General features: G+C 29.2%; 3 protein-coding genes and 1 pseudogene across 3 annotated transcripts; 2 read left to right on the top strand and 2 right to left on the bottom strand.

Moving 5' to 3' along the window:
* Nucleotides 1–53995: 53995 nt before the first annotated feature.
* LOC122855112 lies at nucleotides 53996–64133 on the bottom strand. The gene is made up of 6 exons (XM_044156274.1): nucleotides 63828–64133; nucleotides 56284–58049; nucleotides 56069–56139; nucleotides 55878–55997; nucleotides 54993–55783; nucleotides 53996–54923 (listed from the first exon to the last, which is right to left on the bottom strand). The coding sequence occupies exon 2, from the start codon at nucleotides 58033–58035 to the stop codon at nucleotides 56311–56313; it is 1725 nt and encodes a 574-aa protein (XP_044012209.1). The 5' UTR covers nucleotides 58036–58049; nucleotides 63828–64133; the 3' UTR covers nucleotides 53996–54923; nucleotides 54993–55783; nucleotides 55878–55997; nucleotides 56069–56139; nucleotides 56284–56310.
* A 404-nt stretch (nucleotides 64134–64537) lies between these two features.
* Nucleotides 64538–65928, bottom strand: LOC122853878. The gene is made up of 4 exons (XM_044154287.1): nucleotides 65689–65928; nucleotides 64998–65302; nucleotides 64723–64930; nucleotides 64538–64644 (listed from the first exon to the last, which is right to left on the bottom strand). The coding sequence occupies exons 1-4, from the start codon at nucleotides 65852–65854 to the stop codon at nucleotides 64538–64540; spliced, it is 786 nt and encodes a 261-aa protein (XP_044010222.1). The 5' UTR covers nucleotides 65855–65928.
* Nucleotides 65929–66157: 229 nt separating this feature from the next.
* On the top strand, nucleotides 66158–67534 carry LOC122853877 (annotated as a pseudogene).
* Nucleotides 67535–68863: 1329 nt separating this feature from the next.
* On the top strand, nucleotides 68864–69941 carry LOC122853876. Its single transcript, XM_044154286.1, has 5 exons — nucleotides 68864–68981; nucleotides 69053–69224; nucleotides 69314–69518; nucleotides 69601–69799; nucleotides 69863–69941. Exons 1-5 carry the CDS (start codon nucleotides 68920–68922, stop codon nucleotides 69939–69941), a joined length of 717 nt encoding a protein of 238 aa, XP_044010221.1. The 5' UTR covers nucleotides 68864–68919.
* The last annotated feature ends 2148 nt before the right edge of the window (nucleotides 69942–72089 follow it).

Raw genomic sequence — 72089 nt, 5'->3', positions numbered from 1 at the left:
GACTTTTAACTCGGTCATTTTTTTGGGATACCGAAGATATTCCGAGAATGTCTTAGAAATAAAAAAAAAAAAAATGAAACCAGCCTAATATATATATGTATAAATATTTATATGAATATATATACTACATATAGCTAGACATATCAGTATCATATATTGATATATAATATTACATATAAATGTATGTATAAGAAAATAAGAATTAAGTATTGCACAATTTCAACTTTTTTGAACATGCCTGTAAATTAATCGTTTAAGATCACTGCCAGTCCTAAGCCTGGAGAAAATGTGAAGAGAAATATTTGAAATTAATTCAAAGAAAATTAAAAAAATTAAACTAAAAAAAAAACAGAAAAAAAATATTTAAAAAAAAAACTTAGAAAAAAAAACTTTTTACGAAAAAAAGCTAAGTCCCGTATTTTGAAACTTGGCAAAACTAGCTAAAACAAGATAAAGGCAATGGGAGTTACGAATAGTAGAATGGCCAGTAATCAATAATAAGCCACCACGGGGGGCATCATGGGGTGCCACGGGACTCAAGTTGGGGAATTCGGGTACAGCTCTAGAAAGTCTACATCGATATTTTAAGCGAATACTGATTATTGATGAGTCGATTGTTAGCAAAGACTACACAAGAGTTACAAAATGAAATAGTTTCACAGTGCTTTTGACTGATAATCAAGTTTTTGAAATAAGAAACTTCGTTGTATTTGAAATTCAAGGTGCGACAATGTGTTACGCTTTCGGAATTTATTATGAAAAGATCACTAACACAGCATTTCCTGGAAGATCATTAAAACATTTGATTTTTACAAAAAAACGAGAATCACTAGTAGTTGTTGACTCAAAAAAAAATAAAGCATAAAGGTATATTAGTAGAACTGCCTTCCGACGAAAGAATATTCGTTGCCTGTTCGCATCCAAATCGATTTGGAATGATAAATTAAGAAAACAATAAATGAATTTGGAATAATATAATTTAAAAGTTATGTAGATAATGAAACGTAAAAACGTTGTTATAAAACGTAGTATTAATCCGAGTCAGTAACTTGTTAGCATATTAAAATATTGGTTTTCTATATACTACATAATTTTCTTCTTGTTATCAGTTTTTGATTTTCGTATTTCTGAATAAGTAAAATAATCTTTTTTGTTGTTTCTTAATAAGTTAGTCTTAATTGACAATAAAGAGAATTAAAAAAAACTTCAAACTATCTTTTTTTATTTATAATTAAAGGTTAGTGTTGTAAATATTAAATAACTAATAATACTACAATAATAAAAAATATGTCTGCTGAGGATTTGATTGGTGACGCTAAATGCGTCAACTGAGCAACGGCGGTAGCGTAGACAAAACCTAACCATACCATAATCACAAAGGGAGAGAAAGAAAAAAAAAAACCGTGAAACAGCAGTGGTTGAAAGGCACTTGTGTTTGACTGCTTGATCTGAAAGACATACTGTAACGTATTTTCTGTAAAAAAGTTTAATAAAAAAATCTTAAAGGTACTGTATTAAAAATATATATCTATATGTGGCGTTCTTAGCCAAGTCAAGGGGTTTGCGGCCTGATCCCCTGCGATTTCGCTTATTTTTTTATATGTAGTATATTTTAGGGTTTAAAAAAACCCGTTTTTTTTTTTTTCTTCTTCAATTTTTGGGGGCGCTAGCATCGAATTTCAAAATATGTCAAAAAGCTCCTTGTTTTTTTTTGCTGAATTTTCGACCACAAATTCAAAGACGCAAAACAAGTATTTTAACCTTTTCAATAGAGTGGGCACTCGATGGGAAGTATTTTTTTTTCGATTTTTGAAAAAAAATTTTTTTCTGAAAACTTTATATTTTTTTAACTTTATTTTGGTTTTTTTAAAAAAAAAGAAAACGAAACTTACTCTTCTGAAATTTTTAATTTTTTTTTATTTTTTCAGAAAAACCGTATAACAGGTCAAGAGTAAATAAAAAATCAAAAATAAATAAAGGTGACTTTAAACTAAATAAGTAGCAAAATTTCAACGTTACGAATTTAAGCTAAATTTTATGTAGTAATATTAAATGGTAAATATATAGATAGATTTATTGAATGATTTGATTCTTATACATTACTCACTTTCTTCACTTCTTTAGGAAGAAAACATACATCTCAAATACTTCTAGAATGAAAAAACGCCTAATGAATGACCCAAATTTGAAATTAAAAAAAAAGGAAGACCCAAAAACTATAAAAAAAATTCGTTATAAAAAAATCATATGTAACGAAAATTAAAATTTTCAATACTCCGGTGGGTTACGTGCAATTATTAGTTAGTGTAATTTTTTTTTTTTTTAAAAAAAATGTTATATTGTTTAGTCACAACACTACGAAATTTTATCATAAACATATGTTCATCTGTGTCAGTGAGCAGGGCTGTCAACACTGCGCGTCGAATCTCCACAAAACATGATTTTGTTGGGTTCCAATGTAAATCGGGAAAAAAACAGCAAATCTTCGGGAAAGTGAACGTTTAAATGATGAAATTTACAAAAATCGTAAACGAAAAATAAAAGCTACTTTTATGAAAATCAACACCATGATGACCCTGGTTGTAAAAAACAAAAGAAAAATTCATTATTCTAAAGAAAAAAAACAAAATTCTAAAAAATTATGGAAAGAAATATTCAAAGAGTTTTACTTAAAGATTGAAGATGGAATGTGCTTTCGTCGTCAATGTTGTGATCGAATGTGGTATTCAAATGGTGTAACAAAAATTAGTGAAGTACATGAATCAATTCAACAATACTTTGAAAACATTGAAAAAAAATATACAGTATGTTACACTTGTAATAAGAAATTACTGCGAGGTAAAATTCCTAAATTAGCGAGAATAAACGGTTTCTATTATCCACCCCCACGGAAATATTTTATAAAAATTTTACAAAAATTATATAAGAGTTATTTTATAAAATCACTTTGTAAAATATGAGCAAAAAAAGTGAAAAAAGTATGTCAAAGATTTATAGAATTTTTTTTTTATAAATATTATATATATAATATATAAAAAAATTTTGTGAGCCATCTAGACTCGCGGGTTTATTATGTGTAAACATCTTCGGCGTGTTGTTGTAATTGAACAAAATAATAATGAGTACACATTTAAACAATTTTTTTTCATTAATTTATGAAAATATTGTTTGTTTTTGAAGTGAAACTTCTTTTTGGAGGGTAGGTGAAAAAAAAATTCGTCACGAAAATCGAGGACGGAAGTCGGGGACGGAAACTGAAACACAGTATACATATAGCATAGGCAACGCAACAGGCAACGCAACATGCAGCGAGAAATGAAACACAGTATAGTATAGTTTGAGAAAAAGAAAAAAGAAATAGGCATGCGCATAACTGAAAAAAAAACCACATAATTTCTTTCTTTAGCTACTGCTCGTTCTTGGTAATTTTATTTATTTAATAAATAAATTACATGTATTTCATTAAATAAACAAATAAAATAAATACATTTTTATTTTTCAAAAATAAATTACTGTAAATTACATGTATATATGCAGCACCGCCATATTCTACGTTTTATCCGTATAGTACGCGTATTATACAAAGTAATATTCCAAAAAACCAAAAAAGCCCAACACTGGCCGGCACCATAGCATTGTCATTGTCGAAATTTTAGAATATCAGTTGTTGTATTTATATTTTTTGTCAGCTGTCATTATCAAATTTTTGTTTTACAAATTATTTTATTTCATACTAGTCAGCCGTGTCCGTGTATTTCTAATTTAAAAAAAAATTGAAAACATAAGAAATATGGAGAAAAAATTCATTATCTTTATTTTGTTCTTCTCGAAAAAATTCATCGTTTGATCGAAAAAAAATTCAGGAGATGATAAAAAAATTTAATTTCTACATCCTGGTGAACCGGAAACTGAAGCAATATTTATAATTTCCTCTTTTTTAGAAAATATATATATTAATTAGAAAAACCCTGAAGATAATTGGAAAAATCATTTTGACCTCCTTGTGATCGTGAAAGATAATATGAGTAATGTTTTCGTGGACTTAAACCCTCCTGAGCTCAAACTATGTTAAATATCTATGTCAAATTTCATGTCAATCGCGGGGCCAATACTTTACGTGAAACTGCGTTTCCACGGCCACGTCTTTTTATTGTATAGATATACATTATACTATAATAAATAGGTTTATAAGTACATATATAAAAATATAACAATAAAAAATAGTATATTTATATCTCTATCTATATATATCTCTTTTTGGAATCGTTTAATATAAACGCAACACGTTGTAAAATGACGAAAAAATTGTCTCTATTATCACAAACCTCTGATGAATCAAAAATGGATAATGATCTCAACAAATTGAATGTTGATCAAAATAATGAAAACAAAAATGGTAATATTAATACTTATTCTTCAACACTTGATTCAAATTTTAATTCAAAAATATTTTTAATATAATAGGTATTCTTGAAAAAACAAAAACTGATCTCACTCTATTACTCTTCAAGGCTTAAGTTTTCCATCCGGATTCAACTGATCAAAAACCTCAGGAAAATTCTGCGAAGAAATCAAGACCATTAAGTACTGAACGTGTACGACAATATCGTGATAGACAACGTTAAAAAAAATTACAGGAAAACCCCTATGCTCTATTAGCTTTAACATCTTCACCCGTTTTAAGCACTCAACGTTTACGGCAAATCGGCAATACTGTGCTAGACAACGTGAAAAAAAAATTACAGAAAAATTCCAATGCCATATCAGCCCGAACACCTACTATTTTATCAAGTACTGAACGTTCACAACGATATCCTTCTAGACAACGATAATTTGTAACAAAAAAATTCATAATAAATAGTTAATAAAATGAACAATTATATGAATACCGACCGTAATATAAATTGTCAAAAACAACAGAAAAATCAATAAAAGAAACCAATAGAGTTATAACCGCAATCACTCCAAAAGAAGTTTCACTTCTCCCGCGCGTACTCGCAACACGCATGATTTTTTTATTTTATTTTTTTCTATTTTCATACAATTATTGTTGTTCAGTAATTTTCAATAATTAATAATTTTAAAATTTTGATATATCGATTTTTCCCGAGTGGAAATCAAATCCGGCTTGGAGGGATCCTGATCCGAATCGGATCCAGTATGGCTAAGGTAATCCGGATCCAGGTTTCCTGACCTTTTTCGGATCCGTTATGGCTGAAGCTAACCGGATCCAGCTTTCCTTACTCTTTCCTGATCCAGATCGGATCCGGATTGCAGGACTTTAATTGTACTACATTATTTTTTTCAAAGTTATCTCCGGGTTCAGTCAAGTTTGGCTAAGGCTAAACGGATCCGGTTTCCTTTACCCTATTCTGATCCAAATCGGATCCGGAATGCCGGACTTTAATTGAAGTTTGTTTTTTTTTTAAAGTTAACCTCCGGATTCGGTCAGGCTTGACTAAGGTAAGCCGCATCCGGTTTCCCTGATTTGAAACGGATCCAACTTAAAAGTATTTGAGAAAAAAAAAAAAAAAATTAATTTCAGAATGTCATTTTATTTTTTGATAATATTAAATACATTGTTGCATATATAATATGGTGTAACTGATTTTTCCATCGATAAAGTAGAAGTCTCAGTTACTATGGGGTCAACGAGGATTTCTCACCATCCTCCTCTCTTACCGCCAGGAGGGAGCCAGCTGGTGTATAACGGCAACCAACGGACCGTGGGGTAATTTCGGGAGCAATGGCCGCCGACGGCCATTTCGGTAGCGACTAGTTCAGTAAGAAAATGGTAGAGGGGCGCAGTCCACCATATTAGTTCCAAAACGTCACTCTGGCACCATTACTAAAATGTATATGATTTCTAATATTGGCCGGGAGCGTAATAACCTCACCCCGCGGTGGCAGTTATTACCGTGATCATTAACTTTGGTTTAACTCACTCGCACAACCTGAGTCAATACGAGAGCGAGGATATTCGTACCTCACAGTCTTTACCAAATATCCTCCTATTGCCTACTCACTCTAGTGCACCAAGTAGTCGAACATAAAGTCCATCCGCAGCCACGCTGGTCTTACGCCGGACGCCTCTATGCATTTGGCTACTCGATTATAGGTTACCCTGACAGTAAGTAACCACACTAAAGCGAGAGAGCGAGTGATATACAACGTCCTACCTATACAGCATAGCGATATCGTAAATCACCCCCGAGAGCATGCACCACGCATCGGGAGCTTGGTTGGACTCATCAGTGACATCAACTAGTTCCAACCTAGGACCCAGTCGACGTCATCGTCTAAGTCGGCTAACTCCACCAAGAAGTCATGCCAGCTTCACCAATGATATCAACTAGCTCCTCCATAGGAGCATGTCGACATCACCAAGTCACCAGCCAACTCCACCAAGGAGTCAGCTAGCTTCATCGGAAGCCAACCACGGACTGTCACCAGTCCCGGTGCCATCAGCCAGCTCCGAGAGCCGGCCGACGACTGGCAGTGAGATGCCAGCGATCACCAGTTTTATGGACTCTCTATCCCCACTCCCGTTTGACCCACTCCATACGACCATCTGTGCGCACACCTCGATGCGACTCTCTGGTGGGAGTGTCGAAGTAGGGGATACGAATCTGTCGTAGCCAGGGTAGGAATCCGGATTATCCACTTGTGGTGGATGTCTACCAAGTCAACACTGACATTCAGGCGAAAATGGATGTCACTACCGAGGCCACTCACAAACCGGTGGTATTAATTAGCGTCTTAGTCGATAAAACCCCTCAGACCAGACCTCTAATTATTTTCGGGAGCGCGAGATCTGCCAAATCTCGTTACAATATGGTATTAATCATATCAAGTTTTTCTATTGTAATTTTTTTCAATAACTTTCTACGCTTTTAAAGGACTTGATTTCAGCGATTCCATGTACGCCGCCGTGGTCAATAGGATAGAGTTGCCGGCTTTGAATAGAATAGCCCAGAGATCGATCCCCGTAAAACCCGGAAATTTAGTTTAGTTCAGGTTGAATTGTCTAAGATAGAATTATATTTAATAATGATTGTTAAAAAAAATAATTAAAAAAAGCATATATATTTTTTTTTTAAATCAACATTTTTTTGAAACGAAATTCGGATTCAGTTTAAATATAAATTCGGATCCAGTTTATGCATAAAATCGGAACCGGTTTGGATGTAAAATCGGATCCGATTTAAATGTAATTTCGGATACATAATTTGGTCTCCAATTTAGTCACGGTGTCCTTATTGTAACTGGATCCGGTTTGCCGGATCCGATCCGCAGCCTAGCCGGCGTTACAATTTCAGTCCGAATCGGATCCGGCCAGCCTGATCGGATTCGGGTATGTAATCAGGTGAACCGGATCCGACCTGGATCCAAATCGGACTGAAATTTCATCTCGGGTTTTTTCCTAATTTTATATTAACGATTGATATTCAAGTAGAAAAAGAAGTTAAAAAAAAATTTTTTTAATATATTCCGAATATTTTTCGAGTTATCGATATTTTTCTGGTATTGGTGGTAATTTGTTTCGTAATTGATGACATCATAGAGCTAAGGAAAAGATGAAGCTAAGTAAAATATTTTAGCTGGTGAAAATATGTAGGTATTGTTTGTTCAGCTATAATTGAGACTGAGTAAAAAATATAACTAAGGGAAAATTTAGCTAATGAAAAGATGTAGCTGAAGGAAAAATCAAGCTGATAAAAATATGTTTGGCTATAACGGAGACTAAGTAAAAAGTCTAGCGACTAAGTAAAAAATCTAGTGGCTCAGTTAAACATCTAGCGGTTAAAAAAAAAAAAAAAAATCGAATATATCGAAATTTTTATTTTGACGTTTTTTTTTACTCGAAGAGTTTTATTATTAGCCATTATTATATTCGCAAAAAAAATATAGGGGAGAGTGGTCTAAAATGAACAGGGTGGCCAAAATGGGCACTTTTTTTTTTAATGAATTTTTTTTTTTTTTTTCTCTTTTAATCAACAGAAAACACTGTTTAAATTATATGTGAATAATAGCTAAAACTTTTTTTCAAGTCGAAAGTTCCTAAATATTTTTTTTTTTTTTTTACATATTTTTTTTTTTTTTTTTTCCACATATTTTTTTCTTTTTTACTCCAATTATTTTTTGAGAACTATAACTTAATAACATATTATAAATAAAATATAAATAACAACAACACCAATTTAAACAATTTAAACAATAATAAATAATAATAATAATAATAATTATTATTAATAACAACAAATTAACAATGGATGGATGCATAAGATTTTTAAAAAACAAATTGGTTTATTTATTTTTTTTTTCTTTTTTGGTGGTCTGACGTCGTCAACAGATCGAGAAGTCATTCGATTAATCGTTTAATCGATATAAATCGATTGATAATTCAAATTTTTTATAGTTGGAAATGTTCATTGTTATAATCATTCATTAGTATTAAAACAAAATTGGTTATTTATTGTTATTATTATTGTTATTATTAAATTGGATTTTGGTTCTTTTTTTATTTTTTTATCATTTAAAAATCTTGATATAATATTAAAATATGGGTCGTTATAAAAGAAAAACGACTCGACAAGATTGGCATCCAGAAAATATGATTCAGGCAATTAATCAAGTAATTAATCATCAAAAATCTATTCAAGAAACTGCCAGAAGGTATGGGATTAGCAGAACAACATTATCTAGAAGAATACAACAATATCGATTCAACCCGGATATAATTTTGGCTAGCCAAAAAGGTTTGAAAAGAATCATCATCAATTTCGTGAACACCAACTTTTAGTTTTTACTTTTTTTATATAATTTTTTCTTTCTTTTTCTCACTCTTAATTTTATCAAGGTCTAGGAAGCTACCAGCTTTTTTTTACACCGACACAAGAAAAAGAGCTCAAGAACCACCTTATTGAAGTTCATGGCCAGCTACGTGGACTGGGTTCAAAGAAAACAAGAGTCTTGGCGTGTTTAGCAGCTCAAGAAAATAATATTGAGACCCCTTGGACTGATTCAATTGCTGGTAAAGAGTGGCTCAGAGGTTTTCGAGCTAGACATCCTGACCTAGCTCTTTTAGAAAACCAGAGTCAGTCTCAATTTATCGGGCACGAGGTTTCAACAAAGTTGTTGTTAATAAATTTTATGATTTATTAGAACAACAACAAAATATGAATATTATAATTGGTGTTGGAGACAGTGTTCAGTATCCACCTGACAGAAGATTTAATATTGATGAGACCTGTCAATCTGTTGATCCTAAAACCCAGGTTAAAATATTGTGTTTAAAAGGTCAACGACGTACAGGTCAATTAACAACTAGTGATAGGAGTAAAGCCATTACTGTCACTGTGTGTGTCTCTGCATCAGGCCACTTAGTCCCCCCATTGTTTATTTTTGGTCGCAAAAAAATGCATAATAAATTAATTGCAAATACAATGGAGGGATCATGGGGTACAGTGACTGATAAAGGCTGGATGACAGCAGCTTCATTTCTCCAGTGGTTTAAAGTGTTTATTGAGTATACTGTACCAACAGTACAACGTCCAGTACTGTTAATACTCGATGGTCATGCCAGCCACACCAAGAATATTGAGGTGTCCAGACTGGCTGCAGCATCACACGTCACCATCCTGTGTCTGCCACCACATACTACTCACAGACTCCAACCACTGGATGTGAGCATCATGAAGCCACTGTCTGATGCATATGGTGAGATATCCACCAATATGACACGATCAGGAAAGAGACTTATTGAAGAAGATATTGCTGGTATGATGAGTATGGCTATGGTAACACCAAAAAATATTCGAGCTGGATTTCGTGCCACTGGCATATGTCCATTTAATAGAAATGTTTTTACACGAGCTGATTTTGCACCTGCTTATCTTTCTGAGCGAGCAAATCCAGCAACACAAGATCAAGATCAAGACCAAGATCAAGATCAAGACCACTATCAAGACCAAAATCAAGAACGAGATCAAGAAGAAGAACAAGTATCAGCTGAAAATCAGCTGGAAAAATCTATGAGTAATTTGTCAATGGACAAAGCAACTAGTTCATCAACATCATCAAAATCTCATCAACAAATTAATGTACCATCAACATCATCAACAACAACAAGAAGTGGTCAACCAAGTGGTCAACTATGTGTACCAACAACATCTAATTTAGAGTCATCAAGACGTCCAATGTTTTGGTCAGGACGTCCAACATATCATCTTCATGATTCTGATGAAGAAAGTGATCGTGATGAAGATATGAATGAAAAAGCCAATAGTTGTCAAAAAAAAACCAGCACTAAAACGGATGAGTCTTTCATTGCCAGAAAAATACAACTGGAAGAAAAAAAAATTTGATATTCCATTGAGTAAAATTGATGCAACAAGTGTGGGTCTTGCAAATCGCGAGAGGAGAGTTCGACCACAAGGTAAAACAGCAATAATTTCATCATTGAATTACATTGAAGAATTAGATGAATTAGAAGAAAAGAAAAAACTGAAAGAAAATACAAAAAAAAAAGTGTTATACAAGCCAAAGAAAAGAATAAAATTAATACCAAAAAAGGAAAAAAAAAAATAAAACTTCACAGTATGAATCCGAAACAAGTGAAGAAAGTTATTGCCCCAGTAGTGATACTGATGATGATGATTTTTAATGATGCAAACTGATATCATGTCATTTGTAACGTGTGCCAAAAAAATTTTTATCTTATTATGATTGTTGTTGTTATTAATTATTATTATTATTATTATTATTATTATTATTATTATTATTATTTATTATTCTTTAAATTGTTTAAATTGGTGTTGTTGTTATTTATATTTTATTTATAATATGTTATTAAGTTATAGTTCTCAAAAAATAATTGGAGTAAAAAAAAAAAAAAATACGTGAAAAAAAAAAAAAAAAATATGTAAAAAAAAAAAAAAAATATTTAGGAACTTTTGACTTGAAAAAAAATTTAAGCTATTATTCACATATAATTTAAACAGTGTTTTTTGTTAATTAAAAAAAAAAAAAAAAAAAAAAATTCATTAAAAAAAAAAGTGCCCATTTTGGACACCCTGTTCATTTTAGACCACCTTCCCCTATATATTGAAGTTTATAAATTATCATCTACATTTTTATCGAAACGTTTTTTTCTCCTCGACGAGCTTCATTGATTGGGATTAATCAATTTTAGAATGAATCGTTATTTTAATAACTAGACGATATATAACCGATAAATAGCCGTTTTTTCCATACTCCAACTTTATTTTTAACCACTTTGCGCATGTATAGGAATTTTTTCCGTATTTTTCCCGTAATCGTGAAAAAATTTTCTATAAAAACCGAATAAAAAAACATGTTGTCTGGGTTATGATAATATCCTGTGAAAGTGCCGATATAATAGATTTGTATTTCTTTTATTAATATTTTTTTTTTTATTTATATTAATACGTCTTCACTCTTATACGCCGTGTAACAAACATCGATAGTTCAGTTCCCAAACTATATTTTACAAAGTCTATCTCGCATTTAGTATGTTCAACGAACTTAAATAATTTAAAATCAATAAATATCGACAGATAAAATATCATATATAGTTGAATCCCAATAATATCGATATTGAAACTTTGAATATAATATAACTGTGTTTTTTCATATGTAATACATTATACTTATTAAAATAGGCACTTTTTAATTTAAATCAAAAATTATTTTTTAAACTAAGAAGTACCTTTTTTAATACACTACCTATAATAACCTTAATAATTATGAATATGAATATTTAAATAAATATTTTTCAAGCAATAAGGCATACCCGCGCTTCGCGCGGTTTTTTCCGTGACTTTTTTTTTAACCAAAAATTATAGTCAAAAGAATACTAAAAATAATGATACAGACAATTTGTTTAATTCGTTAATATTCAAATAAATTGGGAGAATCCAAAGAAAACCCTATTACCTCGTAAATTCAACAACTGATGATAGCTAAATGGAAGCAGGGGTGAATAAGGGGTCTCTGGGAGCCTAGGTTTTTTGGTCACTGAATTTTATAGAATGTTGATTTACTTAGAAATGAATAAGAAATAATTATTTCGTATTAATATTTCATAGCCTGAACTAATTTTATATGGTTTTTTCATTTTTCCAATAAAGCAATACGTATGAGGTTATTCAAAATAGATATATAGAATTTCCTTGTATTGCGGAGCATCGCCAACTTATTAGAGTGTTGATTAAGTTAGAAAACAATAAGAAATAATTATTTTGTAAGCCTCATACGTATGGCTTTACTTTTTTTCGACCCCATACGTAGTGCTTACCGGATCTGACGTCTAAACTCTATGTTTTTTCCTTTTACTCCATACCCAACCCGTGCCTAAAGATGTTTACACATCAAAAATTAGTAAATATTTTATAAATTTTTTGTTAAAATTTCTAAGCTTATTTTAAATATTTTGACTTCCCATTAATGTCGATCAAACAGTTTGTAGTTTACCAAGAAATATAGATAATGATTGCACAATCATAATATACTAAAAAAGAAATCAAAATTCCCTCCGCAAGGCAGACACAGTTGCTTCAGCAACTGTTTCATCATTTTTTAAATAAAATTTTTATATCTAGAATTTTTCATTTTTTTGTTCATAAATTATTTTAATTTAAGTACCCGAGATGAAATTTTTTCTCTGAAAACAGCCTCTAATAGTCTCTTCAAGCCTTTAACTGTCTCCAACTAGCCTCTTTTTGACTCTCCTAACTCTGAAACAGCTCCTGCTTAATCTCTGTAGCCTCTACAAAAAAATTTTTCAGGAGCAGTCGATTTGTGCAAGACTCTAGAACAGAGAGAGATGTCTCTGTAATTTCTGGCAACCTCTGAAAAATCTCTATTCTGTCTCCGAAGGTTTCTACGATTTTTAACTTTGAAAATAATTAATTTTTTTTCAAAGTTTAAAAATTACAGAGACTTTTAGAGGCAAATTTCTCGGGCAAGGTAGCCATAACTTTAACTTTTAAAATCACAGAGCCTCTCAGAGACAAATGAGAGAGAAGAACGGTGTATAAGCTAAATAAAAATTAAACAACCGTGTTACCAATAGTCGAAATAGCCGAGTGTGTTAAGTCCCATGTTTAGTAATCGAAAGGTTGAGGGTTCGCGTCCGTCCAGAGGTAATTAATTTAGGTCACTTTTCCTGTGTAATTCTGTCTTCCATCCATATAATCAGTCTCGTCGTCATATAGTAATAATAAAATCAAGTCTAAAAAATTAATGTTTTTTTTTTTTTTTTTAATTTATAATAATATTTATTAATTAATTAACAATTAATATACATAGTCATCCTTTTTATATAGTCTAACGGAATGACCACTGGCCAGGATTGAATCTAAAATAGAGACTCGATTGCAGAGGCAATCATCTCTGTATCACGCAGATAATATTTTAGAATTTGTCAGAGGCTATTGTCTCTGATCGAGAGTCTTGCACCAGCCAAATCACCAATACAATTTTACTGAATATTTTCGGACGCTCCGTTTAGCTTGGTGGCCGGACAAGAAGTGTAATTTATATTTTTTCTACGTCGTTTCTACGACACACGCAGCACGCATTTTCACTCACAAATACATCACTTGTTAAATATAAAGATTATACTGGCGTCACTGAGACACCAATACATGTATACATAATATATTTTATTTACAATATTAGGTATACCCGTTTCTACACGCTACAATGTATAGAAAAAAAAAAAATTTGTAAAAAAAAAAAAAAAAGAAAGTTCATTAGTCTTGCAAAATTTTATTGTCTTAGTACTATCATTAGATCATTGATATCCAAATATGTAATAAAATAATCGGTTGTAAATAATTATTTACGTGAACGGAAAAAAATGGATAGAGTAAAATGACAAAAGTACAATTAAGAAAACATTAGTGCTTGTTTGTATATAGTACTGCAGTTAAAACACGAGAGATCCATCATGCATGTATACACGTAGATTATTGCAATTCCACACATTTTTGCATAAACTATTCTACTCTTTTTGATATACGAAAAATAATGAATGAAGATAGCATTTCATCAGTGTAATCTCACGTTTAAACTCGTATATTTTTAAGTCATATATATATGTATATATATATTTGTATTTATAAATAATGTTTAAAAATAAATTATAAAGTTTGAAAATATAATAATGGCTTGTAAACATTTGGTTCGTGTCCTGAATAATTTTTATCAAACATCAATAATTCATCATTCACGTTTCAAATTCATCAATCATAATTACGAGACTGTAAATATAAAAAAAAATTTCATTCATGAATCCGAATTATAAATTACACTCTATTCTGCAATTTCTACTATTCCAAAATAAAAGGATCACTATTTTTCAATGAAATATGGAATTAATTTTTTTTTTATATATTTATTGGAATCACAGTTTGATGGATCCATAACAAATTATGTTTTTAAAAAATATGTAAAATACAAGACTACTTAAACAATAATGGAAATACCATGTAGAAGCAATATGCCATAAGACGTTTCTCATGAAATGAGAGTAATATGTTGCTAAATGTTTCAATAGAGAATTGCACTTGCGTCCAAAACAGTAACACCACGAGTCTCTATAGGAAAATGGATTTATTTGTAAGCTGCTTAGACAGCTCTAAGGATCCTTAGCATACGATTGGTTCAACTTACAGCCTCTACAATACAAACCTTCACAAATACGTGTTCCGAGTCGTCTAGTCTTCTTAAGTGCTGATAATGATATGATTAATATCGATGTATTAAGAAAAAAAACATGTTGAATCATGAAACTATTACTATATTTTTTTTAACCAATAATTAACAAGATATCGCAGGTAGAAATCTAATGTCTATTCGACGTCGAATAGCGCTCGATTTCCGAGGCCCACGCTCCGTTCGATGTCGAAATTCGAGCTCGAAACGATGTCGGAGGGTGACGCTATTCGATGTCGGATCGACGTCGTTTCGGACTTGTTCATAAAATAATCGCTTGCATTGAATTTTGATAGATGGCAGTAGAGTCAAGTTCTATATATAGGTAAAGAAGGCAATTTTTTTTATTAGCAATATCATTAAAAGCAATAAATTTAAAAAAAAATGCCTCATACGCAGGGATGGGCATCTGTGAGTTTTTGAGTTGCTTACAATTATCCATGAATGAAACATTTGAAACAGGATAAAACGGATAAAACCCACGTGATATCTCAGTAGCTCAAATTTTTCAGTTGTCACATGATAATTTATACAGAATTATTTCAGCCATGGAAATTAACATGTAGACAACCTCCTTTCCATAGCTTTTTATTGATTTAAATAAATAAAAAGCTATAGGAAAAATGGTGGCTATTGAAAGAAAGTCGTCACATGTTAATTTATACAGAATTAATTTAGCCATGGAAATTAACATGTAGACAACCTCCTTTCCATAGCTTTTTATTAATTTAAATAAATAAAAAGCTATAAGAAAAGGGATAGCTAAGGAAAGGAGGTTGCCACATGTTAATTTATACAGAATTAATTTAGCCATGGAAATTAAAATGTAGACAACTTCCTTTCCTTAGCTAAAATTTTTTAATAGCTTTTTATTAATTTAAATAAATAAAAAGCTGTAGGAAAAATGGTAGCTAAGGAAAGGATGTAGTCACATGTTAATTTCTACGAAATTGATTTTGCCAAAGAAATTATTTTATAAATAAAATACATGTAAATTTTTTTTTTTTAAATACAAATGTCCAAGGAAAAGCAGTAGCTAAGGAATTAATGTGGCTAAGGAATTAATGTTGCCAGAAAATAATGTTTCAAGGAAAGAATTCCTCAGTCACATTAATTCCTTAGCTACTGCTTTTCCTTGGACATTTTTTATTTATTTTATAAATAAAATACATGTAAATTTATTTTTCAAAAATACAAATGTCCAAGGAAAAGCAGTAGCTAAGGAAAAGATGTAGCTAAGGAATTGAGGTTGCCAAAGAATTATGTTTCAAGGAAATAATTCCTTAGTCACATTAATTCCTTAGCTACATCTTTCCCTTAGCTACTGCTTGTCCTTAGTCATTTATTTATTTAACAAATGAAATACATGTAATTTATTCTGTTTTAAACGTTTCATTTCTGGATAATTGTAAACAACTCAAAAACTCACAGTATGCCCATCCCTGCTCAAATTAATGATACGTAAATAAATCTGATGAAAATCACTCACTCTGCCATCTACTGAGCCCTATCATAAATATGTTAATATTATCACCGTATGACGCGCCACAGTCGGATCGACGTCGAAAAACGTCACCTTTCGATGTCGTTTCGAGCTCGAATTTCGACGTCAAATGGACACTGCGTGTCGAAAATCGACACTAAATTCTACCTGGGATAAAGCGAATTAAAACTCATGACGACATGATGCCTCAATATTATCGATTTTCTGTGATACGCCAGGAAAAGTACCAACTGAAAATGTGGAAATAACTAGAAAATTCATCATATAATTATATATAAATAATTATATATATAGTGTTGTTAAAAAAAAACAGCATAATGTCATAGTATACACAACATCATAAAATCATTACAGGTGCTAGACGCCATTATGGTGTTATCACGTGCCAGCGAAACGCTCTGTGAAGTAAATGACAATATATTACAGTTCCACAACCATCATTGTATTTGTATATTTGTATATGTATAAGAGGGATTTTCATATATGATTTCTATTGGTAGCTATACAAATTGTAGATACTCTATGTAATTAGTCTTATCGTTAATTAATTTCCACGAACGTTGTACAAGCTAACCTTTGCATAGACATATACATTGATATATTTTGTTGATATAATTGCACTGATAAATTGAATTTCAATAATACGATCGAGAAAGTGATATACTTTTAATCTAGGTCTTTTTTAAATTTGAAATTGTTTTATTCTCTAATTTTTAAAAAAATATGCATACACTTGGTAATGAAATGCATTTTAAGAAAAGGACAAAAACCGTTGATTCATTCAAGATATATCTTGGATTTATGTATTGGTTACAAGAAGGTATTACGTTTTGGATACATCTGAGCTGCTGATATCTATTTTTTGAAAAAATGGTATTTCGTGCTCATGGATAATCAACTTATCAGTTGTACTATCCAAATAAACTGGACAGTGAGGAGTTTAATACTACCGCTTGTGTACATACAGCAGAATTTCTAAGCTTAAATTTATTTTTGTTAAAATCGACAATATTAAAGAGGTAATATTCTCTATCTTCTATATAACACCATTAGAAATTGGCAGCTGTGGTTGTGTGAGTCAGTGCATCCAAGAGCCAGTGATTGGCTATCGATTTTTTTACTTGTATATAGAAACTATTTTTCAGTTCACATGGGAAAACTACCACACAATGTCCATTTAAATGTCAAACCTTTAATAGAGAAAAAAAAATTATCCATGTGTGGTCTTCCGAAACATGATATAAAAATAAAATAAATATAATTTAAGTTTACAATCAAAATAAAAAAAATATATCATACAATATTGTTTTAAAAAAAAATTAAAAATTCAGTAAAATTCAACATAGTATCAGGAGACCAGGTAGGGTCCCGCCTCAATTTTAGAAAGAAAAAAATATATAGAACGAACGCGAACTCTCTTACCGGGTATAAGTATTTTAAGTTTGCGCTCTGTGACGTCATAATTTCTAATTTATCAATTTTTAGGCTAACTATTGGCCGAAAAAAAAAAAATAGCCTACTTTCGATTTTTTCCAATAACTAATAAAAAAGATATCAACATCAGTAAAAGCCAAGAATAAAATCTTATTAAAAAAAAAAATTCTCAGCTAAATGTCCTCTTTATCCCCTCTCTTGAGACGTTTCATGTCGTACATACGGAGATATACATGTATGCATGGTTATCGATTATTTTCTTGTGGGTGTGTGTGCCGTACAATGTTATTCTTTTTTTTTTTAATTCTTCTTTAGCTACATATAAGTATGTATATATATATATATACATGTTTTAATTTTCGATTTATTTATATGCAAGAAGATTTGTTATTTCTTATATATAATTAATACCGATATTATTTCATCATTTAATTTGTACCTTTTTACACCGCAATTGTTTTCATTTGTACTTTAAAATTAAAGAGTGGAGGAAAGGTTAAAACCGATTTTTTTTCTAGATGACTCAGGGGGAAAAAAAATTGCTACAAACGCAGAATAATTTGTACTAAAGCCCGGAATTTGTACCTCAAAAATAACAACAAAAAAAAAAAATTATTTACTCCAAAACGTTAATTAACAATTGAATATCTGCTTTAATTATTGGAGTAAACATTCCATTCTAGCTCACGTTCTATTCTTCAAAATAAAAAATAAAATATTTAAAAATATTTTTGAGGCACCATGCAATCGTTAATGAAAATTTTTAATCAACAATTGCATGGTGCCTTTAAAAATCAATATTTTCAAATAATTTTTTTTTGTTTTAAAGAGCAGACGTTAAGCTAATTTGTATCTCAATAATAATAATAAAAAAACAAGTTACTCCTAAATTTCAATTTACAATACTTTGTTATTATTATTGAGGGTACAAAATTATCCCACGTTCTGCTCTTTAAAATAAAGTAAAAATTATTCAAAAATATTGATTTTTAGAGGGGCCATGCAATTGTTAATCAAACATCTTTGTTAACAATTGCATGGTGCCCCCAAAATTCAATATTTCAAAATAATTTATTTTTTATTTTAAAGAGCAGAACGTGAGCTAACTTGTACCGGCAAGCCCTGATAGAAATATTTCTCCGCCATTACTCCGGCTTTCTTCAGCATTACTCCGTTTTTGGCCCATTTCCGGAGAAATTACTCCGGCATGAGATTAATGTCGGAAAAATTAATCTGCCGGAGAAATTATTCATCCCTGCAAATATTTATTAAAAAACCGTTTAATACAAACAAAACATAAATTTACAATTGATGTCCCTGGAAGCCTCAATTTTAGATGAGCTGTTTATTTTTTTATCATAGTTTTAATAATCAAAAGAAGTGAAATATGAAAAAAAATAACAAAATTTTAAAGTAGAAAAATGAATAATTTGCTGGATAAAAAAAAAAAAAAAAAAAAAAAGTAGGCGCTTTTTCACGATAACGTTTGCGATACATGTTAATAATATTATAATAAAAAGCGCCTAATTTTTTTTTTTTTTTTTTTTTTTATCCAGCAAATTATTCATCTTTATACTTTAAAATTTTGTTATTTTTTTTTATATTTCACTTCTTTTGATTATTAAAGCTATGATAAAAAAATAAACAGCTCATTTAAAATTGAGGCTTCCAGGGACATCAATTGTAAATTTATGTTTTGTTTGTATTAAACGGTTTTTTAATAAATATTTGCAAGGATGAATAATTTTTCTATCACTTTTTTTATCTTCTTCAGTTTAAAAATTTTTTTTTTTTCTTCTTCGTACTGAAAATGATGATGAAAGTAAATTCTACTTTGCTAAAGTCCATGTTTACTATATATGAAAATGGAATCTTGAGTATATGCACTGGTCCTCCTGGCACCATTAGCTTTCTAATCTTAATGGAAAGGGATTAGATGATGCTAGGAGCAAAAAGGGAAAAACGACTCCTGTAGCAGAGGGATACGTTTCAGGGACCATTGACTCCGACATGTTTAAACTTGCCCCTTCAGAGAAAAATAAAAAGAAAGTGTTCCGTCGGAAAGAGAGGTAAGCGAGAAGAGAGAGAGAAAGAAAAAGATAAATTTTATTTGAGAAAAAATGAGTTTGAAAATGTAAAGTAAAATAAAAGGTAAAACACACAACACATTGAGCCAGCAGGTCTAATCTTCTGACGGCACGAGCCGATGCCGACTAATCCCTCAAACTGACAACGTTTGCCATTAGAAAAATGTTGCAGTTTGAGGACAATGAGGATTAGGCCGCTGACCTCGAAGACCACCCAGTCTTTCGAGAAATTAAATAATTTATATGTAAAAACATTTTGGAGTTTTTGTCGGGTCCAAGCGACGCTTATACAAGCGTCGTTTGGCCTTCTAGAATTTTCCAGATTTTTCATTACTAAGGCCCAGAAGCTGGTTAGCGTCCTGGACCTTTTTTTCTAATCAGTTGCATTTGCAAACCCGTAGACTACGGAGCTCTCTCTTGTCACTTGCTCTTACAAAAAATCAACTTAAATAAATTCACAAGTTAATAAATAAATTTAAACTGATTTAATAAATAAATTAAATAATAATATAAATTTAAATAATAATTTTAAATAATGAAAATTAAAATTAAACGATGAAAAATATAAAATTTATTATTGTGTTAATTATTCAAATTACGTATCCTATACTTCATTACCAGATATAAATCCCTTAACGGGCAATATATCCAACAGAAAGATCCGATAAGAAAGTTATAAGAAAAAAAAATTATAAAAAAAAAACAAGAGAATAGTGATCCATTCGTCCTAAAAGCAGGAAAGGTGTTGAATGGTAAACTTCAGGCTATTCCAATACTTAATCACACAAGCATAAGAGTATACATATGCATATGTATGCTTGCGCTTGTATTTTTTAAATTCGTATTTTTTTTATATATTTGTACCATCTAGGAACACAAAATTAATGAAAAAAAAAATTATTCATTTCCTCACTGCAGTTCAATTGAACTATTTTATGGTATCCATGATCCAAAATGGACAACGAAACATATTTTCATTTTCGAAAAAAATGAAATTTTTTTTTTTTTTTTTCATGGAATCGGAAATTTTCAGGCGATGCTCTACCCACTGAGCCATTCTAACAAACGATACTTGGAATGATTTTTTCATTCTTATAAATTGATGAATGATAAATGGATGAGATAGTGAATGAATAAATAAAAAACGTAGATAAATAATAATTGACTATTAAAAACATGATAAAAAATTTCAAACATAAAATAATTATTTTTTCTGTACGTGTTTAGTGCGGAAAATATAAAAATTACTTTATCAATTTGTGATCAAGACATAATCTCAATAGAAATATAAAATTGAGCCAATTTTTGAGTACATAATTATATATATATTGTTACGAAATTTATAATTTCGTGGGTTCTCGAAATAAATATTATATATTTGATGTCAAATAGATTATTAATAACTAATAGGAGTTAGTTGTTAGTAGTCCAAGGGACTGCTTAAGCTCTGTGGAGGGTCAAGTCTGCTACAAGTGGTGTCAGTATGGCACATGTCTCGTGCAATGACTGTAAATACAGGCTCGACACAAGCTTGGAAATTTCAACCTTGCGTGAGTTTTGGAAACAACAATCTCCACGAGCCAGTTCATCGGCTGTCTCATTACCCTGGATTCCCGAATGTCCCGGTACCCATTAAAGTTTGACCTTGTTTCGCGATGCCAGTAAATTCAATTTCTCCCGGCATTCCCTCACCAAGGCTGATTTGTCTGCCGGTGCGTCAGTTGCCAACAACGCTGCTTGACTATCGGAACAGATACAGATCCTCTTGTTCCTATAGCCACGTTCTAAGTTTATCTCTGCACATACTAACATCGCGAATACTTCCGCTTGAAAGACCGTACAGATTTCGCCCAGAGTAAAATTAGTGCCCTTGGTCAATCCTTGGAGCCAGATCCTGCCCCAGTGCCCTCCTTGGTCGTGGATCCATCTATGAACCAGATGAGATCGCATCCCGAAGTCGGACCCGGTTCATTCATCCACTCCTCCCGTTCCGGATAATTTACCCTGTGTAAAGCAGTATCTTTCTTCCAAAAAGTCCTGCCTAGCTAATACCGCAGAATTTAACTTTCTCTGCTCGAAAGCAATAGCAATGTCCAGTATCACCTACGCGTCCCACTCACTGCCTATTTCTCATAAGTCTGCTCGCGACCCTCAGTGCTGCTATCCTCACTATTAGATGTAGCGGAGGCATATTAAATAGTGCTCCCATAGCACAAATAGAGGTCAACTTACTAGCCCCTGTAATGCCTCTCAGCGCTAAGCCTCTGACCTGTTTTAAAAGACCCCTGGCTCCTACCTGCCTGGTTCTCTTCCACCATACAATAGCCCCATGCACCACTGCAGGTATAACTACCGCTTGGTACATCCAGGCCATGATGCTTGGGTTGACACCCCAGTTTCTACCGCAGATCCTTCTGAGCGTGTATAGCATCATAACGGCCTTGTTTCGAACTCTTTCTACTTGTAGTCCCCAATTCAGTCTTTTATCTTGTATAACGACCAGATGTTCCGCCTTGTCTGGATTGACAAGTAGCCTTGTGCCTTCACACCACCTTTTCACTATACTTAGTGCAATTCGAGATCTGCTACAGGCGGTATTCGCATCCCCTGCCTGTATTACGATAGCTATATCGTCCGCATATCCCTGAGCATGGAAACCCTCGTTAATGGACGACACTATCTATGGTCAAGTGCCATTCAGTCATCAGCACGGTGTCCCACACTTTAGCTTGACCAGGCTATTGCGAGACAACTCGAGCGATGGGTACGCCACTCTCCCTACTTGTTCGTCTGATCTCTCCCCTCCGGCCTTTCCGGTATAGGAAACCCTCAAGAAGAAGCTCCCAACCTAATAGATGCCCTTCACCGGTATAGCCCATCGGATCTTCGAGATACTCAAGCCCTCACCGACGTCAAGGTCATGTAATCCACATGAAGGGTGTTTTATTGTAATATTAATATATTTTGATCACATTATGTATATTCTCTAATTAAATATCTTTTTTAAAAATGTATTTATAAATTTAAATAATAAAATAATAAATATAAATACCAAAACCATCAACATACTAAAACTACTGAGAACTTCAAAATTAATTGTTAGTGAACACATAGTTTGCTCTAGGATTAAATATTTTTTTATGTCTACTGCAATTGCTTTTTTTTTGTCTTTTTAATTATAGAGTTAATCGTGACAAGAGGGTGAAGCGACCACAATTATTAAAATACAAAGCAGGCTTAGCTATGGTTATTGAACGAATGATACATGGAGAGAAAAAACTTTGCCTGGAATTGCCATTTCTGGATATACATATGTATATTCATATATTATATGTATATCTTTTAAAACGTATTCCAGGGAAGGGTTGGAGGTGGGGGGAGTACATGCAAACATGTATTGAACAAAGAGAAAAGACGATGCCCATAGACGTGGGCTGCAATCGAAAACTTTGTTTCGCAATACAATGCAACTAAGTACAAGGTATATATATTTTGTTTTATCTGATTGTTTGTCGATTTGCAATTTCGAAAAGTTGAGTGCAACGTCGATGTGACTGTCCTATTGTTTTCATTGTACTCAAAGAACCAACGTAATACTTGAATATGTGGTTATCGAGAAAATTTATTTTATTTTTTGAATAAGTAAAAAAATTTGTATTCCTCTAGATATTATTCCACTATTTTTCTAATAAAAAACAGAGTGTTTATTAAGGATATGAATTACAAAAAAAATAAACGGTGATGGCGCTACACGTGATAGCTAGATAATGAGTTTTTCTTGATATTGATGAATTTTTTTTTCTTTTTTATTGGTGGCTTATCAGCATTTTGTAAGAAATTGTAAATGTTTTTTTGAAAAGATATTATGATTTCACATGAGGATTTTTGAAGTTATTTTGATGAGAGTGAGATATCACCTCTACTGAAAAGTATAAAAGCTGCTTCTCTACTTTTTTTGATTAGACAGAATCTTATCTGTTATGAATAATAAATAAACATTTCTTCTGTATGGTCTCATGATAAGTAAAATTTCTATAGAACTGCTCTCATACTCGTTTCAAAAGTTTTACTTATACAATTGTGATATTCAATCGCGTCATAAAACGTTGGTGACCCCGTTTTTTTTTATAATTTTATTTTTAATTTCCTCTATCTTGTAAAGTTCTGACCTTTAGACTTTTACACCAATAAACCAAAGTTAAAAAACCTTTATATATTTATTATCACTCTGGTAGAATTCTGTCCAGCTTAGTGAGATTGAATCTCGTGACTAGCTATTTGTGATGGCTAAAAAATGTAAACAGTTTCGATGGTTAATAATTGACCAGTGAATATCTATTTTACCTACAAATTATAATTGTATAATTTTTATAAAAACAAAATCAGATCAATCATAATTTTTCCATACCAATTACATAATAAAATGTAATATGAACAGAAGCAATAAAACTTTGCGTATTGAAAAGGATCGGACGTTAAAACAAATTCGAGATTGGTAGAGTTCCGTCTATAGTTCAGTTAGATTGAATCTTGTAAATAGCTTTTAAAAAGCTATATTATGAGCTATAGAATGTATACAAGAAAAGAGGATTTGTTGCCAAAAAAAAATTAAACAATCAACGCTTCAAAATGAAAACAATAAACTCAAAATATTAACAATAAAGAAAATTATTATTATTTTCATTATTCGCAAAATTTTTAATTTTTTTAATGGTTTTTTTTTTTTGTACAACTTAACATGGGAGTTAAAAAATTTTTTACCTTATTAATAAAGTTCTTCCAAAAAAATACATATTTTTATAAATAAGTTAAATAAATCTTACAATATAAATATAGATAAAAAATAAAAACAAAATTCATTAATAATTTTTTTTTTTAAACCAAGTATTAAATGAAAAATAAAATCGAGACTGTATTTTTTTAACAGTAACTGGCGAACTAGCCATAGACTAGCCGATTATCCATTTCTATAAAAATTGTAAACGTCTAGTTTGGAATATACAAACTATCTACATCTAAGTTTGAATCTAGTAAAAAAAGCTACACTGAAAAAACGGTGCCGCTGGCGCAGCGGTAAGTGACAACTGAACTAGTGTAGAAGAACCTAAGGTACGTTGCGACAACTTACAACCTCGAGTCCTTCTTGTCAGTTCAGCCTGATTCACGGTTTATGGTACCGCTGAATTGACTCACCCGGCATAAACATTGTTTTTTTATCATTTTTCATTATTCAAATATACGATTTTTAATATTATTTTGCATTATTTGAATATCCCCCGTTGTAAATAATAATAATTATAATAATTATTCAATCAATATAATAAATTAAAATATTGCAAAATTTTATATTTTCTGATAATATTTAAAGAATGGATTTCTTATGATTCTCTTGAAAATAATTATTAAATATTTATGTAATTGATATTTTTCGAGAATAAAAAAAAAGAAAAAAATTTTTCATTTAGTATTTTTCTGTAAAAAAAAAACAGCGTCCTCGAAATGGGTAGCCGTCGGGTAATGTCTACCTAATTGCCATGAAAAATTACTCGAGGCATATGAACACTTATATATCTTTTTCTCATTTACAACAATTTCACAAATAAATTCAAATAATCCAAGATAGTTTTGCTTAATTAGTTTCCGTTTCATTCGTGGGAAACGGGAAGAGAATTAATATCGATATTATTTAATCAATATGATAAATTGAAATATTGCAAAATTTTATATTTTCTTATAATATTTAAAGAAGAGATTTCTTATGATTCTATTGAAAATAATTATTAAATATTAATGTAATTGATATTTTTCGAGAAAAAAAAAAAAAAAAAAATTTTTCATTCAGTATTTTCCTGTAAAAAAAAAACAGCGTCCTCGAAATGGGTAGCCGTCGTGTAATGTCTACCAAATCGCCATGAAAAATTATTCGAGGCATATGAACACTTATATATCTTTTTCTCATTTACAACAATTTCACAAATAAATTCAAATAATACAAGATAGTTTTGCTTAATTAGTTTCCGTTTTATTCGTGGGAAACGGGAAGAGAATGAATATCGATATTATTTAATCAATATGATTATTTGAAATATGGCAAAATTTTATATTTTCTAATAATATTTGAAGAAGAGATTTCTTATGATTCTCTTGAAAATAATTATTAAATATTTATGTAATTGATATTTTTCGAGAAAAAAAAAAAAAAAAAAAATATTCATTTAGTATTTTTCTGTAAAAAAAAAAAAGCGTCCTCGAAATGGGTAGCTGTCGTGTAATGTCTAACCGATTGTCATGAAAAATCACTCGAGGCATATGAACACTATTTTTTTTTTTTATTTACAACAATTAAAATGATTTTGCTTAATTACTTTTTATTTTATTTTTGAGAAACAAAAAGTTAATAGATTGCGATATCATTTGATCAATATTTTAATTTAGAATATTGTAAATTTTTAAACTTTCTAAGAGAAATCAAAGATATTTATTATTATTTTTCTGGTGATAATTAATAAATATTCATGGAATAAATATTCTGTAAGATAAAAAAAAAATTTTTTTCTTCCAAATTTAATTGAAATGGTTTTGCTCAATCAGTTTCAGTTTTATTATCGAAAATTGGGACGAAAATAAATTTCGATATTATTTAATCAATATTATAAACTGGTATATTTTAAATTTTGTAAATTTTGAATAAATATTAAAGACAGATATTTTAGATGAAATCATTTTGCTTTATAATTTTTTTTCATTTGTTAGATAGGGTTATGACATTAATATAAAAATTATTTAAGTAAAAATTACATTTTTTTTTTTTTTTCTATTGGAATATTTCTATTTAACCATTTTAGGAAGTTGAATTTTTGAAAAATCATCATTTTTATGTTTTATTATAATATTAAATTAAAGTAAATCTATTAAATGAATTCAATTAGAATCCAATTGTATTATTCTAATTTAGACAACGATATCAAATTATTTGAGAAATTATTTTTTTTGAGAGATATTTTTTAATTTCATTCGATGACTAAGCGTTTAGATATTTAGCTCATGTTTGGAAAATCACTAAATGTTATGTTATTCATTGAATCATCAATCTCTTCTATATTACTTGTTTCACAGTCACTGAAAAATATCCAAAAAAGTAATGTATTCAATTATTCTATTTTTATTATTTTATCAATATAATAATATAATGATACAACCAAAAAATTTAACTTACATTTGTGGTATAGAACTTTCTTCTTGTAAAGGGTCACTGAAAAATATGCAAAAAGATAATGTATTCAATTATTGCTTTTTTATTATTCTATTTATATAAAAATATACCAATACAATCAAACAATTTAACTTACATTTGTGGTTCATCATTATTTTTCGATCCATTTTCTTCATCCACTTCATCAGGAATATAAATCTCGAATGGTCCCTTTGGGAAGGAATGTTTCTCTTCATCAATCTTTTTCGTTGTTTTATTTTGTTTTTCTGGCAGCTCCTTTATTTTATGAACCATATTTTTTACCTCTTTTCTGATTTTTCCCCGAGAACTAGATGGTCCAGATGGCTGTCTCAACTCTAATGAATCTTGTCGATCATTACTATCCCAAAAATTTAGCGGTTTACTTTTGTTGGGAGATGGAGCTTCAGCCGGCAGTTTTTTTTTTTTTAAAACTAATTCTTCTGTGTGACTAGTAGAATCGAAACATTTTCTTTTATTCTCCAATCTTTCTCTTTCTGCAGGCACTTTGAAAACCGGCATAGTTGAATAATCACGTTCACCTGGACCACGTTTAATTGGGCCGATATCAGGGTCGCAAAATTTTCTTACATTCACCAATCTTCCTCTTGCAGGCAGTTTGAAAACCGATTCACCTGGTGAACCGTGAGCTACCATAGTCTCCATTACTTTGCGAGATGCGTTTATAAGATCGCATGGCTCTTTCTTCTCATCAATTAAAAAATAATCAATCACTTCCATTGCAATCTCGTCAAGATTTGGAGAGGTTGCATTTTTTGAATGTTTTCTAAAAAAAATTAGATTATTCTATTATTGTATTTGCATATAGGAAATTCAATCATGTTATGTTAAAGTTTTGTTATTATTATCTCATATTTATAAGTTTTTTTTTCTTACGTTTTTGTTTTGTGATTGAGATTCTCATAATCTCCCAATTTATGTTCCATTGATGATGTGATTAACTGACGTTTTATATTTGGTTTGTGAGTTGCTTTTTTTTCACCTTCATCATCATCTGACGATGAACGATCAGAACTACTTGCATTTATAGAATCATTTCTGAAATAATTTTAGGTTATTACATTTTGTATTTTTATATAAGATAATCAATGAATAATATTAGATTATCAGTATTTTTATTCTATATTTATTATTTTTTTTTTTTTACGTTTTTGTTTCAAGATGACGTTTTCTACTTGTTTTAAGAGTTGATGATTTTGTTTTTCTTCTATTATCAGCTGACAATGAACCATCAGAACTTGTTAAGTTGTCAGAATCATTTCTGAAATGAATTTTACTTATGATATTATTGTATTTTCAGATTACAAATTCAATAATTTATATTAGTTTATGATGATTTATATTCTATTCACATTTATTATTTTATTTCTTATTATATTATTTTGTTAATAAGTTTGAAAATATGATTATATTGAATTTTATCATTATTTATTATTTTATAACTCACTTGTTTGTTTGAACGAGCTCCTCATCATCAACGAAATCATTCATTGCTAGTGGTCTTAAACGGCAAAGAGTTCCACTAGGATTAAGAAAATCCTTTTTTACTCTGTCACTGTAAAAATTATTGTGTTGTTTACTTTTTTACTTTTTTTGGATGATATTCTCATGAGATGTATAATAAATTTATGAAGATACATACCTTGATGGAAGTATACCCATATCTGGTTTTGGTATATTTTTGGATAAACCTGTTTTTATTTTGGATAAATCCAAATTTCCATTTAGCTCATGTAATAGCTTTTCCACTTTTTCTGCTGTATTTGCAGGAGTATATTCACGTCGTTTCTTTTTATCCAATGGAAGGTTAACATAAACACATCTGTCATATATTTTTTTTTTTTCATGTAATTTGTATTGCTTATAATAATAATCAGCTTTTTCATTCATTAAATCATGATTTGCTTGTTTTACTTTTAATTGATTGTTGTCTTCATAAACAAAAAAAGAACAACATGTTGTGATCATCTTTTTGATACAGTCTTTAACAAATTGTTCAGATTCTAACTCCTTGACTTCATCTAAATCAAGGCCAAAAGTGAAGTAATATTTAATTTTGGGATCAAGAATGATTGTAATGCATCGCGGGCAACATTTCAGATGTAGTAAATATTTGACATAACTATCATTCGATGTCTTTAACCGTTTAGTAAATTTATGCAATTCATGCTCTGAATATGCACCTTAAAGAATCAAACCCAGTTTCATGACATTTGAATCAACTAATTTGTTTATGTTATCCTTATGGAAACATACATTGGCTAATTCTGATGGGATGGTTTTCATGTATTTTTTATCAATTATTCTTAAGAAATCCGTCATGAGACACCACGTTGAGTTTTCAACGCTAAAATAAGTTAAAGGATAGCTCCTTCTGTAATACAAAAAATTATTATTAATATTTATTTAATTATAAATGGAAAAAACAATATTAGAGGTTAATTTATTCTTTTGTTATTATCAAATTCTAGTGTATTATAATAAATAAATGATAAATTAAAAATAATCAACTTTCTTACAACGCGCGTGCCATGATCCTCAATAATGTAATCTAACAATTGTAATAAAAAATTATAATATTCTTTTTTTCTGAATTTTTCATTGACACTGAAAGAAAATATAATATATAACAATAATAACAGCTGGTTAATGTACGCTTTAGTTCTATTCACTAAGCGAATTTCCAACGATTTAGAGCTTTTTTTTGGCGCTGAGGACGCTTGTGTAACTTGCGGCCAGTGGAAAAAAGCCCTTGAATCCTAATTACCTGCAAATTGGACTGATGGTATTGTAGAAAGTTTTGATGCTATAGGGAATATTTTAAACTTTTATACTTGTACACTTTGCTATTTTATGATAAATTATCATTATTATTATAATAATTATCGTTATTATTATTATAAATTATCATTATTATTATAAACACAGATCAAAACTAAAACGTCTTTTAAATTCATTAATTATTAGATTGTATTAGTTTTTTGTATTTCTCAATTCTTTTTTTTATAAAATTGAATAACAAATATTATTCATCATTAGTAACAGATATTACTCGTCTTAATTATGAAATATTAATGTAATTTTATTAGAAAAAAAAATTTTTTTTTAAATTACTAAATTAAATTTTTTTTAGAAATTGTATAGAGATAAACAAAAACAATATTATTTTGATGATTAAATAGGATAAAGAAACAAAAATTGACCTATTTTAAATCATTTTGCTTTATTATTTTTTTTTTATTATTTAAATATGGTTATGACATTATTATAATAATTATTTAATTGAAAATTACATTATCATTTTTTTTTTTTATTGGAATAACTCTTTTGAATCATTTTAGAAAGTTGAAGTCTGAAAAATCATTATTTTTATGTTCCAATATAATATTAAATTGAAATAAATCTAATAGATAAATCAGATATGAATTTGATTGTTCTATTGAAATTCAGACAATGATATTAAATTAATTTAAAAAGTGTAATTCAAAGAAATCTATTCAGCACGCTTTTTTATTTTTGCTTGTCTTCTTGGCATTTTTCGAGTTGGTTGTTCTATCTTTTCAACATTATTGTTAACTTTTTTTCTCGTTTTACTGAAAAATAAAAATTCCAAAATATTATAAATTATAATAATATAATAATATACAATAATAATATCATATAAATGATAGAATAATCTAATATAATATTTCAAAACAATGTATCATATAAATATAATTTAAAATTTTGACATACGTTTGGCTTGAGGTATGTGGAACATTATTGTCTGTTTGAATAAATTTTTTTACTGAATCAACTTGGTCAATCTTTTCATTATCAGATTCATTCATTTTTGCTGGATCTGTATTTTTCAAGACACTATTTTCATCACTTTCAATTTTTTTTTGTTCTGAATCACTTACTGTTGTTTCAATATGTTCAATATGAGTTGGTTTTTCAACAGAATTGTTAATATCTTCTCCCGTTTCACTGAAAAATTAAAATTCCAAAGTATTATTAAATATAATAATATAATAAAATATAATAATAATATCATACAAATGATAGAATAATCTAATATAATATGACAACAATATATCATATAAATATAATTCAAAAGTTTAACTTACGTTGGGGTAGAATTATGTGAAACGTTATTATCTGTTTGATTAGATTTTTTCAATGAATCAACTTGATCAATTTTTTCATCACTTTTATTTTTTTTTTGTTCTGAATCACTGATTGTTTTTTCAATATGTCCATTTGTGCCACCAAGTATGAGTGATTAATTTACTTCAACTGCTGATGTTGTTCCTTTAACGTCTGTTATTGACACAAGATCAGCTTTGGAAGTTTGATCTCTTTTTGCCACCAGAATCACTGATTTGCCATTAGGTGTTGATGTCACTGTTATTTCTTCAAATGGATCTATTATTGAATTTGTCAAAGACCCATTTGATTCAAGACTATTCAATTTATTAGTCGGTGTAGTTTTAATATCCTTTTTTTTATTCAATTGAGAATCATCACCAATAAATTCACGACTATTTTCAGCACGTTGTGACTTCACTTTTTTCACATCTTCTTTGACTGTTTGGTGACCTTGAGATTGATCTGAACAGGGAAAATGTCCTGCTACACTAAGTGAATGTAGTTGATTTTTTGGAGCCGGTTTCATAATTTCCACTTGTGTAATTTTTGGCTTCCGAGGACCAGCAAGTGGCTGTCTAGATATATTGCAATCTTGTTCATCATGATCATCACTATCATTAGTATATGAAAGTGAACTTTTTTTTAAATCTTGCAAACGTTTTTTTTTATCAGACATACTTGTTGTGATTGATTCAGGTATGTTAAAAACTTTTTCAGTTGTGCCAGAACTACCAGAAATGTCAAATTTTCTTTTAGTCCCTAGACTCTTATAAGACAGAACCTGCCGATCCGGAGGAATATGAGCATCTAACAGTTCAAAATCTTGTTCTCCTTTACTGATATTTTTCGAGAACTTCAATGACAAGATTTCAACTACTCTTTCATTTATTTTAAAAATATCTTGTGACGAAAAATTTCCAAAAGCGTCAGGTGATTTAAGCATTGTAACAATTTTATCTGCCATGATTAGAACATCTTGTGAATAACCAACAGCTGCACTTTTCAGATCCAGCCTGGAATGAAATTGTTATTATATTATTATATCATATTATTATGTTATAATAATATTGCAAGATTAATAAATTATATTATTATTTATTACTATAATACTTACTTTCCTGTCATCAATGGTTTGAATGGCCGATCATTTTCATGGAGTTCATTATTTGCTTCATATCTGTCTTCATTATCAGGCAAAAAACGTTTACCATTTTCAGAAGTTTGCCTGGAAGATAATTATTCAATTATGATATTTTATGATATGACATTTTATAATTATTAAATTACATCGGTTTATTATTAAATCTTATTGCTTACTTCTTTGATTTTCGATCAGGTTCGCCATCACTCATCGAATAATTTGTTATAATTGTTCTGACTGGTGGACGTTTTTTATCTGGTTCATCACTTGCTTCATCATCAGAACTAGTAGTGTATCTGGAACGTAATCAGAAATGAAATTTATATATTATGTTATTGTTTTTGTATATTATAAAGTTAATAAATTGTATTGGATTATCATTTTATTTTATTTATATTAATTATTTCATTACTAACCGTTTCGATCTTTGAAGACTTTTCTCATCGACTTATAATAAAGTACCGGCATCAGTGGTCCCCTAGCGCAACGGAATATTTCTTTGCTGCAACCGACTATAGGTCCGCTATTCCAGCAGACCTAAAAATCTGCGTTCGCACGTACTAGAGTCACATGATGATAAATAAATAATAATAAAAATTTTTAATATCTTGTATGTTTGTCACACGTTCTTTATCATTTATCGATTTAAATTAAGACTGTTGATTGATAGATAAGTTCGTATCAAATAAATTAAAAGAATACAGTTTAGAATTTTAACAACAAATTTTTAAATAATTATTTAAATTACGATATAATATAAGTATACAACATTATTTAGAATATTATTATTATTATTATTTACAACGGGGGATATTCAAATAATGCAAAATAATATTAAAAAATCGTATATTTGAATAATGAAAAATGATAAAAAAACAATGTTTATGCCGGGTGAGTCAATTCAGCGGTACCATAAACCGTGAATCAGGCTGAACTGACAAGAAGGACTCGAGGTTGTAAGTTGTCGCAACGTACCTTAGGTTCTTCTACACTAGTTCAGTTGTCACTTACCGCTGCGCCAGCGGCACCGTTTTTTCAGTGTAGCTTTTTTTACTAGATTCAAACTTAGATGTAGATAGTTTGTATATTCCAAACTAGACGTTTACAATTTTTATAGAAATGGATAATCGGCTAGTCTATGGCTAGTTCGCCAGTTACTGTTAAAAAAATACAGTCTCGATTTTATTTTTCATTTAATACTTGGTTTAAAAAAAAAAATTATTAATGAATTTTGTTTTTATTTTTTATCTATATTTATATTGTAAGATTTATTTAACTTATTTATAAAAATATGTATTTTTTTGGAAGAACTTTATTAATAAGGTAAAAAATTTTTTAACTCCCATGTTAAGTTGTACAAAAAAAAAAAACCATTAAAAAAATTAAAAATTTTGCGAATAATGAAAATAATAATAATTTTCTTTATTGTTAATATTTTGAGTTTATTGTTTTCATTTTGAAGCGTTGATTGTTTAATTTTTTTTTGGCAACAAATCCTCTTTTCTTGTATACATTCTATAGCTCATAATATAGCTTTTTAAAAGCTATTTACAAGATTCAATCTAACCGAACTATAGACGGAACTCTACCAATCTCGAATTTGTTTTAACGTCCGATCCTTTTCAATACGCAAAGTTTTATTGCTTCTGTTCATATTACATTTTATTATGTAATTGGTATGGAAAAATTATGATTGATCTGATTTTGTTTTTATAAAAATTATACAATTATAATTTGTAGGTAAAATAGATATTCACTGGCCAATTATTAACCATCGAAACTGTTTACATTTTTTAGCCATCACAAATAGCTAGTCACGAGATTCAATCTCACTAAGCTGGACAGAATTCTACCAGAGTGATAATAAATATATAAAGGTTTTTTAACTTTGGTTTATTGGTGTAAAAGTCTAAAGGTCAGAACTTTACAAGATAGAGGAAATTAAAAATAAAATTATAAAAAAAAACGGGGTCACCAACGTTTTATGACGCGATTGAATATCACAATTGTATAAGTAAAACTTTTGAAACGAGTATGAGAGCAGTTCTATAGAAATTTTACTTATCATGAGACCATACAGAAGAAATGTTTATTTATTATTCATAACAGATAAGATTCTGTCTAATCAAAAAAAGTGGAGAAGCAGCTTTTATACTTTTCAGTAGAGGTAGTAGACATAATCCTATTCAACTTATATCGCGTAAATAATAATAATGTAATAATGTAAGAAAAAAAAACTTATAAATATGAGATAATCATAACAAAACTATAACATAACATGAATGAATTTCCTATATGCAAATACAATAATAGAATAATCTAATTTTTTCTAGAAAACATTCAAAAAATGCAACCTCTCCAAATCTTGACGAGATTGCAATGGAAGTGATTGATTATTTTTTAATTGATGAGAAGAAAGAGCCATGCGATCTTATAAACGCATCTCGCAAAGTAATGGAGACTATGGTAGCTCACGGTTCACCAGGTAAATAATAATAATGTCAAGAATAACCCAGGTAGAAATTAGAGTCAATTTGAGGTCACTTTTTGACTTTACATGTAAATTTGATATGAGAAGTCAAAAAATTGATTTTCATTTTCACCTGGGAATAAATTCATAATAATAGTTATTTATATTTATTAATAATTTTTTTTGCAAGACTGTGTCAATATTGGATTCGAAGCTTGTGTCAAGTCTGAGACACAAGTTTGTGCTAAGCTTGGATACGGACTTGACACAAGCAAATACATGGTTATCATTCCAGGCTTTTACCAAGCTTGACACACGCTTCGAAGTTTCGAATCCAAGCTTAACACAAGTTTGTCCCAATCGTCGATTCAACAATTGGAACAATTAAGAAGCCCTGTGGTCTAGAGGCTAAGGTATGCAAAAGACGGGGGTTCGAATTCTCGCGGGGGAAGTTCTTATTTTTTCAAAATTTCTGTTTTCTTTTGAGTATTGTACAAAAGAATGCAAACCTAAAGAGTCTTTATTTGAATAATAACAAACAAAATTTGATTTCTTTACTGCCAGGGTTTTTTATCATTTATTAAAGCTTGAAATAGTTAATATAGCTGAAAAAAACTTGGAATATCTTCCTCATGACTTATTTGTTTAACTAAAAGTCTTACAAAAACTCAATTCATCGACCAATAATTTTACAGCTAATTTATTACTTTCGAATCTTTTACGAAACGATAAAAATCTAAAACGTTTTGATCTGCAAAGTAATAAAAAAAAAATTGAATACGCTGCTATGTGGATTTATTTAGCGAGATTACGAGTTAGCTACATCTTGCGTTCAAATTTTGAATTAATAAAAAAAACGAAAACAATTTAATCCATGGCGCGTATTTATTCATTCATTTATTTTTAATCCTCCATTATTGATTCTTTTTTTTTGTTTTCATTTTTTGTTTTGTTTTGTTTTTTTGCTTGCCAAGAATTCGCTGATGGTTGATAGTCATTAATGGTAAGCCATGGATTGGCCAATGCTTGGTAGTCATGAGTTGCTAGCCATGAACTTGCCAACGATTGGCTAATGCTTGGTACCTATAAATAACCAACGAATTTGCGAAGGACCAGCCAATGTTTGTCAGCCATTAAATGATTAAACGTCAGCCAATACAGGGCTGCTAATCATGGTAGCACAGTGATGAATCAGTTATTTGCCAAGTATATCCTATGCTGCCATCGGCCTCAGGAAGAAGTATCTGTCCTTAAATCAATCCCTATTACAGCTCAGTTTATACAAATCCATAAAGTTTTTAAAATTTTTTTCGAAATTTCGAACATACTCGAAAATACTTTGAATTACATGGACTCTCTCCGTAATAATAAATCAGTAATTAGTAACATAATTCAGGGTCGCATCTGGAATGATATGATTGAAAAATTCGGGGATAAAATTGTATTACCATTAATTTTGTATTTTGATGATTATGAAAATAATAATCCACTTGGTAGCCATGCTGGAATTTCAAGCTGTGGAGCTGTATATTTATCTATCCCTTCTCTACCGCCGGTTTTGGCTTCGAAAGTACAAAATATATTTTTGTTTATATTATTCAACAGTCTTGACCGAAAATCTTTAAAAGATGTCGTCGTTTTTTCAAAGGCTATTGATGAGTTAAAATATCTTGAGAATAATGGCATTGAGATTGAATTAGAAAATTGTAAAAAAACAATTTTTTTTAAATTAGCGTTGATCCAAGGAGATAATTTGGGAGTCCACTCTATTTTCGGTTAAGTTGAAAGTTTCACGGCAACTTTTTTTTGTCGATTTTGCTATACAAAAAAAAAAAAATATTAATGACGTTTTTTATGAATCTGATTGCGTCGTTAGAACCCCAGATAGTTATGAAGCTGACTTGGCTAAAAATAATTTTAAACAGACTGGAATCCATAGATCATGTGTTTTTCATGCTCTTGATATCATGAAAAATTTTACTGTTGACGTTATGTATGATATATTAGAAGGTGTCTGTCAGTATGACTTGGGACTTATATTGCATCGATTTATAAAAGTTGATAAGTTTTTTACTGTAATTGATTTAAATAACTTCATAAGGACTTTTAATTATGGTAATATTCCTAACAAACCACCAGATGTTTCAGGAAAACGTATCGACAATAAAATAATCAAATTGTCTTCTTCTGAAATGCTTTGTTTGATTCGACACTTGCCATTAATACTTAGATCTGTAATCCCTCCCGAAAATGAACATTGGGACTTATTGATTCAATTACATAAGCTTGTTGAGACACTAGTAAGCCCTTCTTTTCGTTATAATGATGAAATCGTTTTGCGGGAACAAATTGATGAATACTTGCAACTGTTAGTAAATTTATTTCCTGATAGTTTGAAGCCCAAGCACCACTTCCTTATCCATTACCCGAGAGTTTTGGCTAATAATGGCCCATTTTGGAAATTTTCTGCCATGCGTTTTGAAGCAAAACATCAAGAAGGTAAAAAAACGTCAAAATCTACAACTTCTCGTGTTAATATAACCCGAACCATTGCTATAAAACATCAATTAATTTTGAACCATAGATTTCTTAATAATGACGAGTCAGATAATAATATTACGAAATAAGAAGTTTTATTATCAACACTTATCAATATTGCAAACTTCAAACATTTATTACCACAAGATTAATAAATTCACCGAGTGTTTTTTGTTTAAAAAACTTCAATTTTGAAGGGCATGCAAAAACAACTAAATATCTTTTAATGATACCATCAGATGACAGTCCTTTATTTTTTTATGTCGAAGAAATTTTTTTCATTACCGAAAAAAAGTTTTTAATTGTAGGCAAGTTATTGTAAGATATTTATTTTAATGAGCATCTGCAGGCATATGAAGTTTTTTCACAAATATACAAATGGGCTAGCTTTTATAGTGATGAGTTAGTTGGAATTTCCACAACTAGAATGATACGTATAATGAATGGCAAACCGTATATTGTTAAATGTTGGGCTCAATAATTCTTGTTGATTTTCTATGAATTTTAAAACTAATGGTAAAATGATGTTTTACTCAATTTTGAAGAATTATTTTGAATTAATCAACTAGCGTTAATATAAAATACTCGAATTTTGAATAATGTGATTTTAAATAATAAATTATATTAAAAATTTGTGAAGAAAACATGTCATCCATCTTTAACACAATAATAATATTAAAATAGCCTTTAATGTACCTTTATTGTCTTAAGAATAATTTGTATGCTGATTAATAAAAAATTATTAATGAAACCACTAATAAATGTCATAACAATTGCAAGTTAAAAGCTATTTATTTTACTGCAAAGCTCACTCAAAGTTTATAGTTAACAAAACTTTTATAAATAGTAATTTATACAAATCCTGATAGCAGTAAGTATAATAATTAAGAACGATAAAAAAAGTGCCTTTAACCGGTATTGAACATGTCAGGATTGCAAACCAAGAAAATTTGTCGTAGAATATGTAACGTGATTCATATATAATTTAACCGTAGTTCATCTTATTTTCACGGGGTACAACGTAAAAATCGCGTTGTTTGTAGTTTTATCAAAAAAAATAAAATAAAAATTATTCCAACGTGACAGAAAGTATTTTTTCCAAGATTTTGTATTTATTTTCACGGGATACAACGTAAAAATCCCGTTGTTTTGTAGTTTTATCAAAAAAAAAAAAAAAATTTATTCCAACGTGACAGAAAGTATTTTTCCCGAGATTTTGTATCTATTTTCACGGGGTACAACGTAAAAATCCTATTATTTTTAATTTTTATTAAAAATAAATGAATTTATTCGCACGTGATGCACATTGTTTTTTACAGTGCTTGCCTTTGTTTTAACTTTGTTACCACGTGAAAATTCATGTGTGTCCCATGCGTATAAATTTTTTCATTTTGACGTAGAATCACGTGAATTTCAATGATTCAAACTGTGAAAATCACTCGGATGTTCTCTCGGTACCCAACTCCGTGGTTCCCACGTGAAAATAAAGAACTTTTACCGTGAATATCACAGAAACCTTCTCTCAGTGCAAAGTAGTGTCCTGCTTCCATTCTTGGCGATTCCTAGGACATAAGTATACTGAGAAAATTATGAGATTTTGCCGGTAAAAAATTTTCTTGGATTAAGAACTTTTCTTCGTTTAAGAAAATTACTTAAAATTAAGAAAAAAAATGTTTCAACAAAATCAAACGAAATGAATATCATCGGAACTCAAATCAAGAATTACGGATATTACTCTGATAAAAAAATACATCGGTTGTAATCAAATTGTGATGCAGGTGTAATAGCCTTTCATTGAAAATTCCATTACTTTAAAGGAGAATTCATTTGAAACATTTTAATGAAATTGATATATAATGAAAAACCATTTAGTTTATACTGAAGGTGTCCAAAAAATTAATCATAATTCATCAAACTTTCGATAAGGAAAAAAAGGTTTGAAATAAGCTACACATATTCTTGAATGGAGATAATTTCTTAAACAGAGAAAAATAATCTTACAAAAACACAGAATCTTTTCCATTCTGTGTCATGCGTAAAAATCTAAGAAGAAATAACTTGCTTCAAATGCCAAAATATAAATTGAGCACAATATATCTTGGATTAAATTAAACATGATTATATTCATATTTAATAATAAAAGTTTTGAAATGCAAGATGTAGAGTTTTAAGTTTCAGAAAAAAACACATTAAATAAAATTTTCAAACGACTGTTAAATATCAACATGTTTTAATAATCAACAGTGGTATCTCAAATCAAGAAATCATTTTTTCCGAAACTTCTTATTATTATTATTTATTTTACCGATCGATAAAAAACGGATCTTTTACGGGAACAAAACAAAGTCTCTGCGAATAAAATTAACTCTTTAATCAAGTCAAGCCTGTAAATATTTAAATCTTTATGTTTTTAAATTAAAGGTCAACTATTCTATTTTCGAAATGGCAGTAATATTCTTGTAAAAAAAAAATTTTTCCTTTAACTCATAATTTTGCTCAGACAGAGAAATTTAATATTGTTTTGGTCACAAAATTTCTTCATTTGAGATTTTTTTCTTAAATTGAACGTTTCCAAAAATGCTTTTTAAAAGTAAATTGGCGTAATATTAAGAGCTTTTATTATAACAAATAAAAATTTCTTGAATTGAGAAAAAAATGGATACAATTCAAACAAAACTCTATCTTGGTAATCTATTATAGTTTCCTTTTGATCTAAAGATGTTGTTTTTCAAGAATAAAATCAAAATGTGAAGGAACCAAAGATATTTTTATTAAACTGATTTACTTGTAAGGGATAGCTAATTACATCCAAAGCCGAGAACAAAATTTCTCGATAGGACAAGCTTTTTGGTACATGTTTTTGTATTGCATTTTAGAATACACACTCAACCTTTCTATCAAAACACTTTTGTTTAAGTTCAGTAAGTTTTCTCCAATCGAGAAAATACAGTCTCAACATAAAGTGGGAAGGTAAATTCCGGACTGTCATATTTTTTTAATGAATTTCAACTATTCATATTTTTGAGGACGGAAATCTTTCTTCAAAAATACACATCTTTCATTCACAGATGTTTTTGTTCAGAATAGAATACTGAATGTTGTTTCGGTCGACAAGTTTCTTCATTTGAGATTTTTTTCTTTAATTGAACGTTACCAAAAATTTGACTTAAAAGTAAATTGACGTGATTTAAATCACTTTCGTTATAAGGAATAAAAATTTCTTGAATTAAGAAAAAAATAGATACACTTGAGGAATAACTTTATATTGAGAATCTAGTATTGTTTCCTATTGATGCAAAAATTTTATGTTTCAAATATAAATTTAAAATGTAAAGGGACCAAGATTGACGGATTGTTTGTTTAGAATGAAATACTGAATGTTGTTTTGGTTGAAAAATTTTTTCATTTGAGATTTTTTTATTAAACAAAACTAATTCCATGCAAACCTGAGCTCGGAATTTGTCGATTGAGGAAGCTTTCTAATATATGTTTTTCTATGAAATTTCAAACTAAACACGTCATCGTTCGACAGGAGCACTCTTGTTTGATTATAAAAAATTTTCTTCATTGAAGAAAATTTAGTTTCAACATGAAACATATAAGTAAATTTTAGACTGTCGAATTTTTTAATTGCAATTACGATATTCTAATTTAAATCGTGGGAATCTCGCTAAAAAAGGATAGACTAATCTTTTACGCAACTTTATCTTACGATAAAAAAATAAATGTTGTTGTAAAGGAAAAGGTGTAGCTAAGAAAAAGATGTAGCTAAGGAAAAGATGTAACTAAGGAAAAGATGTAGCTAAAGAATTAAGGTTGCCAAAAAATTATGTTTCAAGAAAATAATGTTGCTTAAAAAATAATTCTTTGGCAACCTTAATTCCTTAGCTACATCTTTTCCTTAGCTACTGCTTTTCCTTGGACATTTGTATTTTTTAACAATGAATTTACATGTATTTTAATTATAAAAGAAATAACAATGTCCAAGGAAAAGCAGTAGCTAAGGAAAAGATGTAGCTAAGGAATGAGGGTTGCCAAAGAATTATGTTTCCAGGAAATAATGTTACTTAAAATATAATTCTTTGGCAACCTTAATTCCTTAGCTACATCTTTTCCTTAGCTACTGCTTTTTCTTGGACATTTTTATTTATTTTATAAATAAAATAATTATTTAAATGAATTTTGTGGAAGAGGGCCGGAAATACAGGAAAATAAAAAGATAATAGAAATGTCAGCAGCTAAGAAAAAGACGTAGCTGAAGAATTAAGGTTGCCAAAGAATTATGTTTTAAGGAGATAATGTTGCTGAAAATATAATTTTCTGGCAACCTCAATTCCTTAGCTACATTCTTTCCTTAGCTACTGCTTTTCCTTGGACATTTCTATTATTAAAAAAAAAAATTACATGTATATTATTTTCCGATATACTAATTTTTTCTTCATTTGAGATTTTAATTTCTTCCACAAAATTTCATTGCTATCGTTAAAATATCTATCATTTATTAGTAAACATTTAAGTCAGACAACATAATTTTTTTTTTAAATTATTACTTATTAGGCTCCAGTAAAATATATTTTTTCTTAAATTGAGAAAATTTCGATCTCAATCAAATGACATGAATTTCAAATAAATTAAATTTTACATCACCTACACACAGCATTCTCTTCGAGTACATCGACATTTTCTTGAAACAAGTAGTTTTATGGTTTACTTTCATTTTCTTGAATCAAGATGTTTTTTTTTTTGGTACAATCTTGGAAAATATTCGATCAGGTTCTCGTTTCAGAAGAGAACTTATTTTCGTCAATTGAGATAATGACGACTTTCCTCAAGTTATTTTTCAATTTTGTGAAATTATCACGGGCTAAAATTATCAATAATATTTCTCGCTTAAAACGATTTACTTTTCACCTCTTTTTTTTTTCCTTTCGTTTTACGAGAACGAAACTCAATTTAATTTTTTTTTTTGTCAAACACAACGTCACATAATTTTTAACTTGTATTTTAATCTTATAGGTGGCACTTCGACGATTTTGACTTTTTAATGTTTCTAGAGTCAGCTGATTTTGACTACTTTTTCCCTCATTTTTTTCTGTTTCATAGTACACGAACACATTTGTATTCTGCCTATTTTTTTCTTGAATTGAGATAAAAATTATATTATTCAACTTGTATTTCTGTCTTACAGATGGCGTTTCGACACTTTTTTTTTCAATGTAGCTACTGCTAGCTCGAAGGATTAAAGTATATACTATTTTTCCAAGTTATTAAGGATTGAGAGTTCGATTCCAACCTTCACACAGTGAACATCAAAGTTGAAATCTAAAATAAAATCAGCTCGATTAGAGCAACCAAGCTCCATGATGGAAGGTCCTTGGTGCACAGTTAAAAATAAAAAGAAAAAAACATCAGAAAGTAGTACTGAAGAGGATGATATTAACACTAACAACGTTAAAAGACACAAAACAGATCCAACAACAACAACAGGTTATGTACATAACAACAAATTTCAAGATCTAAGAGATGAGTCAATGGACTCTGAAAATCAAGATACTCAGGAAAATAATAATATAAATAAAAAACAAAAGATACCACCAATAGTGATCAAACAAGAAGACTTCACTGATACAAACTCAGGTGCTAAATCCATTTTCGATTTCATCAATAATAATGCAAAAGAAACCAAACTCAAATTTTCACCAACAACAGTAACAATTCTTCCAGAAAGCATGAATACTCATGCAAAAATAATTAATCTACTAATAGAACTAAAATGTCCATATCATACATATACAAATAAAAATGAAAAAGACATCTTACTAGTAATCAAGGTTTTACCAAATCTAGACACAACATCAATACTAAATAACATAACCAACAAACTTGGTCCAAATACCATCAAAAAAATACAACCATTAAATAAACAAAATTCAACACTATTAGTAACTTTCTTAGCACACTTTGATGCTTCTACTGAAATCAAAAACGTATACAAAATCAAAGATATACTCAATATTATCATCAAATGGGAACCTTTCAAAAATCCAAGAAAGATGACCTAATGCTACAGATGTCAACTATTTGGTCACGGAGCCAGAAATTGCAACAACATACCAAGATGCTTAAAGTTTCCAGGTAAACACGAAACCAAGGACTGTACCAAGAAAGACACAAAAACACCAGCATACTGTGTCAACTGCCATGAAGTTCATCCAGCCAACTATCGTCTATGCAAAGTCTACTTGAAACATCTTGAAAAAGTTAAAGAAGCAAGAGAAAAAAGATCAGCATTCTACCAAAGTAAAAAACAAACACAACAATTTAATATCGAATCAACGCAGTATCCACCACTTTCACCATCAACAGGAATACCATCAGGCTTCAGTCGGCCAACATTAGTTCAACCAACACATGTACAACAGTATCAACAACAGCACACATCTCCAATAAACTTAAATAATAATATACCAGAAACCTTGGTAAGAGATATCAATAATATCAACAATTTACTTGAACAAATCAAACTTTTAAACTCATTATGCGACATTAACAAATTAACTTCTTTTTTAACAACGTTAAATTCACAATTAAAAGAAATTAATAATAAAAATGACTTAATAGCACAAACTCAAGCCATATCAAAAGCATATCAACAACATGGAACGCAAAACCCATAATAAAAAAAACATTATCATAGCACACTGAAATGCCAATGGCATTACAAATAAAAAACAAGAATTGCCATATTTTCTACACAAATATAAAATAGATATTTTACTTATCAATGAAACTAAACTTATAAATAAAGATAAATGCTATATAAACAATTATACAATGTATCGTAAAGACAGATCAGGTAACAATAAGGGTGGAGGGGTAGCTATACTAGTCAAAAAAGGAATTATACATCAAGAATTCCCATTAAATACTCAATTAGAAGCACATGGTATTACAGTCAATAACACATTAATTATTTCACTTTATTCACCTCCACAAATTAAACTAAACATAGATGAAATGAATAAACTATTAAAATTAAATAACAAAGTAATTATAGCAGGGGATCTCAACGCCAAACACACATCTTGGCATTGCTACAACAATAATCCAAGTGGCAAAGCACTTTACGACTTCATAAACCACAACTCCATCTCAATAGCATATCCTGATAACTTCACACTATATCCTAGCAACAGTACTAGACCCTCAGTAATAGATATAGCCTTGATTAAAAACATAAACTCATCAATAGATACAGAGGTGGTCAACGAGCTGGACTCAGACCACAAACCTGTACTATTTAAACTTGTAAATTCAAACGTACAAATACAAACAATAGAAAGACTAAATTACAAAACAGCTGACTGGAAAAAATTTAGAAACAGTTTAGAATCAGACATCAAAATAAATAACAAAATAAGCAATATAGAAGATATAGAAAATACTATCACTCTTTTAACTGCTAACATCCAAACAGCGATTAATAAATCAATTAAAAAATCAAAAATAGATCATACACCAGATAAATTACCAGATTACATAACAAAATCAATTAAAATTAGAAATAGTGTTAACAAAAAATTCCAAAGAACAAGAAAAATAGGGTATAAAATAATAAAAAATAATTTAAACATACAAATTGAGACTGAAATACGCATCTTGAAAAATAATATTTTAAAAAATAAATTAGAAACACTTAGCACCAAAGATAATACACTCTGGAATGCTATAAAAATTAGAAAAAACAAAGATAACACTATCCCAAATTTACATGGCCACAATGGCATAGCCATAGATAATGTAGACAAAGCCGAAGCAATAGCTGAGGTCTTTAAAAAGTACATCACTTAACAGAGAACTTGAGTAATGATAAGACTGAAAATTTAGTTAATCTAAAATATAAATTAATAAAACATAAAACAGTAGACATAAATTCAATTAAACTTGTCACAGCTGAAGAAATTAAAGAAACATTGAAACAACTCAAACCTAAAAAAGCCCCTGGGCTTGATGGTATTCAAAATATTATTTTAAAAAATTTATCAAAAAAAGCTTTAGCTCAAATTATCTATATTTTTAATGCATGTCTAAAAAATTCTTACTTTCCAAATCAATGGAAGAAAGCTAAAATTCTTCCATTTAAAAAACCTGGCAAAAATCCAAATTTACCTCAAAATTACAGACCAATCAGCCTTCTCCCTACTCTAGGTAAAGTCCTAGAAATAATAATAAACAATAGACTAAATAACCATCTAAATAAAAACAATATTATTATACCAGAACAGTTTGGCTTTAGAAAATACCATAATACAACACAACAACTTACTCGACTCACTGACCACATCTCAACACAATTTAATATTAATAAAAGCACGGGTCTTCTTCTCCTGGACATTGAAAAAGCTTTTGACACTGTCTGGAGAGCCCTCATTTATAAACTTGACCAATTAAATACTCCACATTACTTAACCAGATTTATAAATAATTATTTATCAAACCGACAATTTACAGTCTCAATTAATAATGCAAATAGTTCATTCAGAAATATAGCAGCTGGAGTACCACAAGGATCCATACTTGGACCCAAACTCTTTTTGCTATATATAAACGACATTCCTAAACATCCTGAAACTAACTTAGCCTTGTTTGCTGATGATACAGCCATATATGCTTTATCAGGGAGCAAGGATATTCTATTACTCAACATACAAAAACATATACTCAAACTTGAAACTTATTATGATAACTGGAAAATAAAAATAAATGTCAATAAAACAGAACTAGTCATTTTCACACACACAAAATAAAAAGAGTAAAACTAAACTGAAATTATTTAAAGAAGAAATAAATGAAACAAACAAAGCTAAATATCTAGGCCTTACTCTTGATACAAAATTAAATTTTTCATATCATATCAATAGCATAGTCAAAAAAACCAGTGCAGCTATCGCTATACTTTATCCACTCATAAACAAAAATAGTTATGTCACTGAAAATAATAAAAAAATAATATACAACACATGCATAAGACCCATTATGGTGTATGCAGCACCAGTATGGAGCAATACATCCACTACCAACTACAATAAATTACAACGCATTCAAAATAAATGCTTAATAATGATACTAAACGTAGACAATTACACAAAAATAAAAATATTACATGAAAATACAAATACATTATTAATCAAAGATTATATCAAAGAATTAACTAAAAAATTTTATACAGAAAAAACTAACTTTCCAGATATACTAAAAAACACATGTGTTAGATTTACTAAAAATCCTTGGGACAAGTATAAATTACCTCAACAAATATTATTGAAATAAAAATAAATCATTTCTTAAATAACATACATGTAAAAAGTATTCTTGTTATAAAACTATGTATAAAATGTTATTTAGTTTTAAGTTAGTCATAAATTTAAAAATAAACACAAATTCCAATTAGGTTTTAATGAATATTTTTTTCTATGAAAAATGTTAGGCTAAACATTAACACAAACACTCATTTTTAATAATTTTAAATAAATAAAAACTTACATCTAATTTGCGTTACATCTACAAAAAGATAAAACCTCAAATAAAACAATAAAACTAATATGTAACAATACACCAATGTAATGAACACGTGTAAAACATTAATGTACTTGTATGGATAAATAAAGAATTCTTAAAAGTCAAAGTCAGTCAAGTTATTAAGTATACTTTGGGTTTTTCGGTCACCACCATCATATACAATGCATGCTATGGGAAACGTACTTCCACATACTATTTATCTACTTTTTGATTCATTATTAATCAGAAAGGGTTCATTTCCGTTTTTTTGGATTTATAAATCCAAATTTAAAAATTCATAATCATCATAAATGATAATAATAATCTTAATTTAAAAAAATTGATTCGAATTCAATTAAAATGATAATTTTTCGAATAAATATTTTTCTCTATTGAGGAAGCAATTTTTCTACGGTCCTTTTATAGGTATTTTTAAGAAAATTTTTTTTTCCATGGATTTTCAAAATATTTTGGTTCAACGCCGAACTTTTTCAAGTAATTCGTTGCTTGATTCTTTTGACTTTTTTTCCTTCAATTTCCAAATTGAGTTTATTTTAATCAAGTGATTTTGTTATTCTTAAAAAAAAAAATTGAATACTATTCACACAATGTTTCTTCGTTCCGATTTTGAATCGTTTAATTGTGGCTTCTTTGCAATTCATTCGAAATAAATTGATCTGTTTTAACGATCGATAATTTCTATCATAAAATTTATTGTATCAAGTATTGCATGGAATATACATATTAAAATCTCAATTGAAGAAAATTTTTTTTCTACTTGAGAATTTCCAAATGAATGGACAGTTTATTATTGAAAAATATGAAATATAAAAGTTTTAAATCTAAATGCATTTATTTACAAATGAAGTAGAAATGAGATGGCTCTATATTCATTTTTCTAAAAACTCTTTACATTCCAATTGATTGGAATTTTTTACGTCAAGATGGAATTTTTTTTTTTCTTAATTCAAGAAAATCATGATTTCATTTATACTTATATTCACATCTTCAAATTTTCCAATAATTGATCACAAAGATTGGCCGGCTCGTTTGGAGTAGTGGATAGCGCTCTTAACTCTCCACCCAAACGTCTCGAGTTCGATCCCGGGCTACGGCAAACAAAAATTACTGTTAAAGCTATGTGCAGAGCCTATACAGTAATTTTCATCGAAAATGTTGTCATCGTTACAACAAAAAGGCGATGTAAAATAAAGACTCGAGTTTTCGACTGCACAAAATCTTCTCGAAAACACCAATAATGATGATCATCTGGTCGTGGATCAATGTGGAAGTCTGTGTGTCACTCTGCTACAACTGTGGATCGTCATTCGTATGTCACTCTATCACAATCGTGAATTGTCATTCGTATGGCACTCTGTCACAATCGTAGATCGTCATAAAAAGTCATCAACGGCAGTCTACTACCACATGTTCATCTCATCAATTTATAATAATATTCTCTTACATATATAATTATACACATATTATTAAGTAACTTGTAATTGTAATAACTTATATAATGTAGCCCAAAAGAAAGAAATGTCGAGGGCGTAAACTTAATAAATAAATAAATAAATAAATAAATAAATAAAGATTATTTTCTTAGAATAAGATTCTTTCTTTTTTTAATATACTAATTGTTTCTTCATTCGAGATTATAATTATTTCTGCAGAACTTTCATGAGTTGTTTTAAAACCTTGATTTTTGCTATTGAGCATTTAATTAATCTCATTACACGACATAATTTTTCAAAGTTATTTATCCCTGGCTCCATTGAATTTATTATTTATTTTTTTGATCATTGTATTATATGATTGAGAGATTAATTCTTTATTTAAAAACAAATTGAATCGTATTTCAACAATAATTTTTGTGACCGAAGTGAATTTTTATTATTTGTGCTTTTTAGTAGTCTTTCCGAAACAAACTCAACTCTTTTAACCGATAATAATTTCCGGACGAAAAAAAAAAATTGCTTCTGTAAAAGAATGTTTCTTCGTTAATCGACATTCTGACAGCACAAGTAAAACTTATTATTTACATTTAGGGCAGGGAACTTGCCGTACGCGGGAGTGTAATATTGTTGAAATATTCCAAATTTAAAAATTTATTTGAATAAAAAATGAATGCAATTGATATGTTCATGTATGTATATCGATATAAGTCGATACTCGAAAGAAAACCGATTTATGTTTATATGTGTATATGTATGTATCGACTTTTGTGTGAATTACTCCTTACTTTTATGTTTCCCTGTAATAATCTCGTAGATACAGTGACGTTTAGTTAGTTTCTTTAGAGTAAATGTGTATGAAATTTTTTTTAATTTTAAGAGGTTATAGAAATGAACAAGATGCAACTTTAATTTATATTTTTTTTAAAATATAGAAAAGTATTGGGGCGAAAAAAACTTGCAAAATATCTGTACATGGTTTTAAAATTTATATACATGTAATTTTATTAAATTGCCTTTTCAATGATAATATAAATTAAAAGTATTACTAAAAAAAAAAAACATGAAAACTTTGACAGCTATCTACGGTAAATAAATACGTGTCAAATTGGAGTAATTGAAAAGAATCTTGAGAATTGTATCAGAGAACTATAAAATGAAAGAGTGGCGCTTGCAGATAGCATACATGCATACTATATACACGTATTATACATGTAGTATGTATATATGACATACTACATGTATATAATACGTGTATATAACATGCATGAGCGCTCTACTCCTTTACTTTATGGTGCGCTGATACAATCTTGGATATTTTATTGAATTTCACTCTTTCTCTTGAAGTACATATTAAAAAACCAACATATAGTATTAAGAAAGTAGAAAAAAGAGTAAGAAGATGTTTTAATAAAATGTTTATTTTTTTTTTTTTTTATTCCATTGGAATAAAAAAAATAATTTCAATGTTTTATAAAAAAAAAAAAAGATTGAGAATAAAAGATTCGCGAAATATCTGTAGATAATTTCAGCATCAATTGAAATAATATACTTAAAATTAATTTTATATGCTTAAAAATTGTATTTTTTTAAATTTAATTTTATTAGAAATAAAAAATAGTGATTTGAGCAGGAATCGAACCCGTGCCTTGTAGATACATTTAAATTTTTGTGTTTGAAAACGTGTGAATTTTTTTTTTAATTTTATTTTTTTCTCATTTAAAATAGCAAGTTGAAAAAAAAATCCCGAATAATATCTGTAGATAATTAAAAAATTCATAGTCTGCCGTATTTTATCCGAACGTACTCCATACATCTTTATCCGTACATACGCCGTACCTTATCTGTACGTATGCCGTACTCAAAAGAAATCCATTTAAAAAACCAACAAAACTATTTTCCAGAACAATAGATATTTTATTTTTTCCCAATGTATTATGCTGCCATACTTAATCCGTAGGTATGTGGTACTTTATCAGTACGCATAGCGTACTTCATCCATACTTAAAAAAAATAAACGTTTAATTTCAAAACCAAAAATTCTGCTTATCGAAATATCAGATATAAGATAAATATTAGATGTAAAATAGCGATTTACGAAAAAAATCCGCATAATGTCTGTAGACAATTAAAAAAAGCATAGTCTACCGTATTTTATCCGGACGTACTCTATACATCTGCTGTATTTTTTTTTTTATGATGTTTTGATTTTTTAAAACAATGATTATTAAAAGTGTAATTTATAAAAATACCAGAAATGGTGAAAAAATTGATTGTCAAGTTGTATGTCGCCACTTCTCACAGCCCCTGTGATGAAAAGTATATAATAAAAAAAAAATTTATTTAAGTATGAATAATGTACAGCAGCATACTTAAACTTCAACTGGAAAAAAATCGAATATCTATTGTTCCCGAAAATAGCTTTCTTGATTATCAAATTGATTTCTTTTAAGAACGGCATACGTACGGATAAAGTACGGCATAAGTACGGATAAAGTACGGCGTATGTATGGATAAAGTACAGCAGATGTATAAAGTAAGAATTTATAAGCTAAAAAAATTGCTTTCCAGAAGAATAAATATTTATTTATTTTATTTTCTTGCTTTTCATTTAAAATGGCAATTTCCATAAATATTGCCGCATCCGTAAATAATTAAAAAATTCATAGTCTTCCGTATTTTATCCAGACGTACTCTATACATCTGGTGTACTCTATCCGTATGTACGCCGTACTTCATCCGTACATATGCCGTACTTAAAAGAAATTTATTTAAAAACCGAAAAAACTATTTTCCGGAACAATAGATATTTAATTTTTTTTTTTCGGTGTTTATGCTGCCGTATTTTATCCGAACGTACTCAATACATCTTTATCCTTACATACGCCGTACTATAAAGAAATCCAATTTAAAACCAACAAAGCTATTTTCCAAAACAATAGATATTTCATTTTTTCCTAATGTATTATGCTGCCGTACTTAATCCGTAGGTATGTGGTACTTTATCAGTACGCATAACGTACTTCATCCATACTTAAAAAAAAAAATAAACGTTTAATTTCAAAACCAAGAATTCCGCAAATAGTCTGCCGTATTCTATCCGGACATACTTTATACATCTGCTGTACTTTATCCATACATACGCCGTACTTTATCCGTACTTATGCCGTACTTTATCCGTACGTATGCCGTCCTTAAAAGAAATCAATTTGATAATCAAGAAAGCTGTTTTCCGGAACAATAGATATTCGATTTTTTTCCAGTTGAAGTTTAAGTATGCTGCTGTACATTATTCATACTTAAAAAAATTAAATGTTTAATTTTAAAACCAAGAAAACTGCTTAAAGAAATATTAAATACCAAATTTTTTCTGCAATATATTATGCTACCGTACTTCATTTTAACGTATCCCGTATTTAGAGAAAGATGAATTTGAACACCAAAAAAGAAAACTATTTACTTTGAAAGTAATTTGACATTCAATTATAGGTCAACAGTTGCATCAAATGGTAAGTAAATTTTTGGTTTTAACACTATTAATATGCTGTACTTCTTCCGTATAAACGCTGTACGTCAAAAAATACATGTTTAATTTCTAAGCCAAGAAAACTGCTTATCGGAATATTAGATATCAATTTTCCTTGCAGTGTATTATATTACTATAATTTATCAGTCCGTATACCACACTTTATCCGTACCTTTGCCGTACTTCGTCCATGCTTTTTTTTGTGTGACAAAAAAAAAAAATCCATAGTAGGATTTGAACTCATGACTCGATAATTTTTTTTTCCTTGTACTTTTCAACATATAAATTTTTTTTTTTCCTTTGGTAAAACGTATTTGAAACGCAAAATTCTCGCAAAATATCCGTAGATAAATATAATTTACATATAAATAAATTTTTTTTTGTATATTTTTTTTTAAATAACGATACATTATCGCCTTTCTGAATAAAGCTGAAACGTTTATCAATAATGAAATAATGATTTTATGCGTTCGTACCTTATTTACTTTTGTATACTTGGTACAATAAAACAAAATATAATGACGACATCATATTCATAAAACAATAAACTAAATACAATAAAAAGTAAATAAAGTTAGTTCACGAAGACTTCTAAAATTTGAGGAAAAATAAATTTCTAGAAAAAAAAATTATATTTAGGCCTCCCAAGTCTGGGATTTGCTTCCAAAGAATACAGCTCCAAGAACGCCCTCTACAATAGAAAAAAAATATATATTTAGGCCTTTGAGGCCTATCTAAAATTTGCTTCAAAAGAATACAGGTTCAAGAACGCCCTCTACAATATAAAAAAAATATATTTAAACGTTAAAGGTCTTCCAATATTTTATCGGATGATCGAAGTCCCAAAAGCGCTCCCTTTAATTCAATAAAAACATAAATTGAGACGCTTTGAGCCTGCCAATGGGTCGGTTTTCACTCACAGCTTCATGACGCGCGACACCAAGCGTCTTGACGCAAAGCACCCAACTTCTTGACGCAAAGTGTCCAGCTTCTTGACGCGCAGCATGAAACTTCATGACGCGCAGCTTGTTTTGGCCGCCATTGTTGTTTACATTCTGTCAAATTTAAAACATGTGACCTTTTTATTTAGGCTTTCGAGGACTTCTAAAATTTGTATTTAAGAAATAAGGATTTAAGAACGCCCTCTACAATTGAAAAAAAATAAATAGATACGTTCTCGGCCTGTCAGTATTCTTTCATAAGGGATAAAATTTCGAGAACGCCCTCTGCAATAGAAAAAAAAATTATATTTAGGCTTTCGAAGTCTAGAATTTGCTTCAAAAAATTACAGCTTCAAGAACGCCCTCTACAATAGAAAAAAAAATATATATTTAGGCCTTTGAGGCCTTCTTCAATTCGTTTTCAAGAAATAAAGTTCTAAAAATGCCTTCTACAATAAAAAAAAAAATATATTTAGGCCTTTAAGGTTGAATGTAAGTCCCATCGTCGAATAACTTTTTTGTGCCAAAGGGGCTCGCCCCAGCCCATGTCTTTTTAAAATAAATTGGTGCCCTCTATGCCTAAAATCTGTGTCCGTTACTATCACTTCTGTAGTAGTATGAGTGTACCCGGCCTACACGAACACACACACACGACGGCAGTAAAGTGAAGTAAATTTCGGAGTTAATTAATCATTTGCGATTGAATATCTTCTAAAAAACACGGTCGAAATTGATGATTTTTTTTTTTAAATTTTCGTAATTAAAAAAACTACAAATCTAAATCAAATTTAGTAATTTCGAGTAGAGGGGTTTTTAGATACAGATCAAAACGTGGGTCTTTCCGTTCACGGCCGTGTTAAATCGGTCAAGTTTATTTCACGGTCGAAAAATTTGAAAAAAATTCTATAAAATAGACAAAAGTTTTAGCTAGCGATTAAAAAAAAAATTAGCAAAATCGAGTAGAGGGAATTTGTTTTTACATTCAACCTTAAGGCCTCCTCTGGAATTTTTGTACTTCATGATAACTTTTCAAGTGTCAAATCAGCTTTCTCACACGCTACATTATAATCATAGTCAATTGATTTAGTTTATGGTTTTTTTTTTTATTTTTAGTTTTCGATATCATGATGATTATAATATAATATATCAGTATTACAATAATAAAACAATAATGAAAGAAATACTAATAATACAATAATAAAATTAGAATTTAATAATTTAGCAAATGTATAATGCATTAAAGAATGTATAATCTTAACGTTTGGTAAAATATAAAGCCCCACTTTCACGACACTTAAATTCATTTTTGTCAAATTTAATGTTACCATGCAATAATTATAATATTTTCTATGTTAAAAAGATTGACTCCTTTATGACTTTATAAACCTTTGGTGTTTCAAAATATGAAGTTACGTGTAAAAACTTATTATTAGTTACTCTCATGCAGTCAAATGAAGACATATAAAGTCAAAAGAACGACGTATGACTTTATGTGACTGCATAAATGTATACTAAAAATGACTTGATTTTACGTAACGTAATATTTTTAAACACTGAAGTCACTATGGAGTCATTATGATAATTTTAAAACGGAATAAAACAGTGATCATAAAATTGCTCACGAAAATAATTCGAATTATAATTTAAAACATTTTTTTAAAATTACAAACTACATTTTGAAAATTAAATCTAACATCCGTTGCTGACCCTTCGTTCCATAAATTATGTGGTATTTGAATGTACTCCAGCTCGATAGTCACTATAAAAGAAAAAATTAATGTTAGTATCGAGTAGTATTCAAGTACCCAAAAAAATCATTCAAATTATGTAATAATTATGTGTCCCATCATCACATTATTATTAATTATAAATATTTTTTGCTTGTTACATACTCAAAGATTAGGTCTCTGTGGCTCGTCACTTCCACAGTATTTTAAGACTCCAAACCCTCTTGATAGCATGTGCGTGTGTGTGTGTGTGTGTGTTTGTTTGTTTGTTTGCTTGTTTGTGTGTGCACAAAAGTCCCTAATAGTGATCAAAATGGAACACTCAGAAGAAAAATGATTCTACTTATCTTTTTTTTTAAAACGTTATCAATCCGCTGAATTAACCACTTGAATGCTTTTTCTATTTGATGTGAGTGATCTAGAAAAAAATTCACACTGTAATTATGATTGATATCAACGTTTAATTTTTTCAAAATACTATTATTACCATCTTATTAACTTTTTAAATCAGCTGAACAACTTATTTGGAAAAATGAATCTTGCAGTTATCTCAATATTTGCCCTGGTAGAAATATTTTTTAGCGTTCGACATAGTTAAGTCGAATTCAAAGTCGACCCAATGTCGGCCGTATGTCGGTACAATGTCGAACTTGCCCGTTTGTCGTCGTTAAATCGAGGTTATGGTATTTGAAAAAAAAAAAATTCCTAGCATGGTTTTTATTAAAATGACATTATCGGCAGCGGTATTTTATTTATTATTGGATGAATGAACTACATGTACTTTATTTATTGAATAAATAAGTTGTATGTATTTTATTTATTTAAAAAATGAGATACATCAAAATTATTCTTTGAAAATGAAAATTTCCAAGAAAAGCTGCAGCTAAGGAAAAGATGTGGCTAAGGAATGAATGTAGCTTGAAAATATATTTTTTCTGGCAAATGTATTCCCTCAGCCACATCTTTTCACCAACTGCAACTAAATTTTATTTTCAAAACAATTGATGTATCTCATTTTAAATAAATAAAACATACAACTTATTTATTCAATAAATAAAACACATGTAATAATAAAATACCACTGCCCAGCTCTTCATATTAATAAAACCATGCTAGAAATTTTTTTTCTAACATTTAACGACGGACAATTTAACAAACTTGACAACGAGCTTACGGCGGCGATCGATGTTTCCCTTTACCGACTTAATAAGTCGAACCATATGTCGACCCGACGGAGTATTTCTACCAGGGTGTAGGTAAAATGATTAACGGTGCAGCCTGAAAATGTAATAGTTATTCACTTGAATTTTAATCGTTTATTATATTCAATAAAAATTCGAAACTCACAATATCCAACGATATTTTGAATTACCTGTTTAATATAGAAGTCAATCTTTATTATATTGCCGAAACAACATCCTCGACGAATGTACATATTGCTTAAGTAAGTACAGCGATTCTAGCTTCATAATGAATCTCGACTAGTTTTATTCTGTGAATACATTTAAATATTATTTTAAGACACTTGAATTTTCGAACGTAAAATTATTAATTCAACTATACCTGATTGATGACCCGAGCAAAGTGAGTTCCCAGTTATTTTTAAAATCAAATATATTCTCCCGTTCCGAATTCTGTTGATAAATCATGAAATATTATTGGAATTTTTCATTTATTCATTAAAAATAAAAAAAAATTGAAAGATTATAAATTTTGAGTAATTATGAAGAAGGAAAGAAAGAAAAAAAATTTCAATTATGTATTTTAAAAAAAGGTACCCAAGTGTTTGTAAAATAAGATGAATCTTAACGATCGTTGTCTATGTTTTCGTCAACATCCTCGTTATCATTATCGGCATGAACGAACCCTCCTGTGAAGCAGCAAACGATAACATGCATACAAAGATTTTCGTATAAAAAACTATGACGGTTGGAACGGAAGATGGATTTATATTTTGAAAAACTTCGTTCAACATCAACTGATTCTAAAGAAGCATAACGACATGCAAGATAATCATTCAATTCCCATCTAGGGACTCTCATATCTTCTGCTATGACATTTGTTCTTAAAAACTCATTGACGTTTCTCATAGATTGATAACCAGTATTAACGTCATAGACTGCTCTCATTTTTGTTATAATATTATCTGGAATTCCGTCAGTTTGTGTTATATAATCGTATACTTCTTGGAATATAGTTATCCTTTCATTTAACGGCAAATCTTCTGCCTCGAGTCTTGTTATAGCATCTGCAATGCGTATGTAATGTTCAGCAATATGCACAAATTCTTCGCGAAGGCCTTCTCTCGAAAAAAGTCTTTTAGCTTTTTTTATCGCAGCAGAATCAGGATCTAAATGATCGATCACTCTACGGACGTGGTCATAATTTTGTGCATAATAAACAGCTGCACGTAACCATGTGCCCCAACGAGTTATTATAGGTTCTGGAGGCAATAAAATGCCTCCAGCCATTTGCTGGAAGAGTCTCACTCTTGTTGGAGCTTTTATAAATACTTTCTTTGTTTCTGAGATAACTTCGTTGGCATTATCAAATTCGTCACGTACCCATTCAGCTACAAGACTTAATGAATGACATAAACACCTTACGTGTAGCATTTTAGGAAAATCAGGAGCTAACAATCTCCCTGATCTCATCATGTATGGGGCTGCATCAGTACAATAAATTAAAACTCTATTGTAGTGAATACCATCAGGCCACAATATATTTAGAGACTCTATTACAAAATTACGTATAGTTTCACCATTTCCAGCATCGAGGCATTGAGCATGAATGAGCCTTGGTCTTCCAGGACGATCGGGTATAAGTGGCCGTATGATGGCATGAGCAACAATCTGACCTTTGGAATCGGTGACTTCATCAACACTTATAAAAATAGAATGAATCCCAATTTCGTCACGTATGGACTGTAATTTGGATTGATAAATTGCAGGTGCATAAAATTGACGAAGTGCTGATAGATCAGTTATTATTTGCTGAGTATATTTTTCGAGAAAAGCTGAAAAAGTTTGATGTCGCAACTTGTGAAGCGGAATGTCAACTGTCATTAATGTATCAACCAACTCCATGCTGAATGCGTTTTGCCCTGATGAACAAGCTGCGAATGCTGCTTCTGTCGGTCTAGGTCTTGCGGCTTTTAGTTCTCTTGTTCTTGTGTGAAATTGAGAATCGTTGTGATCTCTCAAGCAATCTAGTGTAACTGTCGTCAAACGTTTGTGACAGTACAAGCATTCAATGGTGCCATTTGCAATTCGATATATATTATCATCGATTCTTGAAGTGGCAATAAAATTCGTAAGTCGTTGTTGTAATAGTAAATCTGGATTATTTCGTCGATCAATTGCATGTAAGTGGGTTTGCCCTGCAATGTGCCGACGGATTTCTGTTACGCTTCGAACGTTTGTCAGTGCTCGTTGACAAATTGTACAATTCACGATATTATTTGCTTGTACCTCGAACGTGTCTTGAGGAATCCGGAGGGCACGACATGCTTGAGTTATAATTCTGTCCATGTTTCTGTTTTGAACTGTAAATATGAAAAAAGTCATGCAAGGTCTGCTTCTGAACAATGATCAATAAATACTAACTAAGTACTGACGGAAATTAATAAATATTACATAGAAAAAAAACCCGTACCTCAATCATCACCCCCAGAACGCGACTTAGAAGATTGAAATTTTTTATGAAAGGATCCCAGGTAGAACGAGGCAGGAAATAAAACATACACGAAAGGACTTGATCAATATTATAGTGGAAAATTAATAGTATTGTTTGAATTAAGGTGGAAAGTAAATCCCATCGTCGAATAAACTTTGGGCCCAAGAGGGTGCGCACCTACAGTTGGTTATAAAAAATATTTTCAGTACCCCTCTGTCCAAAATATATTCACTATACTGACAGGTTCTTGGTAGTATGCGTGTCTGTATTCCATATGGATAGGCACACTCATACTATCATAGCCAAAAAACATGAGACAGCACGACGAATAAAAAAAATAGAAAGGCTGCTAATGATAGAAAAATATTATTAATATATTTTATTAATTTAAGGCACTTTTGCCCTTCCAATATTCTAATTTCATGGAACAAGGCTCAAAGACTGCCTTTACAATTATAAAAAAATATACCTCAAGACGCTCTTGACCTGCCAATATTTTATTTCAAGGGATAAAGCTCAAAAGGCGCCTTCTATGATAGAAAAAAAATATATTTAGACGTTTTATGCCTTCCAATATTCTATTCTAATGAATAAAAGCTCAAAAGCACCCCCTACAACAATGAGTGATTTCAAGATAGAACAGCACCCGTATTCACGGGGCATTACAAATTAGAGCTTTTTTCCTCCACTGGCGGCGCTTGTGGCTTTTGTATGTCAATCTATATAAAAAAAATTTGACAACACCATCAGTAGGAAGGTAAGCCCCAAATTGTATAAAATTTGCCCTGTGAATACGGGTGCTGAGCTCGGTCTTTGACGTTGAAACCAAGTTTAGTGTCGAATTTTTAAACTAATTGTTACCTACTTTTAGAATTATTATACGAATACAGATATAAAATTTCGAAGTAGCTACAATTAGTTTTGGAAAAAAAATATTTCTCGAATAAAAAAAAAACGCGCACCTTAATTTTCACCACCAGAACGCGGCCTACAGGACTCAGATTTATCAGGGTTTTGTGAGGGAAAAAAATGTCGCATACAATGCTCAATTTTTCTGAAGTCAAATTCAAAGTCTAAAAAAAAAAATTTTATTTCGGGGCACTGAATTTTCTACACCCCTGGGGTGCTATTCTTGGTCGCGTATTGCGGGTCTTGCAATAACGATTCGCTGACAAGACATGTTAGTCGCGATAAAAACATGAAACTATGGATTAGATATTTATCAAGAAAATTAAATGATATGAAGAATTCAACAAACCCTGGCGGAAATGGTAAGAGCTAAGCCAGAAGAAAAATGACCCTGCAACTAGCGCCCTATAGTCTACTCACGTAACTCTAGCGGCAGTTGTAACGTATGGATAAAATTTAGATTTTTGGTATATATAATGAGCTTCGTATTTATTTCATGCAAGAATATCCTCATTGACGCGTATTTAGGATAAAATTATAATAATGAATGAATAAAAATGAACAGTTAGAATGAAATTGAAAAATAATTTTGAATGTTTTTCTTGTTGGTCCCGTAAGATACCCTTTAAAAAAATTAGATCCTCTTAGTTTCTTGTCGTGAACAATATATTCTAATATTCACTAAAACTTTGCCGAGGAAAAATAATTTTAAAAAATGTTCTCTCCATGCTAGACCACCATATTTTGATGGTTTAAAGATGGTTTAAAGTGTTTTTAAAAATATTTTTCCATGGCAATTTTTTAAAGAATTTAAAAATGCATCGAAAAAGTATCAAAACTGAGGGGATCTAATTTTTTTAATCATCTTTTATACACGGAGGAAATAAAAAAATATATAAATTTTGTGGTTAAGTTGTTCTAGTCTTGAGGGAACATTTTCTAAAATTTTTTCTTTACGGCAAACTTCTACAAGACATAAAAACACATAAAATAGACTCGTAACTTGAAGAGATCTAATTTTTTTAAAACATGTTGATACACGGAGAAAATTGAAGTAACTGAAAATTTGTTTTTTCTCCGTGTATAAACATGTTTTAAAGAAATTAGATCCCCTTAGTTTCTTCTTGTAATTGATATATTTTAATGTCTTCTCAAAGTTTACCGTGGAAAAATAATTTTAAAAAATGTTCTCCCCATGCCTGACCGCCATATACGCGAATTTTTTATGTCTTTAAAATTATCATAAATTACTAGTTAAAAAAATTAGATCTCCTTAATTTTTTGTCGTAATTAATATATTTGAATGTTTTCTCAAAATTGACCGTGAAAAAATAATTTTAAAAAATGTTTCTACAAGAACCGAACTCCAGCGCCCAGAAAAACATAGAAATTTTAGAGTTATGGTGGGCTAGCATGGGAGGAACATTTTTCAAAATTATTTTTTTACGGCTCAGTTTTAGAGAATAATCGAATACAATAATTAGAATAAGTAAATAAGGGGATCTAATTTTTTTAACGAGTATTTTATGTGATTAACAAGGAAAAACATAGAAAATTCGCGTATATGGTGGTCTGGCATGGGGAACATTTTTTAAAATTATTTTTCCACGGCAAAGTTGTAGAGAATAATCAAATACAATAATTAAAATAAGTCAATAAGGGGATCTAATTTTTTTAACGAGTATTTTATGGGATTAACAAGAAAAAACATGGAAAATTCGCGTTCATGGTGGTCTAGCATGGAGAGAACATTTTTTAAAATTATTTTTCCTCGGCAAAGTTTTAGTGAATATTAGAATATATTGTTCACGACAAGAAACTAAGAGGATCTAATTTTTTTAAAGGGTATCTTACGGGACCAACAAGAAAAACATTCAAAATTATTTTTCAATTTCATTCTAACTGTTCATTTTTATTCATTCATTATCATGCTTTTATCCTAAATACGCGTCAATGAGGATATTCTTACATGAAATAAATACGAAGCTCATTATATACACCAAAAATCTAAATTTTATCCATACGTTACAACTGCCGCTAGAGTTACCTGAGTAGACTGTAGGGCGCGGAACGGCTGGGCGCTAGTTTCACCGTCATGAAGAAAACGATATCGCTTTTGTCGCCAGAGCGTTTCGAGGTTGACTTAAATCATGACGCTGAAGCTGGCAGCCACTCTGGCAGCCAAACGCTGGATAGTCAGGGACGTATAGGGGCCCCGTGCTTACAATAACGAAAAACGCTTCGTTTTCATGTTTCACTACTTCATCTATTATCGAAATCATAAACAAAGTAGATAAAACCTAGAAATACATTATTTACCCTTAGCATAGCGTTTAAGGGGGTAAAAAAGGGGTAAAAACACGTATACCAGTAAATTAATTTTTTAACTACTTTAAAACGAAAATTGGACTGAGCGGTTATTTTGTAAATTAGTGTAAAAACAATACAAAGCTAGAAAAAAAAATCAACCCTTAACATAGCGTTTTAGGGGGTGAGAGGGGGGTGAAAACGCGAAATTTTTTGAAAACAATTTTTTTAACTACTTTAAAACGAAAATTGGACCAAACGGTTATCATCTAAATTAATATAAGAACAATAGGAAGCTAGGAAAAAAATATCAACCCCCAACATAGCGTTTAAGGGGGTGGTAGGAGGGACGGAAACTTTAATTATTTTTTTTACTAATTTTAAAATAAAAATTGGGGCATGAAAATATTTTCTAAATTAAAAGTCAACTAATAAAAACCTAAAAAAAAAATTACGACCCTTAACATAGCGTTTTAGGGGGTGAAAAGGGGTGGAAACGCGGATTCTAGACAATTTAATTTTTTTTTCTATCTTAAAATCAAAATTGGGGCATAAAAATATTATGTAAATTAATAATTGACTAATTAAAAGCAATAAAAAAAAATCAACCCTCAACATAGGGTCGTAATTTTTTTTTTAGGTTTTTATTAGTTGACTTTTAATTTAGAAAATATTTTCATGCCCCAATTTTCATTTTAAAGTTAGTAAAAAAATTAATTAAAGCTTCTGTCCCCCCCGGCCTCCCCTAAAACGCTATGTTGGGGGTTGATATTTTCTTTATGGCTTTTAATTAGTACACTTTCAATTTAGGAAATATTTTCATGCCCCAATTTTCATTTTAAAGTTATTAAAAAAATTAATCAAAGTTTTCGTCCCCCCTGGCCCCCCCTAAAACGCTATGTTGGGGGTTGAATTTTCTTTTATTGCTTTCGATTAGTCAATTATTAATTTACATAATATTTTTATGCCCCAATTTTGATTTTAAGATAGAAAAAAAAATTAAATTGTCTAGAATCCGCATTTCCACCCCTTTTCACCCCCTAAAACGCTATGTTAAGGGTCGTAATTTTTTTTTTAGGTTTTTATTAGTTGACTTCTAATTTAGAAAATATTTTTATGTCCCAATTTTCATTTTAAAGTTAGTAAAAAAAATAATTAACGTTTCCGTCCCCCCTGGCCCCCCCTAAACGCTAGTTGGGGGTTGATATTTTTTTTATTGCTTTTAATTAGTTGACTTTTAATTTACAAACTATTTTCATGCCCCAATTTTGATTTTAAAGTCAGTAAAAAAAATAATTAAAGTTTTAATCTCTCCTACCACCCCCTAAAAAGCTATGTTGGGGGTTGATATTTTTTTTTTAGCTTTTAATTAGTCGGCTTTTAATTTAGATAATATTAAACAGGCCCAATTTTGTTGAATAACAAAAAAAAAAAATTAGCGCGGGGCACCCAACACACCATATGTTTTCAGGTCCAATTTACATTTGGCTGCCAGAGTGGCGGCCAGCTTCAGCGTCATAGCCAGAGTAAAACCAGACGAAAGTCAGACCAAAGCCAGACTTGTAAAAAAGACATTTATTTATAACACCATCAATACTTATTAATAAACAATAATAAATTAATGATTTTTAGAGACTTTTTTATTGTAGAAATCAATTTTTTGCGTAGAAAAAAAAAAAAACAAATCAATCTGTGGCAATACAAAAGCCAAAGTAAAGCCAGAGTAAAACCAGACAAAAGCCAGAGCAAAACCAGCCTAGTAAAAAGACATTTATTTATAACAATATCAATAAATATTAATGAACAATAATAAATTAATGAATCTTAATGATTTTTAGAGACTTTTTTATCGTTAAAATTAATTTTCCGCGTAAAAAAAAAAAAAAACACATCAATTAAAACTTAATTTTAACAATAAAAAAGTCTCTAAAAATCATTAATTTATTATTGTTTATTAATAATTATTGATATTGTTATAAACTTTTTTACAAGTCTGGTTTTGTTTTGGCTTTGGTCTGGCTTTTGTCTGGTTTTACTCTGGCTTTCCTTTGGCTTTTGTATTGCCACAGATTGATGTTTTTTTTTTTTACGCGAAAAATTAATTTCAACAATGAAACAGTCTCTAAAAATCATACAAATTCATTAATTTATTATTGTTCATTAATAATTATTGATATTGTTATAAATTAATGCCTTTTTTACAACTGTCTGGTTCTACTTTGAAAAAGATCTGGATTCACGCCTTACGCTAGGGATTTTCGTGCTTAGTCGATTTAAGGCTGATTTCCACCAAAATTCTAGTAATTATCTAGTGATGATAGATCCTGCTGCAAGATCTTGCAAGCATTTCTATAGCGTGGAGCAGCGTGGAGACACCGCTTAACTACACTTATCAATTTATTATTTCTCAAAGCAATGACATTCTACTTACTTTTCTTTACCCGAATATCACACCTGACCGTTGAACGAATTACCCTTTCATGCACTATATCACTTTATTATTAAAAACAAAACTACCTGAAAATTTTAAAAAGAACCTGAAACAAAACAAAGAAAAATATCGCTCCACGGCGTTCACAAAACGTCAACAATTGCAATAAACACTCAAAACTGTCAAATGTTATTGTTAATTATTAAGTGACAATCAGTATTTTTTTTTATTGTATGTATAGAAAAATATATTAATAAAGATATTGTGTGAGTATTGATTATGTTCAGCCAAAGTCTGTTGTTACAACGACAGCCAATGTCACTGAATGTCATTGACAGAGTTGCCAACCCGTGACGACGGCAGGATGGTTGTGGGAGGGCATTTGGATGGTGTAAAGCTTGTAAAGCTTTTGTATGTAAAATCCAGTAAAATCTTTATAAAAAAAAATTTAGAAGCGCCATCAGCGGCAAAAAAAAGCTCTAAATTGTAAAAAATTTGCCCTGTGAATCGGACTGCTGAGAAGCTACGAAGGTATCGGTCAATAAGAAATCTTTTTTTCGGTTGCTTTAAAAATATTTATTATTATAATATTATTAGAGATGATACATAAATTTATTTATACTGATTTTGAGTTTTCAAGTATAGAACAATTAACTTTTTTATCATTTTAAAAATAATAAAAAATTATAATTATAATAATTATATAATAATTAATTTCTTTGATCTCTTGAATTTCTCAGGTCATTGCAATATTTTGTGATAACTACAACGAAATCCTTATGGCTCAAACGGTTTTTCATTTCGTTGACAATGTAAACTACAAAATGATAACATTTATGTTAATAATAATAATAATAAAAATAATAATAATATCTGGCATTATTCTTTATCTTACGCTCTATAGCAGTTGAAATATTCTCTGGAATTCTTCTCCAGCCTCCTTTACCAGAATAAGATGAGTTTTTTAATGTTTCTTTACCAATAATTATAATTAATAATTGTCTCGTCATTTCTTTGGGATTATTTTTTAATTTAATCACAAGATGTTCCAGTTGGATAGAATTAATAAAAACATTCGTTCCCGGATATAATTCAACTAAATTCTGAAACCAAAAATGTTGGTTTTAAGGTGAACATTAAAAAACCACAAGTTTGAGTTGAATATCACACATTTGAATCTTCCATCAAAGCCTCAGTTGAAGCCTTGATTGGATCTTTCGTGACAACCGCATTCAGATCCTCTTTTGAAGCATCAGTTGGAGCTTCAGTCAAATCTTGCACTTGAAGTTGTGTTGGAGCTTCAACTAAGTCTTCAATTGAGCCTTCTACTTCAGCTGTTGCTTGAGTTTCAACTGGTATTGTGACTGGTCCTTCACTAGCAGCTACATTCGACTTTTTGTGAACAACGTCAGTGTCAATTAAGCCTATAGTACCAGCTTCAGATACTTCTAGAGAGGCTAGAAATTCTTGGTCATCTGACAAATTTAAAAAAAAATGTATCCAAAATGTTTTCATATTTATTCATTATAATTATTACACTGAATAAAATATATTGTTAATTAATTATCTTTTAATTAATTTAATCAGTTAAATAAAAATACTTTTCGCAAATTGAGCTAAGGAATTAAAGCTGATTACCACAAAATTTTTTTGACTTTATATTTTCATGAGCTAAACTTGCCAAAAAGAATTTATTTTATTGAATAATTTAATTATAAGCAAATTATGTGGTAATCTACATTGATTTCCCAACACAAATACGAAAAAGTATTCTCGTTTATCAAAATGAATAACGAGCGTGCTTGAATAGTATTATTATACTATTACAATTATATTTAAATAAAACATTATGAATATTTACCATGTAGAAATAATAGTTGAGCTTGGTACCAACGTCCATTGTCCCACTTTCCTCGAATTTTACCTTTCTTCTCAAAACGAATATTTTCTATTGGAACAACGCTCGAGGTATACGGTTTTTTACCTGTCCACAAGAGAAGTCCAAACTTTTTTGGATTATTCTGCATTTTTTTGCCAAATTCAAATTGAAAGTTGACAGGAAATATGTCAATCTTTTACTGAGTTGATTTTTATGTTGCTACGCTACTTAATAATTATAAACATTGAGTAGAAAATTAAATAAAAAAACAAAAAACAACAAACTGTTTGATTATATATTCAGTTTGTTGTTTTTTGTTTTTTATATTTAATTTTTTACTCAAAATTTATTATAATTATTAAGTAGCGTAGCAACATAAAAATCAACAAAATAAACGATTGACATATTTTGTGTCAATATATTTATAAATATATGAAGCTGGTGATAATATATGTTTACAATTAGCAAGTGCATAGATTTAGTATTTAAGTGATTATATAATAATAAAGGACAGTTGATTGGACAGCACGTGATTATTCAATGGAAGGTAAAAATCTAGTGTATATATTTCAAATGCTTGTTAAATCAGATCTATTCAATTGTCAACATTCATTGATGGATTTAATGTCAATGAGTTATATGGAAAAATCAGCATTATGGTCGTATTATGGTAAATTTGAAATGCCAATATTGAATTCACAATTATTATTATTACATAATTGTGGTGATAAAAAACAATATATGTATAATGGTACATCAACATGTCAAGCTGCTATTAATCTTGCATTTGTTCAACTTGGTGAATATAAAATTGTTAATGTTATATCTAATCATGCTAAAAATAGAATTCCAAATGAACCAAGTAATAAGGAAATGGGATTTATTTTCCTCTTGTAATTAATATCATTAGATTTAGATGTAAAGTTTATTTATTCATTTTATTTTTTTACTTTTAAGATATGGATGTTATGTAAACAATTATTATAATTTAATAAAATGATGAGACATGATCGTTTAATTGATGCTGAATTATTGGCCATTCAAATATCAAGTCTTGATCCACTTGAAAGTAAATTTTGTCTTGCTAAAGTATCACTTGCAAAAGGTGATTATCCAAATGAATGAAATTATCAAATGATTAGTTCATCAGTACAACCAGGTGATGGTACATCTAGTACAGAATCAATAGTATTATTAAATCATGCACTTCAAATATGTACGAAAAATTATTTATCATAGTATGAGGCTATTGTTAAAATGCATTTAGCAAATATACAATTAACAATTGGTATGCCAAGTCAAGCATTAAATGTCATTGATGATGCTATTATTAATATTTTATCACATGGTGGATGGTTTGATTAAGCAAGAGTATTTGTATTATATGCTTAATGTCTTATTGCAACAGCACTAAAGTATGGTAATAAAAAAAAGCTAATTATTCAAAATTCAATTGAATATCTTGTAAAAGCACAAATTAATTATCATGAAGTTAAAGAACTTGGTAGATTAAAAAATACACTTATCTTTTATCAATGTTTTATAATGAAATTGATTTTAAAAATAAAAGAAATCAAGTTGCTTTTGAATATAGACACCTTGATCAACAGTATACTACTAAAATAAATGCAATTATGTTGTATTAAAATTATTATTTATTATAGTTTAGAAACAAGTAAAAATTTAATTTATTCATTACCAACAAGTGGAGGTAAAACACTTGTTGCTAAAATGTTAAAACAAATAATATGTCCTATTATAAAAAGGACACTTGACCGCTTTTTATTCGTGATTTGATTGGTCGAAATTTTTTAGCATTTGTTTATAACAAATATTTTATTATTTTCTCTCTCACACTAACACGTTACTATACGTGTTATGTGGTTGCTACGTGTTGTTGTGTGGTTGCTGTTTTTTTTTTTTCAATCGGTTGGCAGTTATACTTATTTGTCAGTTGTGTCGTTGTCGTTGAAGAGAAGTAAAATATTAATTAAAACATTGATCAGAATATATATATAATATAACTTTCAGTTAAAATAAATTTTGGTAAATATTAATATCATTTAAATATTAATATTATTAAATATTAATATATATTAATATCTTGATTACTTGGATATTAATATTAATATATTGATGTTAAAAAAAAAAAAAGCAACCAAAAACGTTTGGTTACTACGTGGTTACTACGTCTTATTAATCATAAAAAGTGTGTGATTTATCATCAAAAATATATTTTAAATAATAAAAATTTAAATATTAATATAAAAAAAAATTAGTATAACGTGATATTATAACATCTATAAAGTGAAAATATCAGAAGTAAATAATAGATAATTAGTAAAGACGTGGTAGATTGTGTGTGTTGGTGTGTGTGATACTGAACATTTTTGTGGGTCGTTTACATAGAACCATACGTGTAAATGCGGCATAAGTTCACAAACTGTAACGGCAATCGGCATGCATTGGCCAATTTTGTAAATATTAATCCTATTATAAATAATAAAACAGAAAAAAAAGTGTAAATATATTCATTTTTTTTTTTTTTTTTTTTAATAAAATAAATACATAATAAAACAACTTTGGTTGCTACGTGGTTACTACGTATTTTAATCATATAAAAATGTATGATTTATCATCAAAATTATATTTAAATAATATAAAAAAAATTAGTATGACGTGATATTATAATATTTATAAAATAAAAATATTAGAAGTGAATAATTAGATAAAAAAAATTACTATTTTTTTTTAACATGAAAAAACGTGGTAGACTGTGTGTGTAGTGACATTTTTGTGGGTACGTTTACAAAGGCTACGCGTAAATGCAGCATAAGCTATCACAAACTTTCGCTGCATGTATCGGTCGATTTTGGAAATATTAAATTATTATAAATAATATAAATGATGAAATAAAAAAAAAAAATGTCGTAAATATATTCTTTTTTTTTTTTTTTAAATAAAAAAACTTAGAATTTGGTTGCTACGTGGTTACTATGTATAATAAAATAAATAAATAAAAGTGTGTGTGTCTTAATACTTTTTTTTTTTATAATTAATAAAAGTGAATCAGTGTACGATTTTTTTCATTGTTTTTTTTATGAACTATAAATTAATTAAAAATACTGATGATTTCGTGGTTTATCTTTGAAATATTTAATCAAAATATACTATTTTCTATTTTTTCAAAGATTAAAAAATTGTTCAACCAATATGTCATACGAATTTACATCGGATGAGGAAATAGCCGGTTTTCGCACTGGTGACAAATTTGTGTAACTATATAATTTATTATTAATTTTGATGATTTTAATACAATGATATTAATTTTTTTTTATTATTTCAGCGATATTACAGGTTTTGTTGATGTGATAAATAATATAAAATCTGTCAATATTAAAGGTCAACCAAGTTGGTTGTTTGCAGTCATATTAAATAATAATTCAAAAGTAAGAATGCGTGTAATATTTTGGGGTGACAAAGCACAAGAATTCGTCAAAAAAATAAAAATGAATGAGGTTATTTCTTTGTTTTTTTTTTTTTTTTAAATATAATTTTTTTATAATACAAATTTATAATAATTTTTATAATTATATTAATATTTCAGATTTTGGAAATTCTTGGAGTTAATTTATCAACATCTAACCCAAAATTCCGTAATCCAAAAGACAATATTCATATTTTGGAATTTAATTATCAAGATTCAAGTAAGCTGATTACACATGGTCTTTTTGTTCAACCAGAAATAACGCATATTGATTATCAAAACGTTGAATTGGAAAATTTGTTAAAAACAAAAATTAAATATATTGGTAATAATATATGAATTTTAATTATTTTTAGATTAAAAAAATATATTTTATTGATCTTTTTTATTTATTCGTTGTTTTTCAGAAGTTAAAGCTTATTTAAAATCAATGTTATTAATGGAAGAAGGAGAGAAGTCTCATGGCTTAGGAAAAATTGTTGATCACAAAGAAAACTACGTCTTGGTTAAAATTGTCAATTATCCAAAAGAAGATGAACGTTTAAAAATTGGTGTTGCAGTCAAAATGCGTGGAGTCATATACGATGATCTTAAGCATTCGCTTTTGTATACTACTATTACCTCTTAATTTATTATTGTTTGTAAAAATTTTAATTTTTATATTTTCAGAAACACCAATTTTTCAAGTAAAAGATATGGACGACGTGGATGTGTTAGAAGAAAAAACGTTGCCAATTTCACAAGTTAGAAAAAGTTTTCAACGTTTATCAGCAGTTAAACGTCAAAGAATTGATAATGAAAATGATGATATCTAAATTAATAATATATTTGTACTTGATTAATTACATATAATAAATTATTTTAAAAAATTCGAGATAATTGATAATCAAAACATTGATTATTGATAATTGAAAAAAATATGTAAAAATATATATATTATTTATTAATATAAATTATATATATATATATATACTCTATGTATTGAAATAAAATAAAAATAGAAATAAAAATTATTATTCTTTGTATTGAAAAAATGACATTTTAAATAATAAAGTCTTCTAAAATTAGTCTACCATTATGTTTTCTTTGAGATTCTTCAAATTATTTTTAGGTAAAAAATATAATAAATAATTTGTTTAACCTCATCTTTTGTATATAATTTATTGAATTGCTTTTTTTTCTAATAAAAAAATGAGCATCACAATTTTTCATTAGTTACAATTGAAATTTCATATACAAGTTTCTGTGCTGTCAATTGTGTGATAAAAAAATTATAAAATCATCAAAAAATAAAAAAAGTGTGTTTAAAAATATTGAAGCTTTTGATCTATCTCTTACTCGAGATACATAAAAAATTTAAAAGCTTTGACAAAGTATTTATACTGTGTTGTGTCATAAAAATATAAAAAAGGAGTGTGTATCAAAATATTGAAACTTTTAATTTATCTCTCACTCGAGATAGATTTAAAATTCGAAAATTTGAAAAAAAACATTTAAATTGTGTTGTGTTGCCGTCAGAAATACAACAACTAAACTAAGCTCTGATCATCGAGAACAAAATTTTCAGAGCTTTAAATATAATTACTACCAAATCAAAGTACGTAAAACAAAATTTCAAAATATTTCAATCTGTAAAGAGATTGACGAATTTCACAAAAAAATACACGATAATTAAAAATAGCATGTGTCAATCTATTTTTTGAAATTGTGCTTTCTTTTGTGTATTTATTTTTTTTTCATTGTTCTTTTTCTAAGTTTGCATGACATACGCATGTGCATGATCATGCGCATAAAAGTGAAAAAAAATGATTACACTAAAGAAAGCACCTATTCTTTTCCCTGTTTATTTTCGCTCATGCGCAATTAAATGCGCAGTTAGAAAAAAGTCAGTTTGCAACAGCGTAGGACATGAGAGGCTGGATCAACCATGTTTTAATTCTCATTTTATAAAAGAGAGGGCCGAAAAATAATTATTGAAACATAGATGTACTACGCTGTTGTAAACGGACTTTTCGATGACTGAGTATTGAACTAAGAAAAAATAAATTGGAAAAAAAATAAACACCGAAAAAGACAGCACCTACATACATTAATAAGGTCGGTTTTTTCATTAACCAATACAAGGAATGAAGTATTAAAAAAAAATCTAATTAATAGTTTTAGTATTGTTACGTACCAAGTTGAAAAATTAAAATTTAACTATGAAATAACAAGAAAAAGAAAGAATATGTAAAATCAAAATTAAATAACCAAATAATCATAGAATAATTAAAATAAATCAACTTGGTATTTCACGTTAAAATTAAAAATCCTCTTATTTTGTTATTCCCTACAGGGTAACGGGTTAGGAGGGAATGTGTATGATTGTAGATGTACCTTGATGTATGAATAATCCGAAACAATTGTTGAGAGCGTGTCAATCTGGATGGTCGCCTGTTGATGTTTGTAGTCTCGAATAATCCAAACGGTAAAATAAACTCGAAGCACAGAAAACAACACCCCGGAGAAATGTCACAGTCAATAATTTTTATATAGGATTAGGGAAGGTTAAATAACACAGGAAATAATAATTTATCACAAGAATTAATTAGTTTAAATTCACTCGAAAAATGTTATTTATTTAAAACGTAAAAGTTCAATTGATTTCATTTAATTTTTATCAGATGTAATTGATTTAATTTTAATTTTAATTTTTAATTTTTAATTTAGTTTCAATGATTTGAATAGAACGAAAGTTGTCGCAAGAGTGACGCTCCTTAATATTAAAAATAAAATTATTCCCATAAAAATTTAATTATTAGGTAGGGATGAAAAGTGGTACCATAGTTGAACCAATCGGATTCAATGGTTCCCATAGTAGTCAGCATATTCAATTTGTTTAAACAATTTAATAAAT

This window comes from Aphidius gifuensis, linkage group LG4 (assembly GCF_014905175.1).
Source record: "Aphidius gifuensis isolate YNYX2018 linkage group LG4, ASM1490517v1, whole genome shotgun sequence".
Classification (NCBI taxonomy): Eukaryota; Metazoa; Arthropoda; class Insecta; order Hymenoptera; family Braconidae; genus Aphidius; species Aphidius gifuensis.
This window is presented reverse-complemented; position numbering and strand designations above follow the sequence as displayed.

Coding starts and splice junctions, on each gene's coding strand:
- LOC122855112 (XM_044156274.1), bottom strand. CDS start 58,035: ATGGACAGAATTATAACTCAAGCATGTCGTGCCCTCCGGATTCCTCAA.
- LOC122853876 (XM_044154286.1), top strand. CDS start 68,920: ATGTCATACGAATTTACATCGGATGAGGAAATAGCCGGTTTTCGCACT. Junction 69,225..69,313: donor AAAAAATAAAAATGAATGAG/GTTATTTCTTTG, acceptor TTAATATTTCAG/ATTTTGGAAATTCTTGGAGT. Junction 69,800..69,862: donor GATCTTAAGCATTCGCTTTT/GTATACTACTAT, acceptor TTATATTTTCAG/AAACACCAATTTTTCAAGTA.
- LOC122853878 (XM_044154287.1), bottom strand. CDS start 65,854: ATGCAGAATAATCCAAAAAAGTTTGGACTTCTCTTGTGGACAGGTAAA. Junction 64,931..64,997: donor CTTTGATGGAAGATTCAAAT/GTGTGATATTCA, acceptor TTTTGGTTTCAG/AATTTAGTTGAATTATATCC. Junction 64,645..64,722: donor TATTTCAACTGCTATAGAGC/GTAAGATAAAGA, acceptor ATCATTTTGTAG/TTTACATTGTCAACGAAATG.